This window comes from Phyllopteryx taeniolatus, unplaced genomic scaffold (genome assembly GCF_024500385.1).
Source record: "Phyllopteryx taeniolatus isolate TA_2022b unplaced genomic scaffold, UOR_Ptae_1.2 contig_78, whole genome shotgun sequence".
Classification (NCBI taxonomy): domain Eukaryota; kingdom Metazoa; phylum Chordata; class Actinopteri; order Syngnathiformes; family Syngnathidae; genus Phyllopteryx; species Phyllopteryx taeniolatus.
Window position 1 is genome coordinate 1,624 of NW_026903756.1, and position 71,791 is coordinate 73,414.

At 45.1% G+C, this 71,791-nt stretch overlaps 1 protein-coding gene, 1 long non-coding RNA gene, 7 other non-coding genes and 3 pseudogenes across 9 annotated transcripts in view; 8 read left to right on the forward strand and 4 right to left on the reverse strand.

Annotated features, from left to right (window-relative positions):
• Positions 1-4,700: 4,700 nt before the first annotated feature.
• Positions 4,701-4,891, forward strand: LOC133473984 (U2 spliceosomal RNA). Its single transcript, XR_009787314.1, has one exon. It is a non-coding gene; the product is annotated as a U2 spliceosomal RNA (small nuclear RNA).
• Positions 4,892-7,739: 2,848 nt separating this feature from the next.
• LOC133473985 (U2 spliceosomal RNA) lies at positions 7,740-7,930 on the forward strand. Its single transcript, XR_009787315.1, has one exon. It is a non-coding gene; the product is annotated as a U2 spliceosomal RNA (small nuclear RNA).
• A 22,004-nt stretch (positions 7,931-29,934) lies between these two features.
• trnal-caa (transfer RNA leucine (anticodon CAA)) lies at positions 29,935-30,041 on the reverse strand. Its single transcript has 2 exons — positions 30,004-30,041; positions 29,935-29,980 (listed from the first exon to the last, which is right to left on the reverse strand). It is a non-coding gene; the product is annotated as a tRNA-Leu (tRNA).
• Positions 30,042-36,593: 6,552 nt separating this feature from the next.
• LOC133473980 (U2 spliceosomal RNA) lies at positions 36,594-36,772 on the forward strand (annotated as a pseudogene).
• A 1,356-nt stretch (positions 36,773-38,128) lies between these two features.
• LOC133473979 (U1 spliceosomal RNA) lies at positions 38,129-38,292 on the reverse strand. Its single transcript, XR_009787311.1, has one exon. It is a non-coding gene; the product is annotated as a U1 spliceosomal RNA (small nuclear RNA).
• A 3,404-nt stretch (positions 38,293-41,696) lies between these two features.
• On the reverse strand, positions 41,697-41,862 carry LOC133473986 (U2 spliceosomal RNA; annotated as a pseudogene).
• Positions 41,863-45,368: 3,506 nt separating this feature from the next.
• On the reverse strand, positions 45,369-45,547 carry LOC133473981 (U2 spliceosomal RNA; annotated as a pseudogene).
• A 2,104-nt stretch (positions 45,548-47,651) lies between these two features.
• Positions 47,652-47,842, forward strand: LOC133473983 (U2 spliceosomal RNA). The gene has a single exon (XR_009787313.1). It is a non-coding gene; the product is annotated as a U2 spliceosomal RNA (small nuclear RNA).
• A 317-nt stretch (positions 47,843-48,159) lies between these two features.
• LOC133473982 (U5 spliceosomal RNA) lies at positions 48,160-48,271 on the forward strand. The gene has a single exon (XR_009787312.1). It is a non-coding gene; the product is annotated as a U5 spliceosomal RNA (small nuclear RNA).
• Positions 48,272-49,133: 862 nt separating this feature from the next.
• trnat-agu (transfer RNA threonine (anticodon AGU)) lies at positions 49,134-49,206 on the forward strand. The gene has a single exon. It is a non-coding gene; the product is annotated as a tRNA-Thr (tRNA).
• A 6,030-nt stretch (positions 49,207-55,236) lies between these two features.
• On the forward strand, positions 55,237-59,592 carry LOC133473977 (uncharacterized). Its single transcript, XR_009787310.1, has 3 exons — positions 55,237-55,329; positions 56,131-57,591; positions 57,801-59,592. It is a non-coding gene; the product is annotated as an uncharacterized LOC133473977 (long non-coding RNA).
• Positions 59,593-67,648: 8,056 nt separating this feature from the next.
• The window catches only part of LOC133473978 (oocyte zinc finger protein XlCOF6-like), a 5,234-nt gene continuing 1,091 nt past the window's right edge, over positions 67,649-71,791 (forward strand). The window contains exons 1-2 of the mRNA XM_061765393.1: positions 67,649-67,682; positions 68,944-70,200. Coding sequence (XP_061621377.1) covers positions 67,649-67,682; positions 68,944-70,200 — 1,291 coding nt within the window. The remainder of the gene's footprint in view (positions 67,683-68,943; positions 70,201-71,791) is intronic.

The following is a 71,791-nucleotide window of genomic DNA, read 5'->3' on the forward strand; positions in this document are numbered from 1 at the left end:
GCCGGGCACAGCCCGAAAAGGTAACGTGGGTGCCCCTTCCCATGGGCTCACCACCTGTGGGAAGGGCCATAGGGGTCGGTTGCAGTGTGAGCTGGGCGGTGGCCGAAGGCGGGGACCTTGGCGATCCGATCCCCGGCTACAGAAGCTGGCTCTAGGGACGTGGAATGTCACCTCTCTGGCAGGGAAGGAGCCCGAGCTGGTGTGTGAGGTCGAGAAGTTCCGACTCGATATAGTCGGACTCGCCTCCACACACACCTTGGGCTCTGGTACCAGTCCTCTCGAGAGGGGTTGGACTCTCTTCCACTCTGGAGTTGCCCATGGTGAGAGGTGCCGAGCAGGTGTGGGTATACTTATTGCCCCCCGGCTCGGCGCCTGTACGTTGGAGTTCACCCCGGTGGACGAGAGGGTAGCCTCCCACCGCCTTCGGGTGGGGGCACGGGTCCTGACTGTTGTTTGTGCCTATGCACCAAACAGCAGTTCAGAGTATCCACCCTTTTTGGAGTCCTTGGAGGGGGTGCTGGAGAGCGCTTCCGCTGGGGACTCCATTGTTCTGTTGGGGGACTTCAATGCTCACGTGGGCAATGACAGTGAGACCTGGAAGGGCGTGATTGGGAGGAACGGCCCCCCCGATCAGAACCCGAGCGGTGTTCTGTTATTGGACTTCTGTGCTCTTCACGGATTGTCCATAACGAACACCATGTTCAAGCATAAGGGTGTCCACACGTGCACTTGGCACCAGGACACCCTAGGGTCGGGTGCAGTGTGAGCTGGGCGGTGGCCGAAGGCGGTGGCCGAAGGCGGGGACCTTGGCGATCCGATCCCCGGCTACAGAAGCTGGCTCTAGGGACGTGGAATGTCACCTCTCTGGCAGGGAAGGAGCCCGAGCTGGTGTGTGAGGTCGAGAAGTTCCGACTCGATATAGTCGGACTCGCCTCCACACACACCTGGGGCTCTGGTACCAGTCCTCTCGAGAGGGGTTGGACTCTCTTCCACTCTGGAGTTGCCCATGGTGAGAGGCGCCGAGCAGGTGTGGGTATACTTATTGCCCCCCGGCTCGGCGCCTGTACGTTGGGGTTCACCCCGGTGGACGAGTGGGTAGCCTCCCTCCGCCTTCGGGTGGGGGGACGGGTCCTGACTGTTGTTTGTGCCTATGCACCAAACAGCAGTTCAGAGTACCCACCCTTTTTGGAGTCCTTGGAGGGGGTGCTGGAGAGCGCTCCCGCTGGGGACTCCATTGTTCTGTTGGGGGACTTCAATGCTCACGTGGGCAATGACAGTGAGACCTGGAAGGGCGCGATTGGGAGGAACGGCCCCCCCGATCAGAACCCAAGCGGTGTTCTGTTATTGGACTTCTGTGCTCGTCACGGATTGTCCATAACGAACACCATGTTCAAGCATAAGGGTGTCCACACGTGCACTTGGCACCAGGACACCCTAGGTCGCAGTTCGATGATCGACTTTGTGGTCGTGTCATCGGACTTGCGGCCGCATGTCTTGGACACTCGGGTGAAGAGAGGGGCGGAGCTGTCAACTGATCACCACCTGGTGGTGAGTTGGCTCCGATGGTGGGGGAAGATGCCGGTCCGACGTGGCAGGCCCAAACGTATTGTGAGGGTCTGCTGGGAACGTCTGACAGAATCCCCTGTCAGAAGGAGTTTCAACTCCCACCTCTGACAGAACTTTGCTCATGTTCCGGGGGAGGCGGGGGACATCGAGTCCGAGTGGACCATGTTCCGCGCCTCCATTGCTGAGGCGGCCGACCGGAGCTGTGGCCGTAAGGTGGTCGGTGCCTGTCGTGGCGGCAATCCCCGAACCCGTTGGTGGACACCAACGGTGAGGGATGCCGTCAAGCTGAAGAAGGAGTCCTATCGGGCCTTTTTGGCCTGTGGGACTCCTGAGGCAGCTGATGGGTACCGGCTGGCCAAGCGGAATGCAGCTCTGGTGGTCGCTGAAGCAAAAACCCGGGCATGGGAGGAGTTCGGTGAGGCCATGGAGAAAGACTTCCGGACGGCTTCGAGGAAATTCTGGTCCACCATCCGACGTCTCAGGAGAGGAAAGCAGTGCACCACCAACACTGTGTATAGTGGGGATGGGGCGCTGCTGACCTCGACTCGGGACGTTGTGAGTCGGTGGGGAGAATACTTCGAAGACCTCCTCAATTCCACCGACACGCCTTCCCATGGGGAAGCAGAGTGTGGGTTCTCTGAGGCGGGCTCTCCTATCACTGGGTTTGAGGTCACCGAGGTAGTTAAAAAGCTCCTCGGTGGCAGGGCCCCGGGGGTGGATGAGATTCGCCCGGAGTTCCTAAAGGCTCTGGATGTTGTGGGGCTGTCCTGGTTGACACGCCTCTGCAACATCGCGTGGACATCGGGGACAGTTCCTCTGGATTGGCAGACTGGGGTGGTGGTCCCCCTTTTTAAGAAGGGGGACCGGAGGGTGTGTTCCAACTACAGGGGGATCACACTGCTCAGCCTCCCTGGTAAGGTCTATTCAGGGGTGCTGGAGAGGAGGGTCCGTCGGGAAGTCAAATCTCAGATTCAGGAGGAGCAGTGTGGTTTTCGTCCTGGCCGTGGAACAGTGGACCAGCTCTACACCCTCGGCAGGGTCCTCGAGGGTGCATGGGAGTTCGCCCAACCAGTCTACATGTGTTTTGTGGACTTGGAGAAGGCGTTCGACTGTGTCCCTCGGGGAGTCCTGTGGAGAGTGCTTCGGGAGTATGGGGTACCGAACCCCCTGATACGGGCTGTTCGGTCCCTGTACGACCGGAGTCAGAGTTTGGTCCGCATATCCGGCAGTAAGTCGGACTCGTTCCCGGTGAGGGTTGGACTCCGCCAAGGCTGCCCTTTGTCGCCGATTCTGTTCATAACTTTTATGGACAGAATTTCTAGGCGCAGCCGAGGCGTAGAGGGGGTCCGGTTTGGTGGCCTCAGTATTGCATCTCTGCTTTTTGCAGATGATGTGGTTCTGTTGGCTTCATCAAGCCGTGACCTCCAACTCTCATTGGAGCAGTTCGCAGCCGAGTGTGAAGCGGCTGGGATGAGAATCAGGACCTCCAAATCTGAGACCATGGTCCTCAGTCGGGAAAGGGTGGCATGCCATCTCCAGGTCGGGCATGAGATATTGCCCCAAGTGGAGGAATTCAAGTATCTTGGGGTCTTGTTCACAAGTGAGGGAAGAATGGAACGGGAGATCGACAGGCGGATCGGTGCAGCGTCTGCAGTGATGCGGACTTTGTATCGGTCCGTTGTGGTAAAGAAAGAGCTAAGCCGAAAGGCGAAGCTCTCAATTTACCGGTCGATCTTCGTTCCTACCCTCACCTATGGTCATGAGCTGTGGGTCGTGACCGAAAGAACAAGATCCCGGATACAAGCGGCCAAAATGAGTTTCCTCCGCAGGGTGTCCGGGCTCTCCCTTAGAGATAGGGTGAGAAGCTCGGTCATCCGGGAGGATCTCAGAGTAGAGCCGCTGCTCCTCCACCTTGAGAGGAGCCAGATGAGGTGGCTGGGGCATCTGATTCGGATGCCTCCCGGACGCCTCCCTGGTGAGGTGTTCCGGGCATGTCCCACCGGGAGGAGACCCCGGGGACGACCCAGGACACGCTGGAGAGACTACATCCTTCGGCTGGCCTGGGAACGCCTCGGGATCCCCCCGGAAGAGCTGGATGAAGTGGCTGGGGAGAGGGAAGTCTGGGCGTCCCTGCTGAAGCTACTGCCCCCGCGACCCGACCCGGATAAGCGGTAGAGAATGGATGGATGGATGGATGGATATATATATATATATATATATATATATATATATATATATATATATATTATATATTATATATTATATTGTTAAATATATTGTAGAAGTTATCATTTATTTGCTTAGCTTGCATTAGTATTATGGACGATTTTAGATGTCTCGCCTTCAAAAAGATGACTCAGCATCATCCGATGGAAGGGCGCCTGGACCAAGGACGTGATCGGATGTGGTCGGGGACGTGACAGGTGTTGGTCCAATGTTTTGTGTTGTGTCTTATTCCTTAGAACATTACGTCTGGGAAAAACCCTCCTATTTTCAAATATCCTTAGTACGTTATGTCTTGTAAACTTAGAAACCTCCCTATTTTCAAATAAATGCAGGAGCGACGGGAGAGATTGTTTAGAGCGTATTGAGAGGCTGTGATCTGAACAATCTCCCATACGCCCTCCTCATGAGAAAAAGAAACCAGCGTCTTCATTCCTTTTGTGTCTATTTTTTATAATGTTGGGTAAGATAAATCCAACATTAAATATTATATATTATATATTATATATTATATATTATATATTATATATTATATATTATATATTATATATTATATATTATATATTATATATTATATATTATATTATATTATTATACCATAACATATTATACCAGCAACCCATTTTTTTTCCAAATCACTCATTATTTCTTTGGTTGTTTCAGACTTAATACATGGCTAAAGGATATGCGTTAATCTCCGCATTCTATTGGATCGACGTGGGCCACGCGACCAAGGAACACGAGCATCTGACAACATTATTTCGATATAAATGTTGAAAAACAACACAGTTGACATTCGTTTCATAATTGTTGTTTGGGGTGTCCATATGTGACTCATCTGTGATATGTGCCACCATAACTTTGGCTTGTAGGCTGGAGAATGAGGTCGTCTTTTCTGGCGTTGTGTTGGTATCGCTTCTCAGCCTTTTGGCTAAGATCAAGTGTAGTATCTGTTCTTATCAGTTTAATATCTGATACGTCCCCTATTCGGGGACCATATATTAAATAGATTTTTGGATCTGGGAGATGGAATAGGGGCTTGCTCCGTCCACTTCATGCATCGACCTGGTATTGCAGTATCTCCAGGAGCGGTGCACCCCCACAACTTGGTCAAAATAAATATCAATTGAGCCATCAATCCAATGACTTGAACTCTATTTAATGCACTGAACAGAAGGAAAACAAGTGACTCTCAACTCTGGGGTTTGTCTGTTATTCTCACTTTCATTATTGTACAGAGGTGTATTAAGTTTGGACATGGAGCGTAGGAGAAAAGTGACAAGGAATGTTGTACGCCTCTCCCCAGCCACTTCATCCAGCTCTTCCGGGGGGATCCCGAGGCGTTCCCAGGCCAGCCAAAAGACGTAGTATCCTGGGTCGTCCCCGGGGTCTTTTCCTGGTGGGACGTGCCCGGAACACCTCACCGGGGAGGCATCCGAATCAGAATCCCCGGCCACCTCATCTGGCTCCTCTCAATGTGGAGGAGCAGCGGCTCTACTCTGAGATCCTCCCAGATGACCGAGCTTCTCGCCCTATCTCTAAGGGAGAGCCCGGACACCCTGCGGAGGAAACTCATTTCGGCCGCTTGTATCTGGGATTTTGTTCTTTCGGTCACAACCCACAGCTCTTGACCATAGGTGAGGGTAGGAACGGTAAATCGAGAGCTTCACCTTTCGGCTTAACTTCTTCTCACAACGTCCCGAGTCAAGGTCAGCAGCGCCACATCCCCACTAGACACAGTCTTGATGGTGCACAGCTTCCCCTGCCTGAGACGCCGGAGGGTGGACCAGAATTTCCTCGAAGCCGTCCGGATGGCTTTCTCCATGGCCCCACCAAACTCCTCCCATACCGGAGTTTTTGCTTCAGCGACCACCAAAGCTGCATTCCACTTGGCCAGCCTGTACCCATCAGCTGCCTCAGGAGTCCCACAGGCCAAAAAGGCCCGATATGACTCCTTCTTCAGCTTGACGGCATCCCTCACCAAAGGGTTCGGGGATTGCCGCCACGAAAGGCACCGACCACCTTATGGCCACAGCTCCGGTCAACCGCCTCAGCAATGGAGGCGCGGAACATGGTCTGCTCGGACTCGATGTCCCCCGCCTCGCCCGGAACATGAGCAAAATTCTGTCGGAGGTGAGAATTGAAACTCCTTCTGCCAGGGGATTCTGTCAGACATTCCCAGCAGACCATCACAATACGTTTGGGCCTGCCACGTCGGACCGGCATCTTCCCCCTCCATCGGAACCAACTCAACACCAGGTGGTGATCAGTTGACAGCTCCGCCCCTCTCTTCACCCGAGTGTCCAAGACATGTGGCCGCAGGTCCGATGACACAACCACAAAGTCGATCATCGAACTCCCACCTAGGGTGTCGTGGTGCCACGTCCATGTGAGGACACCCTTATGGTTGAACATGGTGTTCGTTATGGACAATCCGTGATGAGCACAGAAGTCCAATAACAGAACGCCGCTCGGGTTCTGATCGGGTAGGGGGGGGCGTTCCTCCCAATCACGCCATTCCAGGTCTCACTGTCATTGCCCTCGTGAGCATTGAAGTCCCCCAGCAGAACGATGGAGTCCCCAGCGGGAGCGCTTTCCAGCAGCCCCTCCAAGGACTCCAAAAAGGGTGGGGACTCTGAACTCCTGTTTTGTGCATCGGCGCAAACAAAAGTCAGGACCCGTCCCCCCACCCAAAGGCGGAGGCAGGCTACCCTCTTGTCCACCGGAGTGAACCCCAACGTACAGGCGCCGAGCAGGTGTGGGTATACTTATTGCCGAGCAGGTGTGGGTATACTTATTGCCGCTCGGTTCGGCGCCTCTCACCGTGGGCAACTCCAGAGTGGAAGAGAGTCCAACCCCTCTCGAGAGGACTGGTACCAGAGCCCAAGCTGCGTGTGGAGGCGAGTCCGACTATATCGGAACTTCTCGACCTCACACACCAGCTCGGTGTGAAATATTTCAGTGTGTGTGGTGCATCTCTATAATATGAGTTTCACTTTTTGAATTGAACTACTTCACTAAATTAAGCTTTTGACACTATTATAATTTATTTAGATGTACCACTATGGCAGCTTGTGTAATGTGTTTGTCAACTTTGGAGAATGGCATACCCTAAACTCTCATATTCATGGAGCTGCTTGACAGGGTCTATATTGCTGTGTCAAAGGGTCACCCATCGTGCCAAATTCTGAACCACTTCCTGAAGCAGGAAACAGGAAGTAGTTGAGCAAGGCAGGGCCATTGAGGTTTCTTCGTCAAAATGTTGAGCAAACAGCTATTCAGCTTGTGGCCACAACATTATACCAGCAACCGATTGTTATTACAAATAACTCATTATTTCTTTGGTTGTTTAAGACTTAATACACGGCTAAACTATATGCGTTAATCTCCGCATTCTATTGGGTCGACGTGGACCACGTGACCAAGGAACACGAGCATCTGACAACATTATTTCGATATAAACGATGAAAAACAACACAGTTGATATTCGTTTCATAATTATTGTTTGGCGTGTGGTGGCACGGTGGCCGACTGGTTAGAGCGTCAGCCTCACAGTTCTGAGGACCCGGGTTCAATCCCCGGCCCCGCCTGTGTGGAGTTTGCATGTTCTCCCCGTGCCTGCGTGGGTTTTCTCCGGGCACTCCGGTTTCCTCCCACATCCCAAAAACAAGCATGAATTGGAGACTCTAAATTACCCGTAGGCATGACTGTGAGTGCGAATGGTTGTTTGTTCCTATGTGCCCTGCAATTGGCTGGCAAACAGTTCAGGGTGTACCCCGCCTCCTGCCCGATGATAGCTGGGATAGGCTCCAGCACACCCGCGACCCTAGTGAGGAGAAGCGGCTCAGAAAATGGATGGATGGATGTTTGGCGTGTCCATATGTGACTCATCTGTGATGATCATGTCGATATGTGCCACCATAACTTTGGCTTGTTTCGTCTGTTCTGGCATCGCTTCTCGGCCTTTTGGCGAAGATCAAGTGTTGTATCTGTTCTTATCAGTTTAATATCTGATACGTTCCCTATCCGGGGACCATATATTAACTTGATTTTTCAAACTGGGAGATGGAATAGGGGCTTGCTCCGTTCACTCCATGCATCGACCTGGTATTGCAGTATCTCCAAGAATGGTGCACCCCCACACCTTGGTCAAAATAAATATCAATTGAGCCATCAATCCAATGACTTGAACTATATTAAATGCAATGAACAGAAGGTAAACAAGTGACTTTCAACTCAACACCTTTGAGAACTTGTCCTACAGCTTTCATTGGATTGACTTCAAACTTGGCGGCACGGTGAAGACTGGTTAGAGCTTCAGCCTCACAGTTCTGAGGACCCGGGTTCAATCCCCGGCCCCGCCTGTGTGAAGTTTGCATGTTCTCCCCGTGCCTGCGTGGGTTTCCTCCCACATCCCAAAACCATGCATTAATTGGGGACTCTAAATTGCCCGTAGGTGTGTCTGTGTGTGCGACTGGTTGTTTGTTTGTATGTGCCCTGCGATTGGCTGGCAACCAGTTCAGGGTGTACCCCGGCTCCTGCCCGATGACAGCTTGGATAGGCTCCAGCACGCCCGCGACCCGAGTGAGGAGAAGCGGCTCAGAAAATGGATAAATGGATGGATGGACTTCAAACTTTGTTAGTACCATCGCAACACCTGGGACATTAAGTTATCAAAAGCTTTTTTTTCCGACATACTATATGACTGTGGCGGCTCTTCAACTGAAGCTTTTCTCATGTCGCCACAAAACAGGACATGGTGACATCAAAGACCTATTTGCGCTACGTTGCACCTACGCCTACGAAAATTCCTGCACGCGTGTAGCATCCCGAAAACAAACAAACCAAATTGTAATGTCTACAACCATTTAAATGCAATATTCACAGTGATGATCAACAATTGATACACAAGTGTAGTAGGCCTAAGAGTTAAATATCCCTCATGCAGCAACTGTACAAATTATGGATAACAAAGACGAGAGGGTTTGATGTTTGAATTTCAACTCTTTTTGGTCGGTTTGAATTTATCCCCTCCTATCAGTTGAGGGCCTTCAGGTCCATAAAAGCTCATCAGTTTGGTGAGCTCACTTTCACACCAGCAGCCGCGCCTGAGATTGCATTCAGCCTTTTTTCAACAAGTACATTTTGAAGAACATGCAGGTCATGACCAACCTGCACGGCCGCAGCTCAGTCACTGGTTAAAGTGTATCTGTCATATGTTGTTCTGACTGCTTGACCTATTTAAGGCTCTAATTACCTCAAATAAAATTTTCCACTTTGTTTATGTGTGTCTGTACATCCATCCATCCATCCATTTTCTGAGCCACTCACGGGTATGCTGGAGCCTAACCCAGCTGTCATGGGGCAGGAGGGCAGGGCACATAAAAACAAACAACCATTCACACTCACAGTCACACCTACGGGCAATTTAGAGTCTCCAATTAATGCATGTTTTTGGGATGTGGGAGGAAACCGGAGTGCTCGGAGAAAACCCACGCAGGAACGGGGAGAACATGCAAACTCCACACAGGTGGGGCCGGGGATTGAACCCCAGTCCCCAGAACTGTGAGGCTGACACTCTAACCAGTCGTCTACCGTGCCGTCTGCGTGTGTACAGTGGGGCAAAAAAGTATTTAGTCAGCCACCAATTGTGCAAGTTCTCTCACTTCAAAAGAGGAGAGAGGCCTGTAATTTTCATCATGCGTATACCTCACCTATGGGAGACAAAATGAAAACAAAAAATACAGAAAATCACATTGTCTGATTTTTAAAGAGTTTATTAGCAAATTATGGTGGAAAATAAGGATTTGGTATAAAACAAAAGTTAATCTCAATACTTTGTTATATCCCCTTTGTTGGCAATGACAGAGGTTTTCTGTAAGTTTTCACATTGTTTTCACACACTGTTGCTGGTATTTTGGCTCATCGTCATGCTGAAAGACCCAGCCATGTTATATCTTCAATGCCCTTGCTGATGGAAGGAGGTTTTCACTAAAAAACTCACAATACATGGCCCCATTCATTCTTTCCTTTGCACGGATCAGTCGTCCTGGTCTCTTTGCAGAAAAACAGCCCAGGGGCGCCCATGAAAAAGACGTTGCTTGGATGGCAGCATATGTTTCTCCAAAACCTGTATGTACCTTTCCGCATTAATGGTACCTTCAAAGATGTGTAAGTTACCCATGCCATTGGCACTAACACAGCCCCATACCATCACAGATGCTGGCTTTTGAACTTTGCGTCCGGATGGTTCTTTTCCTCTTTGGCCCGGAGGACACGGCATCCATCGTTACCAAAAACAATTTGAAATGTGGACTCGTCGGACCACAGAACACTTTTCCACTTTGCATCAGTCCATCTTACATGAGCTCAGGCCCAGAGAAGCCGGCGGTGTTTCTGGCTGTTGTTGATAAATGGCTTTTGCCTTGCATAGTAGAGTTTCAAGTTGCACTTACGAATGTAGCGCCGAACTGTATATACTGACATTGGTTTTCTGCAGTGATCCTGAGCCCATGTGGTGATATCCTTTAAATATTGTTGGTTTTTGATGGACTGATGTCGTTTTTTTATGCAGTGCCGCCTGATTGATCGAAGGTCACGGGCATTCAATGTTGGTTTTCGGCCTCGCCGATTACATGCAGTGATTTCGCCAGATTCTTTGAACCGTTTGATGATATTATGGACCATAGCTGATGAAATCCCTAAATTTCTTGCAATTCTACGTTGAGGAACAATATCCTTAAACTGTTCGACTATTTTCTCATGCACTTGTTCACAAAGAGGTGAACCTCGCCCCATCTTTGCTTGTGAATGACTGACCAATTCAGGGAAGCTCCTTTTATATCCAATCATGGCACCTACCTGTTCCCAATTAGCCTGTTCACCTGAGGGATGTTCCAAACAGGTGTTTGATGAGCATTCCTCAACTTTCTCAGTCTTTTTTGCCGCATGTCCCAACATTTTTGGAAAGTGTTTCAGCCATAAAATTCTAAGTTAATTATTATTTGCTAAAAACAATAAAGTGTATCAGTTTTAACATTACATATCTTGTGTTTGTAGTGTATTAAATTAAATATAGGTTGAACATGATTTAACACAACGTCCCAACTTCATTGGAATTGGGGTTGTAATTGCATTACACTCGGTCGCACCGACACAACAAACGCACAACATATCAACATAGAGTGCGTTGGGAAGTACACTCCGGGCGCGCTGTCCACGCCCCGGAACCTTCGGTAACTCAGAGCGTTGTTAGTGTGTGTGCCACCCGATACAAGTACCGTATTTTCACGACCATAGGGCGCACCGTATTAACAGGCGCAGTCTCAGTTACTGGCTCTATTTCTGTATTTAACACATACATAAGGTGAAGCGTATTATTGGGCGCAGGCATGGTAAAACATATGCAAGCTTAAAACATACAGTAGCATGCATGCACGCTAAAACTATGTTTTTAAAAAGGCAGCGGGAGCAAAACTGAGTTCAGTTGTACTTTATTTAAGTATTTGACAATGTACTCACGTTATTTTTTATCAATCCTCATCCACAAATCCATCAAAGTCCTCATCTTCTGTATCCGAAATGAACAGCTGGGCAAGTTCTCCAACAAACACGCCGGGTTCCCTCTCGTCATTGTCAGACTCAGTCTCGTTGCCGGGGGGGCTGTTCAGCAATGATGCCGGCTTTCGCGAAAGCTCGGACAACAGTCAAAGCAGATACCTTATTCCAGGCATCCACAATTCATTCACATATGGTGGCGTAACACGCCCAGCGTTGCCTCCCACTCTTAGTTGCACTTGGTTTTTCACAGCGGCTGTGAGATGGGCGCGCATGGAGTCACAGATCAACAGGGTCGGTGACTCGTGGAAAAAACAGCCGGTTTCTTTACGTACACCTCACTCAGCCACTCTCTCATTTTCTCCTCGTCCATCCAGCCCTTTTGCTTGGCCTTAACGATGACTTCGGCTGGAAAAATTTCTTTAGGCAGCGTCTTCCTCTTAAATATCACCATAGGTGGCAGGTTGTCCATTACCATGGCAACCAAGCACAACAGTAAAAGCCGACTTCTCGTGCCCCGTTGTGCGTATCGCTACCGTGCTGGTCCCCTTCTTCTCTACAGAGTGGTTGGTGGCAGGATGTCGAAAGTGAGCGACACCACGTCCATGTTGGTGATGTGGTTGCACTGGATGTGTTTGGAGGCAATCTTTTTACTGCAGTAGGAGCAGAAGATGGCAAGCTCTTCCTTGTAAGCACCAAGACGGACCTCCTTGAAAATGTTCGATTTTCATTTGTTCTGCAAGCGTTATTGCCCGAAGTCGAATGGTGACTGTAGAGACGCTTCTCCCGGCTGTTCTTTGCTCATTAATCCATTGCTCGAGTTGGCCTTCCAACTCGGGCCACCAAGCCTTGTTTCCGTGGAAACTCAGCTTCGTCTTCATGACTTGGCGAAGCTCGTTTTCCTGCTTCCTCCACTTGCGAAACATGGATTTGTTGATATTTAATTCTCTCGCGGCTGCTCGATTACCATGTTCCTCTGTGTACTGATAGCTTGCAGTTTAAACTGTGCTTCGTAAGCATGTCTCTTCGTAGGTGCCATTTTTGGGGGTCCTTAGCCAAACCGATGTTGTTTTGCACAATGCGCTATATACCTACTGGGGGCGTGCCTTTAGCGTCCTTTTTCACGCATACCCTCCCCCCTATAACGTCTGCATGCTGTCCTCAGTCACGTCCACCTTTCCTCTATATAAGCAGCGTGTCGGCAGGAAATGCTCCCAGTCAGACAAGCAGATATATATATACAAAATGTATATTGTTCCATATTGTTCTATCAAAATATTGAAGGAAATTATTTAGTCGTGGAAGGCCATGAGAAAGGGGTCAGTTGCCTCAACTATTACAGTGACGGAGACAAGCCTGACTTGATATCAGGGGCTAATGACCGTTAGGTCAAAATCTGGGACTACCAGGTATAGCATCTGTTTTGTTACTGTTTTTGTCCTGGTAACCGAAAAAGTAAGAAGTGCTTCAGCATTTTTCTATCTAAATGATGCATTTCTAATGACTGTCCCATCATGTTGCCTCAACAAATAATTAGATTTCACACCGATCTGATCAGCCTTATTGGTATAGGCCGATATTTAGCATTTTATGCTGAATGGCTGATCTGCTTCAATGTCATAATTCGTCGATACGAACAATGACGTCATTGATCGGCTCCGGAAAATACATTTACTCCGCGTCGCCATCGCGCACAGTATATTTGAATCCAAAAGGCAGTTTATTTTTAGCCTTGTCAAATGTATTTTGATGTAGTACTGAAAATATCTGACGGCCAATAAAAGGAATTTAAAACATAATTTTAATTTTTTTGTCCCGGTGTGGGACAGACAACACGTATTGCCCGGATCCGAATAAAAGACAAATTTGCTCTTTCACGATTGTCAGACTACTGCAATAAAATCTTGTATTCCCATACCACCGCACCCGTTTTTTACGATCACTGGGCTTAATCTTGTCAACTCAAACGGAACCGGATACACTCATTACCGTGGCGACGACAACAAGAGTGGATCGCGCCGACTGTATTATCAGGACAAAATGGGGGAAAACGTGTGTTAGTGGGCACCGGAGCTCAGGAGAAGATGTTCGTTTAAGGTTTGATTGAGGTATTTTAATATGATACGGCTTGCAAGCGGGCAACAAAACATTATGTATCCTAGCAAGCTAGTACTAGCACTAACGGTTGTAAGCGAACATGCAGGCATTCTGTCGAATCATGCTCTAAAGTTTCGGTGTGGGTGAAGTAATTTAATTTCCATAAAGTAATTGAATTACAGTCAGTTAGCACCCATTATTTCTGTCATGTTGTCATTATTTCTGTCTCATTTAAATAGACACATTGCTCCATCTTGTGATCGGATCGGTGATCGGTTATCGTTTTTTTAAACTCGCTGATCGGTGATCGGCCGTGTAAAACCTACAAATAATTAGGGATGTCCCGATCTGGTCACGTGATCAGAAATCGGGGTGGATTACGTGATTTTTCAGGTGATCGAGATTGGATTAAAAACATCGGTTTGATACATTTTGTGACATTTTAAAGTGACAAAATAATCCAAAGGTACAAATATCTTTGCAAATGGAACAGTAATAGCTTTGTTGTATATTAAGACAACTTTTCGGGCTATTTTTAGTACTGGTATAAGTAACTGAAAGAGACAGGCAGACTCCCTGAGCGTGCTTTAAATTGTTTAATGATACCCCAAGTGTATTTTACAATAAAACTAAACGAAACAAAAAGAATTAAACGCACTATATATTTAAATACAAGACACACATGATTGTTTTAGAAATTGCCAGCTTAATGCCACCACTCAATGGAAAACCCCATTGGCGGGCCAGCTTGAGTTACCATTATATCACTGGGGATTTACCTTCAAATAATAAATATACACAAACTCCATTGTAACACATACAGATACGTAATGTAACAATACACACAGTTTTAATCTGTGAAAATTGAAATTAATTCACTGCCAGTCCTCTATGTTGACATGGATATTTGAATTTAACAGCAGTCAATAGCAGTGAATGAGTTAATGTTTTATCACGACGGTCTTGTATTCTTTTTCTATCTTATAGAAAATGAGTAGCTCCATGAATGCATCGCACCACACTGCCCCGAAGAGGCTAAGGTGCGGACAGCAAGAACAGCAGATGCAGTCATTTTTTCGCCTGACTGTCTGTCATGAAATTAGACAAACATGTTCCTATTTTAGGTCAATTAGGATTACCAAAATTATTTCTATTTGCTAAATCCTAAATATATATTTTTTTAATATATCATTTTTATTTATTACTCATTTTATGTAATGCAGCCCTATGGGGGGCACAAGTCAGTGCAAACTATAGGCCGGTCCCAAGCCCGGATAAATGCAGAGGGTTGTGTCAGGAAGGGCAGACAAACAAATATGAGCTTTCATCCAAAGAATTCCATACCGGATCGGTCGTGGCCCGAGTTAACAACATCCGCCATCGGCGCCGTCAACCTGCGGGGCGCCGTTGGAAATTCAGCTACTGTGGGTCGAAGACAAAGAAGAAGAGGTGGAAAACGGGTTCTTCGGCAGAAAGAGAAGAGGAAAACACAGAGCCTAGAACTGAATGTGGGGACTTTGAATGTTGGGACTATGACAGGAAAATCTCGGGAGTTGTTTGACATGATGATTTGGAGAAAGGTTGATATATTGTGTGTCCAGGAGACCAGGTGGAAAAGAAGAGTTGGCTAAGAATGTCTTGGAGGTGAAAAGAGTATCAGATCAAGTGATGAGGCTGAAATTTGAAATTGAGGGTGTTATGTGTAATGTGATTAGTGGCTATGCCCCACAGGTAGAATGTGACCTAGAGGTGAACGAGAAATTCTGGAAGGAGCTAGACGAAGTAGTGCTGTCGTAATTGGTGCAGATTGTAATGGACATGTTGGTGAAGGTAATAGGGGTGATGAAGAAGTGATGGGTAAGTACGGCATCCAGGAAAGGAACTTGGAGGGACAGATGGTGGTAGACTTTGCAACCAGGATGCAAATGGCTGTAGTGAACACTTTTTTCCAGAAGAGGCACGATCATATGATGACCTACAAGAGGTAGAGGTAGAAGCACACAGGTGGATTACATCTTGTGCAGACAATGCAATCTGAAGGAGGTTAACAACTGTAAGGTAGTGGTAGGGGAGAATGTGGCGAGACAGCATATGATGGTGGTGTGTAAGATGACTCTGGTGGTGGGGAGGAAGATTAGGAAGACAAAGGCAGAGAAGAGAACCATGTGGTGGAAGCTGAGACAGGACAAGTGTTGTGCAGTGTTCGGGAAAGAGGTGAGACAGGCTCTCGGTGGATAGGAGGAGCTTCCAGAAGACTGGACCACTGCACCCAAGGTGATCAGAGAGGCAGGCAAGAGAATACTTGGTGTATCTTCTGGCAAGAAAGGAGAGAAGGAGACTTGGTGGTGGAACCTCACAGTACAGGAAATCATACAAGGAAAAAGGTTAGCTAAGAAGAAGTGGGACACTGGGAGGACCGAGGAGAGGCGAAAGGAATACATTGAGATGCGACACAGGGCAAAGGTAGAGGTGGTAAAGGCCAAACAAGAGGCATATGATGACATGTATGGCAGGTTGGACACTAAAGAAGGAGAAAAGGATCTATACAGGCTGGCCAGACAGAGGGATAGAGATGGGAAGGATGTGCAGCAGCTTAGGGTGATTAAGGATAGAAATGGAAATATGTTGACTGGTGCCAGCAGTGTGTTTGCTAGATGGAAAGAATACTTCGAGGAGTTGACGAATGAGGAAAATGAGAGAGAAGGGAGAGTAGAAGAAGCAAGTGTGGTGGACCAGGAAGTGGGAATGATTAGTAAGGGGGAAGTTAGAAAGGCATTAAAGAGGATGAAAAATGGAAAGGCAGTTGGTCCTGATGACATTCCTGTGGAGGTATGGAAGCATCTAGGAGAGGTGGCTGTGGAGTTTTTGACCAGCTTGTTCAATAGAATTCTAGTGCGTGAGAAGATGCCTGAGGAATGGAGGAAAAGTGTACTGGTGCCCATTTTTAAGAACAAAGGTGATGTGCAGAGCTGTGGCAACTATAGAGGAATAAAGTTGATGAGCCACACAATGAAGTTATGGGAAAGAGTAGTGGAGGCTAGACTCAGGACAGAAGTGAGTATTTGCGAGCAACAGTATGGTTTCATGCCTAGAAAGAGTACCACAGATGCATTATTTGCCTTGAGGATGTTGATGGAAAAGTACAGAGAAGGTCAGAAGGAGCTACATTGTGTCTTTGTAGATCTAGAGAAAGCCTATGACAGAGTACCCAGAGAGGAACTGTGGTACTGCATGCGGAAGTCTGGAGTAGCAGAGAAGTATGTTAGAATAATACAGGACATGTATGAGGGCAGCAGAACACCGGTGAGGTGTGCTGTCGGACGAATTTCAGGTGGATGTGGGACTGCATCAGGGATCAGCCCTGAGCCCCTTCCTTTTTGCAGTGGTGATGGATAGGCTGACAGATGAGGTTAGACTGGAATCCCCGTGGACCATGATGTTTGCAGATGACATTGTGATCTGCAGTGAAAGCAGGGAGCAGCTGGATGAACAGTTAGAAAGATGGAGGCATGCACTGGAAAGAAGAGGAATGAAGATTAGCCGAAGTAAAACAGAATATATGTGCATGAATGAGAGGGGTGGTTGGGGAAGAGTGAGGCTACAGGGAGAAGAGATAGCAAGGGGGGAGGACTTTAAATACTTGGGGTCAACCGTCCAGAGCAATGGTAAGTGTGGTCAGGAAGTGAAGAAACGAGTCCAAGTAGGTTGGAATGGGTGGAGGAAGGTGTCAGGTGTGTTATGTGACAGAAGAGTTTCTGCTAAGATGAAGGGCAAAGTTTATAAAACAGTGGTGGGGCCAGCCATGATGTACGGATTAGAGATAGTGGCACTGAAGAGACAACAGGAAGCAGAGCTGGAGGTGGCGGAAATGAAGATGTTGAGGTTCGCTCTTGGAGTGACCAGGTTGGATAAAATTAGAAATGAGCTCTTCAGAGGGACAGCCAAGGTTCAATGTTTTGGAGACAAAGTTAGAGAGAGCAGACTTCGATGGTTTGGGCACGTCTTGAGGAGAAATAGTGAGTTTATTGGGAGAAGGATGATGAGGATGGAGCTGCCAGGCAAGAGAGCGAGAGGAAGACCAAAGAGAAGGTTGATGGATGTCGTGAGGGAAGACATGATGGCAGTTGGTTTTCGAGAGGAGGATGCAGGAGATAGGCTTACATGGAAAAGGATGACGCGCTGTGGCGACCCCTAACGGGACAAGCCGAAAGGAAAAGAAGATTTATTACTCATTTTATGTATCGGATCAGGACTCATTATCGGGAGATATTTAACAATAAAGATTGACTTGGGTGCAAAAGAAAAATGGGATTCGGACATCCCTACAAATAATTCATCTGGAGTTTACTTCTGTTCGAGAACAAGACCTGTGTTCAGACACTGGAGGGCCATGCTCAGAATGCCTCATGCGTGAGCTTCCACCCAGAGCTGCCAATCATAATCACTGGGTCAGAGGATGGTGAGCTGCAATATCTCATGTTCCGTTCTCTTCCAACGGCTTTATTAATCTTTGCTTCGCACAACATTATTTCTCAATGAAGGTAAGGTACGTATTTGGCACTCAAGCACATACCGCCTGGAGAGCACCCTCAACTACGGTATGGAGCGAGTGTGACGTGCGTGCGTCCTCAGGGGCTCCAACAATGTAGCGCTGGGCTATGATGAAGGCAGCATCATTGTCAAAGTAAGTACAAGAACAGTATTTTTAATCATTGAAGTCACACAGCTCCTGCAAGTAAAATTTTCTTAATGTGAGTTACAGTCATACCTTGGCGTACAAGGTTCATTTGTTCCGGGACCAAGCTTATAACTCAAATTTTCACCATTAAATTAATTGAACTGCCATTGAATCCGTTCCAGGCCTCCCCCCAAAAAACATAATATATAGAAACATAATGAAACAATAAAAAGAGAGTGTGAAGGAATAAACTGGTTTTATAAAGTGTATTACTGTACGCACTGTAGCATTCATGTGTTGGAAGTGTGCCTTTAAGGAGCGTGGCCTCGTGACTGGTGTCAGGATGTTGAATGTGGGTGGACTTAGTAGTTAGGTGACTCTGCGTGTGATCCTCAAGGCGTGAGTTGGGGCCTACAGCAGCTCCTTATGGGTGCTCTCATTTTGTGTTTGTGTTTGGCTGTTTTTCATATTAAATTAACAGCCGAAAGTGCATCATCAATTGTGGCTCTTCTTGCCCACTTGCAAGGGCATTACCGTACCTTAAAAGCAAAAAGTTGATCAAGCATGACTTTGTAACTGCGGCACGGTGGCAGTTACAAGTGATAAAAATGAGACAACTTCTCATTATAAGAATGACAAAGATAGAATAGAATTAAAGCAAGGTATTTATTTCAGTGATTACTTAAGGTTAAAATGATAATATGACAGAAAGGGTTTATAATATAAAATAACCAATAATAATAATAACAAAAAATTAAAAGAAGTAGAAGTAGTTTAAAAGTAATAAATCATAAAACAAGTATTACCTTTTGAGTGAGCCTTAAGGAGTGATCAAGTCCTACGGATGCCAATTAATAATAAGATAATTTGGAATATAAGAATCCCTGGACAGCTGACTAGCCCTTTTCCCTATCCAAGCAATGTCAATAGCGGTTCTATTAGTTACCTTATTATAATATTCTTTTAGTCTTACCCAATTAAAGAGGAAATTCACAATGAAGTACTATCCAAGTAGCCTTTGGAATCCCTCCTGCCAGCCTGTCCCTGATCATTGCGAGAGGAAAAAAGCGTCTGTCTCCCTTATCCCTGACAGAATATGGAAGCCCCGTTTATCAGCGTGTGAGGCTTTTATAACCTTGGTTTTCAGAAACTCCCCTTTCTAAAAATAATCCTTTACGACCTGAGTGTGAAAGTACCTTTCACATTCACCCCCCAGCGTGTCCTGATTTGGGAAGCACCTGTTTCCCCTTCAGAGTGTCCTGACGTAACCTGAGTGGAAAGTACCTTGGTTTTCAGAAACACCCTTTTCTAAAATAATCCTTTTGTTTACACATTCTGACACGCGCTCCTCGCTATTAATTTTTATTACCACTCCAGAGTGTCCTGGCTTGACCTGAGTGGGAAGCACCTGTTTCCACTTCAGAGTGTCCTAACGTGACCTGAGTGGGAATATCTTTCACTTTCACTTCCAGCGTTATCTTCTTATTTGCTCACTCAAATAGGTTCTCAGTAAATACATTCAACTACAAGCATATTTCATATGTCTTGTAGGTTCTCAGTAAATTCATTCAATTACAAGCACATTTCATGTCTTGAACTCAACCAATACATTTCATCACACCATGTTAATCTCTCAGCAATCTGTAATAAATGTGTATATGTTAAATGTCAAAATAAATGTATATACATTCATGTGAATACAATTCTCTCATGCATTCAACAGGTACGTTCTTTCTTTGTAGTACATCGTGTGCTGCGTTGCCTGAGAGAGACACTCTTACACAGGTTACAGTTCTTTGCATAAAAGCTGTTCCAAAGCATAGTAATACAAAAGTAGGAATAATGTATAATAGCCTTACTAGGCTTGATGTACTTTTTATCAATGATTTCCATAAGAACATCTGAGTTATAACATCAAAGAGAACATCAAAATCATCTCAAGGATATAAAATCAAATAAATGGTTATAAGTGGTTGACTTCAGTATCTGTTTGTTTACTATGATAGTGGGTATAATAGTATTAAGATATTAAGAAGACTTATGCTTGACCTGGCGACTCATACTTCATGATCTAAATTGGGTTTGGCGACCTCTGGTGGTTGAACCAGGAATTTAAACTGGGGCTAAGCTCAATCACATGAACCTGCCTACATAAGCCAATTACAACCTTTTGTTCCATTGCTTTATGTGGCTTGGCCGCCCACTTGACAACCTTCAGAATAATTCTTTGAAAAATACAAAATACAGATAATACTTCGTTTTGATCATATGGGTAGAAGCAAAATCATGCATTGTAAAAATGCATTATACATAGGTAGAAGGGTTTTCCAGAATTTTTAGGTCAACTTTGGTGCGTATTATACATGGGTGCGCATTATACACGAGAAATTACGGTATGTCACTATCAACAAAACACACCTAGGTCCTTCTTCTTTTCCTTTGGGCTTGTCCCGTGAGGGGTCGCCACAGCGACTCATCCTTTTCCGTGTCAGCCTATCTCCTGCATCCTCCTCTCTAACACCAACTGCCCTCATGTCTTTCCTCACAACATCCATCAACCTTCTCTTTGGTCTTCCTCTAGCTCTCTTGCCTGGCAGCTCCATCCTCATCGCCCTCTACCAATATACCCAATATCTCTCCTCTGGATGTGTTCAAACCATCGAAGTCTGCTCTCTCCAACTTTGTCTCCAAAACATCTAACCTTGGCTGTCCCACAATTTAGCGACTTCTGACCTTCTCTGTACTTTTGCATCAACATCCTCAAGGCAAATAATGCATCAGGACCAACAGCCTTTCCATTTTTCATCCCCTTGAATGCCTTTCTAACTTCCCCCTTACTAGTCATTGCCACTTCCTCGTACACCACCCTCTTCTATTCTTCCTTCTCTCTCATTTTCCTCATTCATCAACTCTTCAAAGTATTCTTTCCATCTGTCCAGCACACTACTGGCACCGGTCAACCCATTTCCATCTCTATCCTTAATCACCCTAACCTGCTGCACATCCTTCCATCTCTATCCCTCTGTCTGGCCAACCTGTAGAAATCCTTTTCTCCTTCTTTAGTGTCCAACCTGGCATACATGTCCTCATATGCCTCTTGTTTGGCCTTTGCCACCTCTACCTTTGCCCTATGTCGCATCTCAACGTATTCCTTGCTCCTCTCCTCTATCCTCTCAAGTGTCTCACTTCTTCTTAGCTGACCTCTTTCCTTGTATGATTTCCTGTACTTTGAGGTTCCACCACCAAGTTTCCTTCTCTCCTTTCCTGCCAGAACATACACCAAGTGATCTCCTGCCTGTCTCTCTGATCACCTTGGCTGTCGTGGTCCAGTCTTCTGGAGCTCCTCCTGTCCGCCGAGATCCTGTCTCAGCTCTTCCCGAAAAGCAGCGCAACACTCTACCTTTCTCAGCTTCCACCACATGGTTCTCTACTCTGCCTTTGTCTTCTGAGTCTTCCTCCCTACCAACAGAATCATCTGGGACATTACATAATACATAACACCCTCAATTTCAAGTATCAGCCTCATCACTCGATCTGATACTCTTTTCACCTCCAAGACATTCTTAGTTAACTCTTCTTTTAAAATAATCCCTACTCCATTTCTCTTCCGGTCTACACCATGGGAAACTAACTTCAACCCTGCCTTACACACACACACTTCTAGCCTTACTGCCTTACTACCTGCTCTCCTGGACACACAATAGATCAACCTTTCTCATCATGTCAACCAACTCGCGAACTTTTCCTGTCATAGTCCCAACATTCTAAGTCCCCACATTCAATTCTAGGCTCTGTGCTTTCCTCTTTTCTTTCTGCCCAAGAACTTGCTTTCCACCTCTCCTTCGTCTTCGACAGACAGTAGCTGAATTTCCACCGTCGCCCTGGAGGTTAACTGTGCTGGGGGCGGACATTGTGAACCCGGCCATGACCGAGCCGGTATGGAATTCTTTAGATGAACGCTCATATTTGTTTGGCAACGTTTTAAGCCGGATGCCCTTCCTGACGCCTGGGACCGGCCTACAGTTTGCACTGGCTTGTGCCCCCCATAGGGCTGCATTAAAAGACACCTAGTTTAATGCTAACATATTCTGTGAAACACCATAGGCTGTCTTATGGAAATTTGCATTGATGTAGCGTAACTATTAAACAAAAAAAAAACTCACCGGTACTACTTGAACACATGTAGCAGCAACTGAAGGAACCTGAATTTTATAATCACTTATTACTCTCGAGGTTCCATGCGTGTTCATTTTCATGAAATAACTACAATTATAACGATGTGTTAGAAGTCAACCAATTTATACCTGACAGAGGAGTCTATACATTTTACAGAGCTCTGGGTCAGTAGCTACGCTTATCCTAGCCTCAGCAGAGACAGCGCAGACTGAACAAAGCTATCTGTGCTTGCCCCCGAGTATGGAATTGCTGTCATCTGATTGGTCCAACGCCCACTGACGTCCTCATTGCTCTACAGAATGATGACCATTTGCTGCTGGCTCCAGGCGCGGTCTCCACAGTCTTCCATCTCATGTCCACAGTGGCTCCCTGCAGCCATTGTCTTCTCCGACATCTCTTCTTTGTGGCCTCCACATGCACCCTGGTGGGAACTTTCCTGCAATAAAATCCCACACCCTTATCTGATTTCCATGTTATGCTTGTCACACCCTGAAACTCTATATCACCTTCACAACAATACAACAATGCTCGTAGCCATATATTCTCTCTGCTCAGTAGGAACAACTATTACTAGAGCTTAGTTGGGGACGTTCTCAGCCTCTTATGCTTGCTCTTAATTATGCTCCATCCCTTCAGTAGACCTCAGTGCTGCCTGGCACGTTGGTGCACCAGAAAACAATTATACGATGGAGTGGTGCCACCAACAGTGACCTATGACATGGGGGGGTGTAAACTCTCACACAATGATCCCACATTACATTTGTAAGTTCATGGATTTTCTCCTGGTTCAGGTCCAGGGAGAGGTCCGGGAGATCGTGAAGACTGGACTCTGGGTTGGCAACTGCTTCATTTACACCAGCTCTCTGAACAGACTCAGCTACTTTGTAGGGGGAGAGATTGTCACTCTTGCTCAATTGGACAGGTCAGATATTTATGATTGCATTCAAGTCACCTTAAACTTCTTTTCAAGTCAGCTCCGGTTGTATGTAGTTTCCGGTTTCCTGGAAAAACAGGTCAGTGCATTATTAGCCTGTCATAACATTTCATTTAATTGATTCCTAGTTGTTTGACCGATTGATGGCTTCCTCTGTGCTTATATATTTTTTTGTCTTCCGGCTCTCCCGGGTTTCAAGCAGCAGGCATTAGCGCTGTCGACAGATCCTGAGCATAGGTTTGAGCTGGCCTTGCAGCTGGGAGACTTGAAAATTGCCTACCAGCTGGCTGTAGAAGCAGAGGTAACTTGAGTCCTTTTTTAAGAAGACAGTGGTGCCTTGAGTTCAATTAGTTTAGTGACCATGCTCGTAACTTCACATAATATTTAATCTCTTCAGTCATCTTTCCACAAATTAATGAAAATCCCATTAATCCATCCCAATCTCTCTCTCCAAAAAAAAAATTGTCATCAAAATAATTTTTGACAGTTTTTTGCTTCAATTTAATGGACATTCTGCCGCTTCTGGTGTTTGCACCACAGCCACCTGGGAGCAGTATAATACAGACATATGGATATACTGTACATGGAGACACTCAAAACCGCAGTAATATGAGTCATGCTTTGCAGAGGATGAAGAATATATGCCTGTGAGTATTCTTATATTATCCGTCTATATCTATTGCTCCACCATATTGTTTCCAAATATTGTACATTGTTTGCATTAAGCTAAAGTGAGTTATCTGAAGCCAAGCTGTGGTTATTTTAAATATACAACCCCAATTCCAATGAAGTTGGGACGTTGTTTTAAACATAAATAAAAACAGAATACAATGATTTGAAAATCATGTTCAACCTATATTTAATTGAATACACTACAAAGATATTTAATGTTCAAACTGATAAACTTTATTTTTTTTTAGCAAATAATCATAATTATGGCTGCAACACGTTCCAAAAAAGCTGGGACAGGGTCATGTTTACCACTGTGTTACATCACCTTTTCTTTTAACAACATTAAATAAACTTGGGAACTGAGGACAGTTTGTTGAAACTTTGTAGGTGGAATTCTTTCCCATTCTTGCTTGATGTACAGCTTCAGCTGTTCAACAGTCTGGTCTCTGTTGTCGTATTTTACGCTTCATAATGCGTCCATCAAAAAGACGTTGCTTGGATGGCAGCATATGTTTCTCCAAAACCTGTATGTACCTTTCAGCATTAATGGTGCCTTCACAGATGTGTAAGTTACCCATGCCATTGGCACTACCACAGCCCCATACCATCACAGATGCTGGATTTTGAACTTTGCGTCCATACCAGTCCGGATGGTTCCTTTCCTCTTTGGCCCGGAGGACACGACGTCCATAATTTCCAAAAACAATTTGAAATGTGGACTCGTCGGACCACTGAACACTTTCCACTTTGCATGAGTCCATCTTAGATGAACTCGGGCCCAGAGAAGCTGGCGGCATTTCTGGGTGTTGTTGATAAATGGCTTTAATTTGAATAGTAGAGTTGCAAGTTGCACTTACGGATGTAGTGCCGAACTGTATTTACTGACATTGGTTTTCTGAAGTGTTCCTGAGCCTATGTGGTGATATCCTTTACACATTGATGTCAGTTCTTGATGCAGTGCCGCCTGAGGGACATCGACGGTCACGGGCATTCATTGTTGGTTTTTGGCCTTGCCGCTTACATGCAGTGATTTCTCCAGATTCTCTGAACCTTTTCATGATATAATAGACCGTAGAAGATGAAATCCCTGAATTCCGTGCAATTGTATGTTGAATGAACATTGTCCTTAAATTGTTCGACTATTTTCTCACGCACTTGTTCACAAAGAGGTGAACCTCGCCCCAGCTTTGCTTGTGAATAACTGAGCAATTCAGGGAAGCTCCTTTTATACCCAATCATGGCACCCACCTGTTCCCAATTCGCCGATTCACCTGTGGGATTTTCCAAACAGGGTTTGATGAGCATTCCTCAAAATTCTCAGTCTTTTTTGTCACTTGTCCCAGCTTTTTTGGAACGTGTTGCCACCATCAAATTCTAAGTTAATGATTATTTGGTAAAACCAATCACGTTTATCAGTTTGAACATTAAATCTTGTCTTTGTAGTGTATTCAATTAAATATAGGTTGAACATGATTTCCAAATGGCGGCACGGTGGATGACTGGTTAGAGTGTCACAGTTCTGAGGACCCGGTTTCAATCCCCGGCCCCGCCTGTGTGGAGTTTGCATGTTCTCCCTGTGCCTGTGTGGGTTTTCTCCGGGCACTCCGGTTTCCTCCCACATCCCAAATACATGCATTAATTGGAGACTCTAAATTGTCCGTAGGTGTGAATGTGAGTGCGAATGGTTGTTTGTTTGTGCCCTGTGATTGGCTGGCAACCAGTTCAGGGTGTACCCCGCCTCCTGCCCGATGATAGCTGGGATAGGCTCCAGCACGCCCACGACCCTTGTGAGGAGAAGCGGCTCAGAAAATGGATGGATGATTTGCAAATACATGTATTCTGTTTTTATTTATGTTTAACACAAAGTCCCAACTTCATTGGAATTGGGGTTGTACAATGTGTAACTTTTTTTGTTTAGGTTGACAGTAAACTTAAACTCGAAGAGGCGCTAAACAGCTTGAAGCTGTTTTTTTTTTTTAATGAATTGTTCACTCTCTGCTGAACTTCTGCTTGTTGTGAAGTGAGTTGAGTTCACTGGCACCACACAGCGCTCGTATCAAATTTTTGCTCGCAAGTCAAAGTATAAAAAGAGCCCGACGACAGCTCGTATCTTTCGTAAATTTCGTAAGTCATGTCACTCGTAGGTAACAGCACTGCAGCGAGGAACAATTTTATTTTTTTTCCCAACAATAATCATTGAGTTGAAACGGGCTTATTCTCTGTCCATTCTGTACATTCATAATACAATTCACCATGACATCACAACAATACTGTACGTTATTCTGGGTGGCAACAAAGCGTTCTCCCATGGCACCACTTGTCAGCAAACCCTTCCATGCCATTTGACCCAGGCAGAGCGATTGAGAACACACACAGGGTGACACTTTTGAATGAATGAGTTTCTTCTTGCGAGGTGTCTCTGATTGGCAAGTCTTCTCCTTTACCGCTGTAGTTTGAATTTGTGGTATTTATTTTTTGTGGTATCCTGCGCATTTATTCTTGAAAAACTTAAGTCGTTTCAAGTTGAAAAGATTGACACGTGTGAGAAGGCCCTCCCTCTATCCACCAGATGGCAGTGTTCCTGTATCTTTGTGTGTGTGTGTGTGTGTGTGTAGGTGTGTGCGTGTATATAGTAGATATTTGAGAGCGAGCAAATGTTATTATTTAAACACTGTAGTAATAATAAGATGGCTTTTGTATCTTCCTGCCAGATGAAGAAGGCGATTGCTTTCTATTTGACTAATGATAGGGCTACTTGTTGTCCACCTTGTTCAGCCATTGTCTGTTTACTGGGGATTTCAACAGAGTCGGACCATAGACTGTCTGCAGCCTGAGGCCTTCTCCTTTTGGTTACGTCTCTTCTCTTGGTTACGCCCCCGTGTGCCTATGTGGCGCCCATGTTGGGGAGGTCGTCGTTCCCATAAAAGGCAATGCATGAGAATGTGACTCACGAGGCTTACCGTTTTGTCAGCAGCAAAGTGTATCCTATCAATACACAACATTAAAACATTGACCAGTTTGGAATGACAGACGTATGTCAGTGGCTGAATAATTGCTTCAGTAACCTTTTTAATTGGCGCCATTTCTATGTCATCATCGTCAGTTGACATCTTGTAGTCAAGTCATCAATGGAGACAGCAACACTGTCGTCTAGCAGAAGGAGGGAGGGCCTTCCCACACGTGTGAATCTTCTCAAGTTGAAACCTGCGTTACGTCCATCCATCCATTTTCTGAGCCGCTTCTCCTCACTCAGGTCGCGGCGTGCTGGAGCCTATCCCAGCTATCATCGGGCAGGAGGCGGGGTACACCCTGAACTGGTTGCCAGCCAATCGCAGGGCACATATAAACAAACAACCATTCACACTCACAGTAACACCTACGGGCAATTTAGAGTCTCCAATTCGGGCATGTTTTTGGGATGTGGGAGGAAACCGGAGTGCCCGGATAAAACCCACGGAGGCACGGGGAGAACACGCAAACTCCACACAGGCAGGGCCGGGGATTGAACCCCGATCCTCAGAACTGTGAGGCAGAAGCTCTAACCAGTCGCCCACCGTGCCGCTACAAATGATAAATGCACATTAAAAATCGAGGGTTATCGAGGATATATTTGTGGATCTGAAAAACACGCGCAAATAATTTTGAGCCATATCTCGCCCCATAAGAAAGAAAAGATGCCTCTATATTGAAAAGTCCATCCATTTTCTATAGCACTTACTCATGAGGGTTCACAGGTGAGCTGGAGATGATCCAGCTGACATCAGGCAAGAGGCAGGGTACACACTGGACTGGTTGCCAGTCGATGGCAGGACAACTGAGCAGACAAGTCCTCCACAATGTGGTTGTAATTAAGACAATAATGCAATGATGATCATTTCGACTGGTGAACTGGGAAGTGGACAGACAAGCTTGTTTGCATCTGGAAAGGGGAGAAAGCCGATCGTGGATGGAAGCACTTGATTGAAGGGCACAAAATGGACCTGGTGGCTTTCTAATTGCTGGTCATCAGGATTTGTTAGCTGATCAGGATGTATTTTTACACACATTGATATCATCATTCTTCTTTAAAAAAAACCTCTTCATAGGAGTTGACGCGTCAAGATGCCGTTTGTCTGCAGGTGTTCAAGAAGGAAGAATAAAAGAAGAATTGTTTATTATATTGAGTTACTGTATATGTTTGTGTTTGGCATTAAATGAACTTGATATCCAGCTCTTAAATTTGCATTTCCAGTGTAATTAGTGGACTCCCCTTGCCAACTACTAGAGCAAACAGAATTAAAGAAGAAAAAAAAACCTTAGAACACCTTTAAAACTATACAAACTCATTTAAACACATAATATATTGCAAGAGAGTAAGAGTAATAGATACAAATATTATCCAAACAGTAAAAAAATTAGAGCAACAACTGCAATAACACAAAAAAAGTCTGCAAGACAGCGGGACCGCAATAAGTGAACCGCGATATAACGGGGGCTTACTGTACTTGGTTACTTCCACCATTGCAATCACATTTTCGGAGTGAAGACTGATTTCACTTGGCATGAACAAATGTTTACTCAACCAGCCTACAAGACACAAAAATTCTCCTTCTCCTCTTTTGCTTCACAAAGTTCCTCCTCGTACGATAACAACATATTGTGATGTGTTATGTATTATTATATGTTAATTATAACACAATAAATAATATGATATTGAACTTTTATCATTAGTTATTAACTTTAGGGGTTTCCATTATGTTAGATGCTGTCATGGAAAGACCTGACCGTGTAGACTATGTTGCGTGAGTTAGCGTAACGCAGATGTTTAAGGTGAACGGAACAAATACTGTTCTGAATTGGGTTTAAGAGCACATGCAAAACTGTGAACAAGCTAGCCAGGAGTTGAACCTAGAATCTTCTGAGCCGTAGTCAGACGCGTTATCCATTGCACCACTAGCGCACGATGGTATTGGGCCATCTGAAAGCCCCTGTGGATGACTTTCACTGTCCCACGCAAACTATTCAAACAGCAGCACTAAAGAAAGTTATTGTACATTGTTTGCATTAAGCGTGACCCGGATTTGAACCGGGGTTGCTGCGGCCACAACGCAGAGTACTAACCTCTATACTATCACGGCTTGAAAGATGTCTAAAACTGTTGGCTGCAGCAAGGCTGTGGAAAACCTGCAGGACGCTGAGCCAGGACGACAGTGAATTAATGTGAAGGGCATGATAGGCCTTAAACTGTCGATCAAGCGAATCATCTCAACATTTTACTGTATTGATAAGAATATCAATCAACATTTAATACAGATTACTATTTCAACCGGTTTTATGATCACATTGTGTCTGGTGATGAAATGCGACACACATGTCACGCTCCCCTTGATCATATTATTTTATTCCATAAAATAAACATTGAAGCCATAATTTTTTAACAATTAGACAGAATCATAATTATGTTTGCAATTTAACATTAAGCAGAATCATTTTCATCCTATTACATAATAGACTGAAATAACTTTCCCGCGTAATGTTCTTGGCAAAATTTAAAAAATATAGCAATTCAGACAAATTTGTTCTGGAAGTGCTCCAGCACGCCCGCGACGCAAGTGAGGAGAAGTGGCTCGGAAAATGGATGGATGGATTTCTGTACATTTGCATTCAAATTGTCAAAATGAAAGCATTTAAAATAATGTCAGGAGTGGGATTTGAACCCACACCTCTATTCAGAGACCAGAAATCCCATTTAGATGGTGCTGAACCTTGAGGTTGGAACCTTAGACCGCTCGGCCATCATGACATGTTGAAAACCAACATGTTTTGCAACATAATTATAAATATATGCCAGCTTTTGAAATTTCGTGTATGAAAGTTTCAAATCTTTCTTGTCTAACTGTCTCATTGTCAATGAAACTAGTGACAAAAAAATTTTGCGACACCAGCCATTTTTTGTCGAAAGAATACAGTACTGTAAAGTATTTAAAAAAAAAAAAAAGTTCATTTCTGTAAATTTGCATTCAAATTGTCAAAATGAAAGCATTTAAAATGATGTCAGGAGTGGGATTTGAACCCACGCCTCCATTCGGAGACCAGAAATCACATTTTGAAGGTGCTGATCCTTGAGTCTGGCACCTTAGACCGCTCGGCCATCCTGACACACTGATTGTGTGGGTTTTCTCCAGGCACTCCGGTTTCCTCCCACATCCCAAAACCGCATTCGAGACTAAATTGCCCGTAGGTGTGAATCTGAGTGCGAATGGTTGTTTGTTTGTATGTGTCCTGCGATTGCCTGGGAACCAGTTCAGGGTGTACCCCGCCTCCTGCCCGATGTTAGCTGGGATAGGCTCCAGCACGCCCGCGACCCGAGTGAGGAGAAGCGGCTCAGAAAATGGATGGATGAATGGAAGTTCATTTTATGTATTTTTTGCTCAAGAAAATTCAAATGGCAGTCATTTCTCATAATATCCAAATGGAGCAATTGGTACACAACTAATTCCGTTTGGAACGCCACTTTTTCCTCGCATGTATACTATGAAGTGGCAGTAATTAGTCATATTTTATGTCGTAGCTGTCAGGTGGAATCCCCTCACCTTCAAAATGACAACTTTTCAAGAAAAGTTTCCAAGCACCACTTTGTTCAAATTGGTCTTACTATATATCTTATATTGCTGTCATATACTGTATCATTGCATCACTTGAAGAACAGTTAGTACTCCAAAATTCTTCCATCACTAATTTAATGTGCTGAAAAATTGCTGATTTATTAAGATGTCATCATTAAAGTGATACAAACAGAGCGGGAGAGTGCCGCATCCTTGCAAGCCTCATGCATGAACCCAATAAAAGCGGCTTAATATCCAAAAACTGCATGCGGACATCTTTACTCTGAAAATATAACAACAATCAGTCCATTTTTTTAGATTTTATGGATGAGATTGAGCTGGATTTTTTCGCCTGTGGTTCCGAGTCGGCGGTCACCCAGGAGACCTGCGGCTTTCCGTTGGGCATGGGATGAATGAAGACTCCGAGACACTTGGCGTTTGTTCGATTTATTGAACAAGCCTGAGTGTCATAACAGCTGCTTACATTGCCAGAACAACGAAAAAGCCCCCGGAAACCCCTGAATCTCACTTTATCAAGGTTTAATTCTCTGGGCATGGAATTAGCTCCTCCCTGGGTGCACCCGGCAAATGGCCGTTCCTCATGACCATATTTGGAATCACAACCGCCTGCTGGCGCCTCACCTTCTAGCTACGCTCACACCCGGTTCCCTTATCTAATAAGATGCAAAACAATCCTCTTTGCAGACTGGGACGCCTGTTGTGAACCCAAGAAATGTTACTGTCTGGGCGGAGAATGAAAACACTAATAAACGTACAAATGGTTGAAGGCGGTCCTTTGATGTAGAACTTCAAAGAAAAGATGGTTGGCTTGAATACAGATCTCCAAACATTTTGCCCTTGCAAAGGAACTCTGATTGTAGTACTATTGAAATATACTACAAGATCAAATCAGATCAGCTGCAGTTTTGGGATATTAACCGACGTAACGCGTTCGGTCGGGAGACCCTCGTCATGCGTCAGCCGATGTTATGACAAACTCCACGTCTGTCACAAAATGCCACCTACAGAAACGCCTTTGTGATCTATATGTACATATATACACACACATATACTATACATCTGTGGTGCAATCAATTCGAAATTGAGCTGATGTACTGTATAAGGAAATGAATCTGCAACAATGACTTCATGTGGGATGACGTGTGTGGCGGACATGCTTCCCGCAAACTGAGGTGACACAGTGACTCCCCACGGCTCGATAAACGGCATTCTTCGAAGCCGCCCTGCTGTGAGACTGCCCCATGGAGACGCCTCGTGGACCCTAAACTAATTGACGTCTACCCTCAAAGTCTGAACTCCCAAGCATCAAAGGCCCCCACCGGACCACCTGTCTCTGAATAGGAACACATGCTGGAACAAGGCGACACCCGCTGGCGTCGAAAGGAACTGCAACCCGTGAACTCTCATTTGACAAGGATAAATGTCTGTTTTGATATTTGATGAACTCTGCAGAATTATTCCAAATGTAGGCCTTGATGTCTGTGTCGATGTGTCAACTTTACCAGCGCAATTACAATTCCATTTTCATTAAAAGCATCTTGATCACTTCTATTCTCACCAGCACACTTGTGTGTCTTAGCCTGATACTTATAAGAGAATCTTTGTCCACACACTGAGCAGGAAAAAGGTTTCTCACCAGTGTGTGTTCTTGTGTGTATTTTTAAGTGTCCCATCACAGAGAATATTTTACCACAAACTGTGCAGGAAAAAGGTTTATCACTCGTTTGGGTTCTTGTGTGTCTTTTTCAGCTTTCCTTCCTAGAAAATCTTAGACCACAAACTGAACAGGCAAAAGGTTTTTCTCCAGTGTGTGTACTCATGTGTCGTTTCAAAATGCTCTTATAAGCAAATGTTTTCCCACACTGAGAGCATTTCCATTGTTTGTTGTCAGTGTGAAATGTCATATCACCTTCCGACTGTTCATCATCATCACTTTCATCATTGTGAGTCGAGTGCGACATCATGTAGTCACTATCTGATTGTGGAGCAAAGAGTCCGTCTGCTTGTTATCCTCCACAGGGTTCTCCATCACCTTCTGTTGTCATGTGTTGACTTTAGCTGCTGCTTGGAGGCTCCGCCCCTCTGCTCTCCTCACTTTGGCCTTCATCTTTAGTCTTCAAAGGGACACCAGTCGATAGAAACTTGGTGATGACCTCCTCTACTTCATGTTTGCTATGGGGGTGCTCTTCCGCATCCTCTTTTTTAATGGGAGTGGGCTTCAATTTCTCTTCCTCTTTGATGTGGTGGACCACTTAGTCCTCCAATTCCTTTAATGTGAGGGGGCTCTGGCTCCTGCCGCTCAGTACGAAGATCTTCAGTGATGTCTGCAAGACACAAAAAGACAAACACACAGTTTGGTAAATCTGTTCTCATGTTGTGTATTCTATCCATCCATCCATTTTCTGTACAGCTTATCCTCACAAGGGTTGCGGGCATGCTGGAGCCGTCCCAGCTCAAATTATTCTCTTGTATTTTAGACAAAAGTTAAAACACCAATGACCTCTAGGGGGCATTCAAGGATTGGCCACTGACATAAGTTTAGGTCAAATCAACATTACAGGACAGAAATAATGGGTGCTAACTTACTGTAATTAAATTACTTTATTGCAATTAAGTTACTTTCATAAATACTGTTAATGACGTGCTTACTCTAACTTTCTCACTGTCCCGGCTATATGGAAGGGTTTTGTCCAGAGTTTGAGTCCGTTTGACTAGCTTGCAGTTTAAACTGTGCTTCGTAAGCGTGTCTCTTTGTAGGTGCCATTTTCGGGGGTCCTTAGCCAAACCGATGTTATTTTGCACAATGCACATACCGGCGCTATATACCTACTGGGGGCGTGCCTTTAGCGTCCTCTTTCACGCGCACCCTTCCCCCTTTAACGTCCGCATGCTGTCCTCAGTCACGTCCGCCTTTCCTTAATATAACCAGCGTGTTGGCAGGAAATGCTCCTAGTCAGTTAAGCGGAGCGCTCATCAAAGTCACACAACAACATTTACAGATTTTGGTGCACACATAAGGTGCGCCTCATTATAAGGCGCCCCGTCCATTTTGGAGAAAATTTAAGACTTTTAAGTGCGCCTTATGGTCGTGAAAATACGGTAGTTATTGACATTTTGGATTATTCTTAAATTTTGGAGGATAATGGCTTTATTTTATTCTTAAATTTTATGATATGATACAGTGGAGCATCAGTTCATATTGCAGTCATTTAATAAATTTGGCTTTAGTAATTATTTTTGCTCCACCATTAAAACCCTCTATGAGAACAGCAATAGCTCCATTAATTTATCAGGTGGCACATCCCCTAGATTTGAGCTTTCTAGAGGTATTAGACAGGGTTTTCCTGCATCTCTATATCTTTTTTTGACAGTGGCACAGCTCATGGCATATCATGTTAAAAATAGTGCTGTTGAAGGTATCTCTCTCCTTGGTAAAAAAATCCTCTTGACTCAACTTGCGGATGATTCACCACTTTTTTGGGAAAAATGAAAGCCAAATCTCTGCAGCCTTTAATGTAATTTGGGAATTCTCAAGGGCTTCTGGTTTATGCTTGAATATTAACAAATGCGAACTCATGGCTATTAAAGATTGTGCAAAATCTGAACTGTATAGCACAATAAAAAAGGAAGTGCGATACTTTGGTATCTCAATAACAAAGGATCAAAGCACAAGATGCAGTTCAAATGTCAACCCATCCATCCATCCATTTTCTGAGCCGCTTCTCCTCACAAGGGGCGTGGGCGTGCTGGAGCCTATCCCAGCTATCATCGGGCAGGAGGCGGGGTACACCCTGAACTGGTTGCCAGCCAAACGCAGGGCACAAACAAACAAACAACCATTCGCACTCACAGTCACACCTACGGGCAATTTAGAGTCTCCAATGAATGCATGTTTTTGGGATGTGGGAGGAAACCGGAGTGCCCGAAGAAAACCCACGCAGGTACAGGGGAGAACATGCAAACTCCACACAGGCGGGGCCGGGGATTGAACCCGGGTCCTCAGAACTGTGAGGCCGACACTCTAACCCGTCGTTCACCGTGCCGCCCAAATGTCAACCCAATTATTTAAAAAAATATATATAAAAATAAAATAAATTAAAAATTAAACCAATGGCTCTTACGAGATCTATCGCTAGGAGGAAGAATCTTAAATCAGAAGGAATCTCAAAGGAAAGGCTCTACATGTCGATAAACAGATCCTGAGAGAGCTTGATAAAAGGGTCCTTAATTTTGTGTGGAAAAATAGGCCTCCTCCTCCTGGAAGCCGTCACCTTATCGTGGTGGAGGGGTTTGTGTGTCCCAATAATCCTAGGAGCTAAGTTGTCTGGGTCTTCACGCCCCTGGTAGCGTCACCCATGGCAAACAGGTCCTAGGTGAGGGACCAGACAAAGCGCGGCTAAAAAATACCCAATGAAGAAAGAAACAAATGGATCGAGGTTTCCCTTGCCCGGACGCGGCTCACCGGGGCCCTCCTCTGGAGCCAGGCCTGGAGGTGGGGCTGGGAGGCGAGCGCAGGGTGGCTGGGCCTGCACCCATGGGGCCCGGCCGGGCAGAGCCTTCCCGTGGGCTCACCACCTCTCTTTGCAAATACTTTTCTTTCTTTTTTTTGCAATAAAAACCCACAAAGACAAGATTGCTTCCTTACTTATTCTGTCCGTAAAAGATTTGCCAAAACACATGTCACCATTTAAATATATTTCCAAAGGTGCTATTAACGTGAAAATTTCACCAGATGCCAGCATAATGCCAGAAAAGATGACCTCATTCTCCAGCCTACACGCCATATATCGACATGATAATCACAGATGAGTCACATATGGACACGGCAAACAACAATTATGAAACAAATGTCAACTGTGTTGTTTTTCAACGTTTATATTGAAAGAATGTTGTCAGATGCTCGTGTTCCTTGGTCACGTGGTCCACGTCGTTCCATTAGAATGCGGACATTAACGCATATCCTTAAGCCGTGTATTAAGACCGAAGAAAATAATGAGTTATTTGGAATACAAATCGGTTGTTGGTATAATGTTGTGGCCACGAGCTGAATAGCTGTTTGATCAACATTTTGAAATGAACACACATTTTGAAATCAATGGCTCTGCCTCAGTCCAATACTTCCAGTTTCCTGCTTTGGGAACTGACAGTAGGACTCTAGCGCCATCGTCGCAGAGGAGGCGAATTACACCCCTTCCGCTAATTTAGTGACACAACGTTGCTGTTCCTCATGTCGTAAGCCTTAATAATCGAATAAAAACATGCCAGAAATGTCAAAATCCTTGAATATTTTCCATTAAACATTTCAACGTATACCCCAAAACAGTAAGCATGCCCTGCCCAAGAATTAATGCAAAAAACGACAGAGTGAAAGCAAAACCAACCACTTGTGAAGTACTTAACTATAATCAGCCATTATTATTTTACAACACACAACAATAGAAAAAGGAAATCCATATTCGTAAACAAATTTAGTTTGGTTGTCATATATAGTATGTAGGATAGTATAATAGTCTTAAGGAAATGTATGGTCACGAGAAGGCCCCGTGTTTCGCAATTAGCTTTACCTATTGATGTGAAGTGACATATCCAATTTTGCTTTCTTAAAATCTTATGACTGGTCACTCGAAGGAGATTGACAACTTAGAGGAGTCTGTATTAACATTTTGTTTCAGTTGTTGATGGCGAAAATGCAATTTTGTCATCGAATTTGTTCATTTTACCTAACTTGACCGCTTGTATTCCAAAGTGATGCTCAGGTCACCTGGGAGATCTCAGCTTTCTTACGTAAAGGCGAAATAAGTGTTGCTATTGGACAATGACTTCCTTATAAAATGCTAAAAAGATGTATTTTTTGTGATTATTCATTGTTAATGAATTCATATTAAAATGTGCAAGTGGACATAATGTCAGAGAGCACTGAAGACTTTACCAATTATTCAGAAATAAGTTACAAATTGCCCTGCGATTGGCTGGCAACCAGTTCAGGGTGTACCCCGCCTCCTGCCCGACGATAGCTGGGATAGGCTCCAGCATTCCCGTGCTACTTAAAGAGCTGATGTAATAGTCTGTTGGCAGTAACAATGAAATTGCTCAAAAAGGAAAAGAAAGTGATCTGTTCTTATCAGTTTAATATCTGATACGTCTCCTATCCGGGGACCATATATTAAATAGATTTTTGGAACTGGGAGATGGAATAGGGGCTTGCTCCGTCCACTCCACGCATCGACCTGGTATTGCAGTACCTCCAGGAACGGTGCACCCCCACAACTTGGTCAAAGTAATGAAATGCTTAACCTTGCACACCCAACAATCATATGACATGAAGTGCAGAATGTAGTGTAAAACCAATGAATCTCATTTCGGGGGTTGGTCGCTCTCGGGATTCAATGGGTCGCAGACAACTATCAAAAACTTACGTGCATTGTTATTCTGATTTTCGGTACAGTACGCAGGCATATTAAGTTCCCACATGGAGCATAGTTGAAAAGTGACAAGAAATGTTGCTTCCTTGTTCTCTCGGTAAACAAATACAGAGCAGCCCAATATGGCTGGTGGACGTCTTGGCAGGCAATATGACTTTAGTGGTACAGCAAACTCATCTGAAAGGGCATTTACAAATATAATATACTGTACATGTACAAGTAGGTCGCGACTTTGCAACATTAGGAACATGCTCAGTTTATTGCTCAGTGACTGTTTTTTTTGTCAATGTCTTTATGTCTCAAAGTGTTCTCTGTCAATTGACTGTCTGTTGTCGTACGAGAGCGGCTCCAACTCCCGGAGAAAAATTCCTTGTGTGTTTTTTGGACATACTTGGCAAATAAAGATGATTCTGATTCTGATTCAAGACCCTGACCGGAGCATCCGCCAACATCCCCGGACTCATGGCTGTGGTGTCCTTGAGCAAGACAGTGATACCCCAAACTGCTCCCATGGCGTTTCATTTCCCCCCTGCTCCAGTGTGTTCCACTAACAAGTTTGTGTGTTCACTGTGATGGGTAAAATGCAGAGAACAAATTTTGTGCATGTTCATGACAATTGAGGTGATTCTTCTTCTTCTTTGCTTAATTTCCTCACTATTTGTAAAAAAAAATTCTGAATGTCTTCAGTGCTCTCTCTTTGACATTTTGCACATGCACATTTTAATATGAATTAATTAACAATGAAGACTCACAAAATATATATATATTTTTAAATAATTTAATAAGGAAGTCATTGTTCAATAGAAACACTCATTTAGCCCTTACATAAGAACACTGAGATGTCCCGGGTGACCTGAACATCACTTTTGAAAACGAGTGGTCGAGTTAGGTTAGCTTAACAAATGAGATGATAAAATTGCATTTTCGCCATCAACGACTGAAAGAAATTTTTAATACGGAAGAAAGACTCCTGTAAGTTGTCAACCTCCGAGTGACAAGTCAGAAGATTTTAAGGATGCTAAATTGGATATGATGTCACTTCACATCAACAGGTAAAGCTAATTGTGAAACACATAGCCGACTCGTGACCATACATTTCCTTGAGATTATTATACTTAAGTATTATAACCAAACTACATTTGTTAACTTTTTGTATGTTTTACAATGAGCAACATCCTCATTATTTTCAACCAATGACCAGGGGAGAGCGCAAACGCAGTCCCCCACTACCAGGAACTATGCAGTCGAGATTCCCACATTTGGGGAATTCGCAGGGGTCAGCACAATCTGAGTGCAATGGCTTAGACTCACCCTCGGTGAACCACCTTCTTGATCATGGTGTCTCCCCTGCCAGGTAAGTATGAATTGGACTCGGCGCAAGCACGCAAGTCATTCACCCGCACGCTATGTCAAGCGACGGTGTCATCATGAGCATGTGAACAACCATACACACAACGGGCAAGCCGGAACATACGCTAGATGAAACGCTACTGTGTGCTAAGACATGAACAAATATGCTTCCTATTTGAGAATTTCAGTTTAAATTGAGACAGTAAATGGAAACCAATAATGCACAGCGGCATCGAGAGAGGATAAAATAAGTTGAAAGTGAGGTCATTAAGACCCAGAAACATATAAACCTCCCTCCATCCATCCATTGTCTTTACCGCTTTTCCTCACGAGGGTCGGGGGCTGCTCGAGCCTATCCCAGCTATCTTCGGGCGGGAGGCGGGGTACATCCTGAACCGGTCGGCAGCCAAACGCAGGGCTCATTGAAACAAACAACCATTCACACTCACATTCAAGTCTACGGGAAATTTAGAGTCCACCCATTCGGGTTTAAGAGAAATCTTCTTCTTTTCCTTTCGGCTTGTCCCGTTAGGGGTCGCCACAGCGCGTCATCCTTTTCCATGAGAGCCTATCTCCTGCATCCTCCTCTCGAACACCAACTGCCCTCATGTCTTCCCTCACGACATCCATCAACCTTCTCTTTGGTCTTCCTCTAGCTCTCTTGCCTGGCAGCTCCATCCTCATCATCCTTCTACCAATATACTCACTCTCTCTCCTCTGGACGTGTCCAAACCATTGAAGTCTGCTCTCTCTAACTTTGTCTCCAAAACATCGAACCTTGGCTGTCCCTCTGATGAGCTCATTTCTAATTTTATCCAACCTGGTCACTCCGAGAGCGAACCTCAACATCTTCATTTCCGCCACCTCCAGCTCTGCTTCCTGTTGTCTCTTCAGTGCCACTGTCTCTAATCCATACATCATGGCTGGCCTCACCACTGTTTTATAAACTTTGCCCTTCATCCTAGCAGAGACTCTTCTGTCACATAACACACCTGACACCTTCCTCCACCCGTTCCAACCTGCTTGGACCCGTTTCTTCACTTCCTGACCACACTCACCATTGCTCTGGACGGTTGACCCCAAGTATTTAAAGTCCTCTACCCTTGCCATCTCTTCTCCCTGTAGCCTCATTCTTCCCCCACCACCCCTCTCATTCATGCACATATATTCTGTCTTACTTCGGCTAATCTTCATTCCTCTTCTTTCCAGTGCATGCCTCCATCTTTCTAACTGTTCCTCCAGCTGCTCCCTGCTTTCACTGCAGATCACAATGTCATCTGCAAACATCATGGTCCACGGGGATTCCAGTCTAACCTCATCTGTCAGCCTATCCATCACCACTGCAAAAAGGAAGGGGCTCAGGGCTGATCCCTGATGCAGTCCCACGTCCACCTTAAATTCTTCTGTCACACCGACAGCACACCTCACCGCTGTTCAGACACTAAAAAGACTTCCGGTTCCAACAGTTGGCTGCGCATCTCAAATTGCTACTGCCACCTACTCAGAGCTATTGCGCATTACAAACTTGGTGAGGTTTTAGACAAAAAGCATTCATTCTACCTCCCATGGGCTCGCCTACTGTGGGAGGGGTCATAGGCGTCGGGTGCAATGCGAGCTGGGCGGTGGCCGAAGGCAGGGACCTTGGCGATCCGACCCCCGGCTACAGTAGCTGACTCTAGGGTACGTGGAATGTCGGTCCGACGTGGCAGGCCCAAACGTATTGTGATAGTCTGCTGGGTACGTCTGGCAGAAACCTCTGTCAGAAGGAGTTACAATTCCCACCTCCGACAGAACTTTGCTCATGTCCCGGACTAGGCGGGGGACATCGAGGCCGAGCGGACCATGTTCCGCACCTCCATTGCTGAGGCGGTCGACCGGAGCTGTGGCCGTAAGGTGGTCGGTGCCTGTCGTCGCAATCCCCGAACCCGTTGGTGAGGGATGGCGTCAAGCTGAAGAAGGAGTCCTATCGGGCCTTTTTGGCCTGTGGGACTCCTGAGGCAGCTGATGGTGACCGGCTGGCCAAGCGGAATGCAGCTTTGGTGGTCGCTGAAGCAAAAACTTCAGTATGGGAGGAGTTCGGTGAGGCCATGGAGAAAGATCTCCGGACGGCTTCCAGGAAATTCTGGTCCGGCGTTCCTAAAGGCTCTGGATGTTGTGGGGGTGCCCTGGTTGACACACCTCTGCAAGATCGAGTGGCCATAGGGTACAGCGCCTCTGGATTGGTAGACTGGGGTGATGGTCCCCCTTTTTAAGAAGGGGGACCCGAGGGTGTGTTCCAACTAGAGGGGGATCACACTCCTCAGCCTCCGTGGTAAGGTCTATTCAGGGGTGCTGGAGAGGAGGGTCTGTCGGGAAGTCAAATCTCAGGTTCAGGAGGAGCAGTGTGGTTTTCGTCCTGGCCGTGGAACAGTGAACCAGCTCTACACCCTCGGAAGGGTCCTCGAGGGTGCATGGGAGTTCGCCCAACAAGTCTTATTGTGTTCTGTGGACTTGGAGAAGCCGTTCGACCGTGTCCCTCGGGGAGTCCTGTTGGGGGTGCTTCGTGAGTATGGGGTACCGAACCCCCTGATATGGGCTGTCGGGTCGCTGTACGACCGTAGTCAGAGTTTGAGCCGCATATCCGGCAGTAAGTCAGACTCGTTTCCGCTGAGGGTTGGACTCCATCAAGTCTGCCATTTGTCACCGATTCTGCTCATAACTTTTATGGACCGAATTTCAAGGTCTTGTTCACGAGTGAGGGGAGAATGGAACAGGAGATTGACAGGCGGATCGGTGTTGCGTCTACAGTGATGCGGACTTTGTATCGGTCCATTGTGGTAAAGAAGAAGCTAAGCCGAAAGGCGAAGCTCTCGATTTACCGGTCGATTTACGTTCCTACCCTCACCTATGGTCAAGACCTGTGGGTCGTGACCGAAAGAACAAGATCCTGGATACAAGCGGCCGAAATGAGTTTCCTCCGCAGGGTGTCCGGGCTCTCCCTTAGAGATAGGGCGAGAAGCTCGGTAATTCGGGAGGATCTCAGAGGAGAGCCGCTGCTCCTCCACATTGAGAGAAGCCAGATGAGGTGGCCACGGATTCTGATACGGATGCCTCCCGGACGCCTCCCCGGTGAGGTGTTCCGGGCACGTCCCACCGGGAGAAGACACCGGGGACGACCCAGGACACTACGTCTTTTTGCTGGCCTGGGAACACCTCGGGATCCCCCCGGAAGAGCTGGATGAAGTGGCTGGGGAGAGGCGTACAACATTCCTTGTCACTTTTCTCCTATCCTCCATACACCTCTGTACAGTAATGAAAGTGAGAGTAACAGACAAACCCCAGATTGAGAGTCATTTGTTTTCCTTCTGTTCAGTGCATTAAATATAGTTCAAGTCATTGAATTGATTGCTCAATTGACATTCATTTTGACCAAGTTGTGGGGGTGCACCGCTCCTGGCGATACTGCAATACCAGGTCAATGCGTGGAGTGGAGAGAGAAAGCCCCTATTCCATCACCCAGTCCCCAAATAGGTGACATAGCAGATATTAAACTGATAAGAACAGATACTACACTTGATCTTACCCAAAAGGCCGAGAAGCGATGCCAACACAACGCCAGAAAAGATGACCTCATTCTCCAGCCTACAAGCCAAAGTTATGGTGGCACATATCACAGGCCCCGCCTGTGTGGAGTTTGCATGTTCTCCCCGTGCCTGCGTGGGTTTTCTCCGGGCACTCCAGTTTCCTCCCACATCCCAAAAACATGCATTAATTGGAGACTCTAAATTGCCCGAAGGTGTGACTGTGAGTGTGAATGGTTGTTTGTTTCTATGTGCCCTGCGATTGGCTGGCAACCAGTTCAGGGTGTACCTCGCCTCCTGCCCGATGACAGCTGGGATAGGCTCCAGCACGCCCACGACCCTGGTGAGGAGAAGCGGCTCAGAAAATGGATGGATGGATAATATATATATAATATATATATATATATATATATATATATATATATATATATATATATATATATATATATATATAATATATATATGTATATATATATATATATATATATATATATATATATATATATATATATATAATATAATAATATAATAATGCTATGGTATAATATATAATGTTGTGGCCACAAGCTGAATAGCTGTTTGCTTAACATTTTCATGAAAAAACATCAATGACTCTGCCTCGCTCAACCACTTCCTGTTTCTTTCTTTGCTAACTGACAGTAGGACTCTAGCGCCATCGTCACAGAGGAGGCGAATTACACCCCTTCCACTAATTTGGTTACACAACGTTCAAATTTGTGATAAGTGTTAATAATCGATTAAAGACATGCCAGAAATTTAATTCATGTATTCAGGACCTAAACCATTTAGTGATTTATGGACCAGTAACAGAACTTTAAAATCTATTCTACAGCTGACTGGGAGCCAGAGGAAATACTTTAGAATTGGAGTAATATGCTCATGCTAATATGATAATTATGAAGACTAGACACGTAAGCTCGCTGTAACAGCCCGGCGAATCAACGTGCCTACTTAGTGGCCATATTGGGGAGGTTGACGTTCCCATTTTTAGCTTTTTCTTCAATAATAACAATAATAATAATAACAGATCAAACCTATTGCGCTTTTCAAGACACTCAAAGACGCTTAACACTGATTAGATAACAATAACATTAAGGTGGGTAAACAGGAAGCACAGGTGCTGGTGTCAGCGATGCTGTCCACCGCGGTGGATGCAGAAAAGTCACGCCGGGTGGCGAGAGCCAAGCTGGACGTCAGGGGACGCGGAAGGATGGTCGCTAGCTGACCTCGATGAACGCATGTTCACGGGTCACGACCGAAGCGGGTGTTCAGGAGGTTTCTGAGAGAGACATAGGTAGGTCATAATTTAGCCTTTTTGTTTTTGTAAATAAATAACGTCCCCGCCTTTCCCAGTTTACAATACATGACAACAACAACAACATAGTCCTTCGGTGAATGTGTTGGGTGAATGTGATCTTCGGGGATGGATCATTAACTGAATAAGAAAGCACTTGAATGAATGTGAAAAAGAACTGAATGTGAACAAATGTTTTTGAAGAAGAGCTTTGAATGATTCAGTACACTCAAACACTGATCCCTATTGGTAACATAGTACCATGCTTACTGTCTTCTTTTTTGTTAACCAATGATCAGGGGAGAGCGCGAGCGCAGTCCCCCACTACCAGAAATTATGCAGGCGAGATTCCCACATTTGTCGTCATGAGCATGTGAACAACCATACACATAAGGGGCAAGCCGGAACATACGCTAGATGAAACGCTACTGTGTGCTAATACATGAACAAATATGCTTCTTATTTGAGAATTTCAGTTTAAATTGAGACAGTAAATGGATACCCATAATGCACAGCGGCATCGAGACACGATAAAATAACTTGAAAGTGGGATCATTCACACCCAGAAACATAGAAACCACCCATTCGCGGTACAACCTGAACTGGCTGCCAGCCAATCGCAGGGCACATACAAACAAACAACCATTCACACTCACATTCACACCACCGTGCTGGCATGATTTAACTAATTAAAGAAAATCTAAAAAATGTAAACATAATTAGAGGACTTGAAGAAAATAATGCATTCGTCTAGTCGAATGTCACACACTGATAACACTTTTGGGTACAACAGTTTGATGTGCGTCTAAAAACGCTACTGCCACCGACTGTGACCTATTATGCATGACAACCTTGGCTCATAGTCGAGCAGGTGAGTGGTCTTAACAGTGGTTGTCAACTGTCAACTGTCACCCGCATGTTTCTAATGTTGTAAATCCGGCAGCTGTGAACCAATGGTTAAGATCATCGCCTGCCACCGTGGGGGACTTAGGTTCAAAACCCCGACTGGACCATCCGCCAACATCCCCCGGACTCACAGCTGTGGTGTCCTTGAGCAAGACACTGATACCCCGAAGTGCTCCCCGGGTGCTTCAGCTCCCCCCTCCTCTTGTGTGTTCCACTAACATGTGTGTGTGTTCACTGTGATGGGTTAAATGCAGAGAACAAATTTTGTGTGCATGCATGCATGTTCATCACAATAAAAGATGAAATTGAGACAGGAAATGGTTACATAATGCACAGCGGCATCGAGAGACAATCAAATAAGTTGAAAGTGAGGTCATTCACACCCAGAAACAAATAAACCACCCATTCGGGTTTAAGAGAGACCAATGATTTGACTAATTAAAGAAAATCGAATGTAAACATAATTGGAAGTAGTTCATAACGAAATAACGCATTCGTCTTATCCATCCATCCATTTTCTGAACCGCTTCTCCTCACTAAGGTCGCGGGCGTGCTGGAGCCTATTCCAGCTAACATCGGGCAGGAGGCGGCGTACACCCTGAACCGGTTGCCAGCCAATCGCAGGGACAGACAAACAAACAACCATTCACATTCACACCGACGGGCAATTTAGAGTCGTCAATTAACCGAGCATGCATGTTTTTGGGATGTGGGAGGAAACCGGAGTGCCCGGAGAAAACCCACACAGGCACGGGGAGAACATGCAAACTCCACACAGGCGGGGCCGGGGATTGAACCCCAGTCCTCAGAACTGTGAGGCAGACGCTCTAACCAGTCTCCACCGTGCCGCCGACACAGATACAATTGGATGTTTTTTTGGATACAGGTGAAGAAAAGCCTTCTTCAGTGGTTCCTAATGTTGCAAAGTCGTGACCTACTTGTACATGTACAGTATATTAGATTTGTAAATGCCCTTTCAGATGAGTTTGCTGTACCGCCAAAGTCATATTGCCTGCCAAGACGTCCACCAGCCAGATTGGGCTGCTCTGTATTTGTTTACCGAGAGAACAAGGAAGCAACATTTCTTGTCACTTTTCAACTATGCTCCATGTGGGAACTTAATACGCCTGCGTACTGTACCGAAAATCAGAATAACTATGCACGTAAAATGTCTGCGACCCATTGAATCCCGAGAGCGAGCAACCCCCAAAATGAGATTAATTGGTTTTACACTACATTCTGCACACTTCATGTCATATGATTGTTGGGTGTGCACGGTTAAACATTTCATTACTTTGACCAAGTTGTGGGTGTGCAACATTCCTGGAGGTACTGCAATACCAGGTCGATGCGTGGAGTGGACGGAGCAAGCCCCGATTCCATCTCCCAGTTCCAAAAATCAATTTAATATATGGTCCCCGGATAGGAGACGTATCAGATATTAAACTGATGAGAACAGATCACTTTCTTTTCCCTTTTGAGCAATTTCATTGTTACTGCCAACAGAATATTACATCAGCTCTTTAAGTAGGGAGCACAGTTTTATCTTTCACATCAATTAAACATTGAAATGAGGGCAAAATAAATTACAGAAGTCATAGAAAAGTTGTTTAAAATTCTACACTGTAATAATTATCCATCCATCCATTTTCTGAGCCACTTCTCCTCACGAGGGTCACGGTCGTGCTGGAGCCCATCCCAGCTATCATTTGTCAGGAGGCGGGGTACACCCTGAACCGGTTGCCAGCCAATCGCAGGGCACAGACAAACAACCATTCACACTCACATTCACACCTACGGGCAATTTAGAGTCGTCAATTAACCGAACATGCATGTTTTTGGGATGTGGGAGGAAACCGGAGTGCCCGGAGAAAACCCACGCAGGCACGGGGAGAACATGCAAACTCCACACAGGCGGGGCCGGGGATTGAACCCCTGTCCTCAGAACTGTGAGGCTGACGCTCTTACCAGCCTGAACTGGTTGCCAGCCAATCGCAGGGCAATTTGTAACTTATTTCTGAATAATTGGTAAAGTCTTCAGTGCTCTCTGATATTATGTCCACTTGCACATTTTAATATGAATTCATTAACAATGAATAATAACCAAAAATACATATTTTTAGAGTTTTATGATGAAGTCATTGTCCAATAGAAACACTTATTGAACCTTCACGTAAGAACTCTGAGATCTCCCAGGTGACCTGAGCATCACTTTGGAATACAAGCGGTCAAGTTAGGTAAATTGAACAAATTAGATGACAAAATTCGTCAACAACTGAAACAAAATGTTAATACAGACTCCTCTAAGTTGTCAATCTCCTTCGAGTGACCAGTCATAAGATTTTAAGGAAGCAAAATTGGATACGTCACTTCACATCAATAGGTAAAGCTAATTGCGAAACACGGGGCCTACTCGTGCGGCACGGTGGCCGACTGGTTAGAGCGTCAGCCTCACAGTTCTGAGGTGCGGGGTTCAATCCCCGTCCCCGCCTGTGTGGAGTTTGCATGTTCTCCCCGTGCCTGCGTGGGTTTTCTCCGGGCACTCCGGTTTCCTCCCACATCCCAAAAACATGCATTAATTGGAGACTCTAAATTGCCCGTAGGCATGACTGTGAGTGCGAATGGTTGTTTGTTTCGATGTGCCCTGCGATTGGCTGGCAACCAGTTCAGGGTGTACCCCGCCTCCTGCCCGATGACAGCTGGGATAGGCTCCAGCACGCCCGCGACCCTAGTGAGGAGAAGCGGCTCAGAAAATGAATGGATGGATGGGGCCTACTCGTGACCATACATTTCCTTTCGACTGTTATACTATACTACATACTATATATGACAACCAAACTAAATTTGTTTATGAGTATGGATTTTCTTTTTCTATTGTTATGTGTTGTCAAGTAATAATGGCTGATTATAGTTAAGTACTTCACAAGTGGTTGGTTTTGCTTTCACTCTGTCGTTTTTTGCATTAATTCTTGGGCAGGGCATGCTTACTGTTTTGGGCTATACGTTGAAATGTTTAATGGAAAATATTCAAGGATTTTGACGTTTCTGGCATGTTTTTATTCGATTATTAAGGCTTACGACATGAGGAACAGCAACGTTGTGTAACTGAATTAGCGGAAGGGGTGTAATTCGCCTCCTCTGCGACGATGGCGCTAGAGTCCTACTGTCGGTTCCCAAAGCAGGAAACTGGAAGTATTGGACCGAGGCAGAGCCATTGATTTCAAAATGTGTGTTCATTTCAAAATGTTGAGCAAACAGCTATTCAGCTCGTGGCCACAACATTATACCAACAACCGATTTGTATTCCAAATAACTCATTATTTTTTTCGGTCTTAATACACGGCTTAAGGATATGCGTTAATGTCCGCATTCTAATGGAACGACGTGGACCACGTGACCAAGGAACACGAGCATCTGACAACATTCTTTCAATATAAACGTTGAAAAACAACACAGTTGACATTCGTTTCATAATTGTTGTTTGGCGTGTCCATATGTGACTCATCTGTGATTATCATGTCGATATGTGCCACCATAATTTTGGCGTGTAGGCTGGAGAATGAGGTCGTCTTTTCTGGCGTTATGTCGGCATCGCTTCTCGGCCTTTTGGCTAAGATCAAGTGTAGTATCTGTTCTTATCAGTTTAATATCTGATACGTCCCCTATCTGGGGACCATATATTAAATTGATTTTTGGAACTGGGAGATGGAATAGGGGCTTGCTCTGTCCACTCCACGCATCGACCTGGTATCGCAGTACCTCCAGGAACGGTGCACCCCACAAGATTGTCCAAATAATCATAAACTCAAACGAACACACCAATCAATCAGATGACATGAAATGTGTCACCTTCCCACAATGCCGTGCATCAAAATGGTTGTCAATCTTGATTAAAAAAAAAACGGCAAAGCAGAGCATCTATACACGTTTACATTGTCTTTTTGCGTGACAGGATGAGAATATTGGAGTATGTCAAATGTAGGTGGATTTTTTTTCTTAGTGTTAAAAAAAAAGTCCAATTGTTTGAATTTAAGACCGTCTGTTAAAATGGCATGGCGGACAATGACATAGTCCGCTTCGCTCTGACCAAAGCAGTTTACGCTTGTTTCTTTTCAGATTGTATAAATCTTTCGCCTTTTACTAAAGGTTTCTGTGGGAAGGAACAACAAGAGTCTATCTCAATTTTTTGATGCTCTGCAAAAGCGGAGCTTTCTCTTGTTGTGAAAAGTTAACTTTATTGTCTGAATACATCAACCTGTTTCACTCATGATTTTGTATTAAATACATTCATCTGATTACTGTTAAGTGTCAGAGTGGTTTTAGAAGCGCTGTGTAAGCTTAATTGCAGTTGTGTTGTTATTAATTAAAATGATATAATTATTGCATTAGAGACACCGGGGAATATATCTGTATGCATGTGTACATTTATTATGAATTTACATTTATTTTAAATATGTGTGTTTGTTTTCATGTGCTTGACTGACCCAACATTAGCCGTTTAGCTTGGAGAAACGGATGCTCGTGAAAGCTGTCCCGTAAGGAAGAACGGTTATAATCACTCACGAGTACGTTCACTGCATAATATGTCGTTCCTTGCACTAGTACGAATCACTCATCGTACTAGTTCGCAGTGAAATTCCGCCTGAGTCACTCGTGGCAGGACAGGACTCGTTAAACGAACGAATCACTTGTGGCGAACAGGACATTCAGTTCAGTAGTACATTCAGCTTGCATGTGGCTAATGTTGCAAAATCGCGACCCACTTTCATATAAATTGAAAAGAATAAATTCTTTTGTTTAAAAGTAGATTTTACGCCGTTCTGATTGGTGTTAACGTTATCGGGCGATAATTAGCATTTTATGCTGGCCGGCTTTCATGTCATAAGTCGCCGATCCGATCGATGACGTCATTTAACTCCGCGTCTTGGTCGCGTATGAATCCAAAAATGTGTAAATGTGTGTTGGTAAGACAATTCCTTGATACTTTGTTTCTTAATAAGCTGACAATGCATTTGCCCACTTTGTTGCTGTTAACTAGTTAACCAAAATGGTAACTCTAAACACAAAAGAAAGGCCTCATAGCTCAGTGGCTAGAGCACTGGTCTAGTAAACCAGGGGTCGTGAGTTCAATTCTCACTGAGGCCTGAAGTGTAGTTTCCTATTTGTTGTACATGATGCTAGACAAGGTAGGAAACCAGCTTCCTGAATAGTCAATTTGCACATGTCAAAACCCATGACATACTCTGTCAACCCTTGTTAACCTACCGTTAGCACTATGGTTAACAAGCTAATCACATACATTTCCAAGCTTTGCTCTTCATTTTGTAAAATTAGCTCATGAGCGAAAATGCTAACAGAAGGTCTCATATCTCAGGGGCGAGAGCACTGGTCTTGTAAACCAGGGGTCGTGATTTAAATTCTCACTGGCGCATACATACAGATTCAATGTTTATGCTAACCATTCTTGAGATGTGGTTTCTTTGTATTCGAATGGATATTTATTGAGAATTACAATCGTTCAGTCAAATAGAGCAAAGTTTTTAAAGGGCAATTTCAGAAACAAAAAAAGGAGACAGAGTGAAAAGGTAGCTAAATAATAGAGGAAAAGAAGACAACAAAAGATGAAACTCTAGCTGTTAACAAGATGAGGAAAGTAATATAGTACAATTACGCAGAATCGAGTGTTGTATGGGTCAGTTGTGCTCCACCCTGCGAGGTAAGGATACAACAAGATAGGACAGGATTGGACAGGACAGGGACAGGAGTGGAAGCCTGCAGGACAGGGGGTCGTAGACCCGGCTGGACAACTGACGTGTGTTGGGAGTGGCTATGTAAATTATAAACATCTACAGGACCAGAGTGTAAGTGAGGGGCTACCCAAGAAATTCACATAGTTCTCAGTCATTTGTCGAAGATGCCTGAGGAATGGAGGAAAAGTGTGCTGGTGGACATTTTTAAGAACAAAGGTGTTGTTGTTTTTCCCCCTTAAAAGTATGTTATGTTGTCTTTTTGTTATGATCAAAAAAATTATGGTTTTATTCTCTCTTAATAGTATACTTTGATTATGTATCCTAGCCTTCTGGCTAATTCTGGCCTGGTCTAATAATGTGTACTTCATGTGTTTTATGAAATTGCATTGTCCCCTTTCAAAAATAAACTGATAAACTGATAAACTAAAAAAAAGAAGAGAAAGAAAAATGTCTGATTTATATGTAGTCTGCAGCTCCCGGCGTCATTAGCAGTGGATTGTCGTCAACCTTCAGATCCCAGTTGAGGAGAACGAAGACCAGTCCCGTAAAGGGTCTTACTTGCCGTGGCCACGGTCTCTTAACTGGAAGTCGGCTCCACAACTGGAATCCTCGGGTGTGTTGACATCCGGGTCGAAGGACCAATTTAATGTTGGATTTATCTTACCCAACATTATAAAAAATAGACACAAAAGGAATGAAGACGCTGGTTTCTTTTTCTCATGAGGAGGGCGTATGGGAGATTGTTCAGATCACAGCCTCTCAACACGCTCTAAACAATCCCCCCCTCGCTCCTGCATTTATTTGAAATAGGAGGGATTTACAAATCATAATGTTCTAAGCAATAAGACACAACACAAAATATTTGATAATAAGAGGGTTTTTCCCAGACATAGTATTCTAAACAATAAGACACGACACATAATATTTGATAATAAGAGGGTTTTTCCCAGACATAGTATTCTAAGCAATAAGACACAACACAAAATATTGGACCAACATTTGTCCCGACCCGACCACATCCGATCACGTCCTTGGTCCAGGCGCCCTTCCATCGGATGATGCTGAGTCATCTTTTCGAAGGCGAGACATCTAAAATCGTCCATAATACTAATGCAAGCTAAGCAAATAAATGATAACTTCTAGAATATATTTAACACTTTATCACTGACACTTAACGCTTTACAGCCTCGTTATCACGTCGCCTCAGTTCATCAGGAAAAAGGCCGACGATGCGCTTAGACTCCCACGCTTTTTAAAATTTTCATCAGGCGGTGGGTTGTTGCCGCGTTCCTCCCAAAAAAATGGCGTTTGGTGTTCATTTTGAGACTAAACATCTTGCCGTAAGCAGAGCGAGAACAGTCACAATTGTGCGTAGAATGCTTGTGTGTGTTTTTTCTTTTCGGTTTGCATGCATAACTCAATGATGACATGTATGGCAGGTTGGACACTAAAGAAGGAGAAAAGGATCTATACAGGCTGGCCAGACAGAGGGATAGAGATGGGAAGGATGTGCAGCAGTTTAGGGTGATTAAGGATAGAGATGGAAATATGTTCTATGTGCCAATATGTGCCATTCGTGTGCTAGCTAGATGGAAAGAATGCTTCGAGGAATTGATGAATGAGGAAAATGAGAGAGAAGGGAGAGTAGAAGAGGCAAGTGTGGTGGACCAGGAAGTGGCAATGATTAGTAAGGGGGAAGTTAGAAAGGCATTAAAGAGGATGAAAAATGGAAAGGCAGTTGGTCCTTATGACATTCCTGTGGAGGTATGGAAGCATCTAGGAGAGGTGGCTGTGGAGTTTTTGACCAGCTTGTTCAATAGAATTCTAGCGTGTGAGAAGATGCCTGAGGAATGGAGGGAAAGTGTCCTGGTGCTCATTTTTAAAAACAAAGGTGATGTGCAGAGCTGTGGGAACTATAGAGGAATATAGTTGATGAGCCACACAATGAAGTTATGGGAAAGAGTAGTGGAGGCGAGACTCAGGACAGAAGTGAGTATTTGCGAGCAACAGTATGGTTTCATGCCTAGAAAGAGTACCACAGATGCATTATTTGCCTTGAGGATGTTGATGGAAATTAACCTTGCGGTAATCTAGTAAAAGTATATATATATATATATATATTTTTTTTTTTTCTCAAATGTGAATGCAAACCAAAATTGACTGTTATTTTCTATTGGTACTGTAAAGAATGCATTACTTATGTCTACTACTGTAAACACAGTAGCGTCTGGTCTTAATGAATTTAACAATGTGCGTGGGATTGGTACGCATGCTGCTCTCTGTATTACTGCAGCTCATCACATTCTTTTTTATCTTTTATTTTTGTGATAAGCTACAAGGCTGCAGACAACAGGGCCTTCCCCATGTTTAACTGTGGTTTGTCTGGGATATCGATTGTGTAATAGAATGTACTTTCTCTGTTTTCCAGTGTTACATCGAGGTCCTCTCTTTTTAATTTATGTTTAATTCATGTTTGAGTACAAGTCCTAGTTGGAATAAGCCGTCTCTTCCCAACAAATTCACAGGGCACTCCGGGACTTCGAAAATGGGCATTCTACAAGGTTATTTCAGGTTTTTCAGTGTCCAAACTCAGAATGTCCTGTAAATTGAAATTCACCTCCTCATTCTCTGTAATGTTTACACAAGAGGATTTGTTGAGTTGGGAAGCAGGCTGGCCTAGTCATGCAGTAGTTTGTCCGTATTCTCTTTTATTTTTCTTTTTTTCTTTTTTAGGGCATTCACGTGCAATGTGGCCTTTGTTTCCACAGCACCAACAGATGGTATTATCATAATAATTTCGATTTCTACCATATCTTACTCTCCCACGGTCTCTGCCGTGTCCTCTAAAATTATCTCTCTCTCTGCCTTGATAGTATATTTCTGCTTCTTCGTCGAGGAAGACATCTATCTTCTCTTTTTGTTTTTTGTCTAACACTCTTTCTGCGTGGAGGGCATGATTAACATATTCCTCCAGAGGGCCAGTTGCTAGGTTTATCCAATGTTTATCTACCCATCTGTTAATGTGTTCTTTCGAATTCGCATGTAAAGCATTTTTTAACTGTTGTTGATAAGGTGTGATGCCGGCTACGGCCTTTTTCACATCCTCATTAGTCCAGTTTAACCAGAAGAGTAAGTCGTCAAATCCATCTTTTTGTATTTGTGATATATCATTTTTGTGTCGACACTTTATTTCGTTTTGAAGTTGAACTATTTTTTGCGAATTTAGCTGGCCAGCGAAACCGTATTTGGTTATCCACGTGTTTAAATCTTCTATTTTGAAATGGTTTTGTAGTTGAACATATTTCCAATCTTTACACGTTAGGTCTATTTTTTGATCCGGTTTACTGTTATTTATTCCCATTTTTGTGAATTTGGAAGTCAGTTCATTTGCACCTAGAGTGACCTAAATACTGACTTTATTCAAAAATGACAGGGTGACAATAAATGTCTGAGTTTTGGTAATTCTCAAGCTTCTACCCTAATTGGGGCGGAGAATTCTTGCCTTTGCTTCCAAACTCAGTTGTCACTTACAATCCCGTCTTATACATTCATACTTTTACACATACACACGATATTAATAACGTTTTTATAAACACACGAAAACACGGAAACACAGAAACACAGAAATACGGAATTTAAGTACGTACAGGACCCCGCCGTCCCCACGGATTTTATCGGATTCCGTTGTCCATCTGACCACTTGCCAGTGACTAGTATTACACAAGGTTTGTTCTGCCGCAGACTTCTTCGTCGCGCAATTCACTCACTCTTTAATCCTTTTTTCCCCAAAAATTTTTTTTAAAATTTAACTCACCACTCGTCTTCAATCCTGTGGATTGTCGTCAACCTTCAGATCCCAGTTGAGGAGGACGAAGACCAGTCCCGTAAAAGGGTCTTACTTGCCGTGGCCACGGTCTCTTAACTGGAAGTCGGCTCCACAACTGGAATCCTCGGGTGTGTTGACATCCGGCTCGAAGGACCAATTTAATGTTGGATTTATCTTACCCAACATTATAAAAAATAGACACAAAAGGAATGAAGACGCTGGTTTCTTTTTCTCATGAGGAGGGCGTATGGGAGATTGTTCAGATCACAGCCTCTCAACACGCTCTAAACAATCCCCCCCCTCGCTCCTGCTTTTATTTGAAATAGGAGGGATTTACAAATCATAATGTTCTAAGCAATAAGACACAACACAAAATATTTGATTATAAGAGGGTTTTTTCCAGACATAGTGTTCTAAGTAATAAGACACAACACATAATATTGAACCAACACCTGTCACGACCCGACCACATCCGATCACGTCCTTGGTTCAGGCGCCCTTCCATCGGATGATGCTGAGTCTTCTTTTTGAAGGCGAGACATCTAAAATTGTCCATTATACTAATGCAAGCTAAGCAAATAAATGATAACTTCTACAATTTATCTAACAGCGAGCAACAGTATGATTTCATGCCTAGAAAGAGTACCACAGATGCATTATTTGCCTTGAGGATGTTGATGGAAAAGTACAGAGAAGGTCAGAAGGAGCTACATTGTGTCTTTGTAGATCTCGAGAAAGCCTATGACAGAGAACCCAGAGAAGAACTGTGGTACTGCATGGGCGTGGGCGTCTATGTGTGAGTGAGACGGGACTGCGCAGGCGTCGTCCGGCGGGACTGCGAAGGAGGAAGGAGTGCGCGCCGGTGCGAGTGTGTACAGTGGCAAGTGTAGTGACGGCGACCGGGGAAAAGTAGCGGAGGACCCGTTGACGTTGAATGTGCAGAGGAGCTAATAAAGCCATTAAAGCAGCAAATTGGTGCTTCGTGCCTTTATTGTTGCCGCCACCCAGCTCAGCTGTGCAACGAGAGAAGGGAGTTAACCCCTGCGTCTCCCGACTACGGTCAGGTGACCGTAGCAGGAAAGGTTAACACTTCGTATAAAGAAACTAAAAAACTGTACTTACCATTAATGCTGAGAGTGTGAAAAAAGAAGGGCGAAAAAGGCAAAGATACTCTCTGCGCACAAACACAGACAAGCACTATGCACTAGCAAAGCAAAAACACTATGGTGCTGGGACAAAATGGCGGACGAACCACGAGCCTCATAAAGTCGAAACGTCGTAGGTCGAGTATGTCGTAACTCAAGGACTTCCTGTACATTGTTTTGATGTTGAGGCGGCATGACTTGATGGTTGATTGTCAATTCAGAGAAAATTACAAGATTTAATTTGTTTAACATATGGGTGAATATAAATCTTTGTAATATTGGTGGCAGTGTAGCTGTCACAAAATGTGTTTCTTTTTGTCCAGAGTTTTCTGTTCCTACAGAGAAAATGTCTTGTTTTAAATGTAATGTCGACAAGTTCTGTGGCATGTTACTACCACCTACTGGTCACAGTGTATATTGCCACTGAATAGTCAGCATGCAGCGTCACATGATCAGTGAAAAGGAAACGTGCTGCCAGGGGACAAAGGCTGGTCGGTGAAAACAAGAAAATGGACGCTAAAGGACTGTAACAACTCCTAAATTTCTGGTCAGAAAGCGCACGTTTTTCACTGTGTTTACTTGTGTAAAGAAGAAAAATGCTGGTTAAACTTCAGTTGGAGCGTGGCTTATTTGTACAAGAAGAAAACTTTGTTATATCCGTCTTTCACCCAAAGTCAGCTGGAATGCGTGACAACTCACAGGCGGTATAGAAAATTGATATTAATCATTTAATCCAATTGGGAAAATGAAAATATTCAAATATAAGCCTATGGACTCATGCTACACCAGGAAATTGTTTACTGATCATTCTGATGTCACAGGTGAAATTTGAACATTCCTTAAGGGATTAAAAATGGAGGAAAAACGAAACCAACATAAGAATGATCTAAATGTAAAAAATAAAGTTGCTCTATCGGTGCTACATTGTACACTATTTTAACTTTGTGCAATACTTTGTATTTTTAAAGAGGAAATATGTTTTTCCATGTTCAACATATAATTCATATTCGCTTGTTCTCAGTTGTTGCTCCTGTTAATTTGAATGTACAATTGCCATATTGCCAAAAATGTTTAGTTTGTTTTGTACAATTGTTGCATGTTCTTTTATGTTCATTTTAATTTGGAACGGAATGTGTACCATTCTAAAAGGTCTTTAGAATTACAGTAAAGCTAAAAAGTCTGTATATAAAAACCATAAAATAATACGGAAATATACAGTATAAACACGGTGTGATTTCAAAATTGAAGCATCTTGTCACCGTTGGATCTCTTTGTACAGCAATATATACAGTTTATATGAATTTCAAGAATAAAATAGGCTGATCAGTAGTCTTCCGTGCTGCCTCAGTGGAACCAAGGGTGCTGTTGAAGCTGGGACAGAGTGGCACAGGCGTCAGGGTTTCTTGTCAGGCATGCGCTCAGCAGATCTTGGCAGGCTGCGATGACAGATGCAAGAAAAAGTTGAAGATGGCAACTTCAGTGGTCTACGAACTACAACGCTGCTGACAGTATCATGGCCAGTACTGACTGGATCCTTAAACTTACTGTGAGAGAGCCTTGCGTCGATTTCCAGCCTGAGGAAGAACTCCTCCGGTTCGAATGGAGCGCAATGCAGAATTTCGAAGAGCAGTCTCGAGCTGCCAAACTGTGGTGGGGTTGGCCTTGTACTCCCCACATGCAGAAACTTCTGTAGGAGCCAAGTCAATGGTTCCTACAAGACATACAGAGAGAAATAAATGATGAGACTCAGCCTGAGAACAACAGCAGATGTGAATGAAGAGCAGGAGGTGAACACTGTACCAAGGAAATTCTTGTGCACCAAAGTGTTTCCAAAGCCGCCATTTCCAAGATCGATGATACAGACACGAGGGAGCTGGTGTCAATGAGGACGTTTTCCATCTTGATGTCACGATGGAAAACGTTTGCAGTGTCCATCGTGACTGCTGCGACCACGAGCTGCTTCAAGATGTTCTGAGATGAAGACAAACAGATGAAATTTGAAAGGGGACATCTAGAAAATGATATTTTTCATGGCTTCTATGCAAATAGTTGGCCTGCTCACTCTTCTTGTGTGACATTACACAACCAAGTAAACCTTGTGTTAGTTGCCTATTTCCGAAAATGCGTTGGTGAACAAAGCGTTCTTAACTTTGTGTGTCCGCTGCTTGCTCCACATGCATGTATCTCCACACGAAATGACGAAAAGTTTAATAAGCCTGCTTAGTTATGAAGTGCTGCCTTCACGAATGAAAATGAAAATGCTTTTCCAAGCAGCCACTTGTCTCTGACAGTGCCAAAACTAACCTATGGAAAATAATAGGGCAGTCCAAAAGTAATGAGGCCTATTTAATTTAACCTACTAATCAGTGAAATGTTCAGTTTGTAGTTTAAATACTTGTTTGAAGGTGAATTAAAAATAAAAAGTTTTGTTTAAGCCTGTTCTTTTCCTGTCAGCCATTTTGGAAATGGCATCTTTGTTGGATGCCCTTCAGAAGCAGAGCGCTGTGAACCACCACTAAACAATTTCTAAAGGTTGCAAAATGTGACTGGGGAAGCTGCAATAGGCTACAGCGCAGTCAAAAAGTTCTTCTTCACCTTTGATCGTGGACACCCACGTTTAGGACAATTATTGGGATGTGTTAAATAAATTGTACAAAGTTATCATTTATTTGCTGGCTTGGATTGGTATTGTGGACAATTTTGATGGTTGCTTGCTGACCGTGGGGGAGAGGAAGATGTCTCGCCTTCAAGAAAATGACTCAGCAGGAATCATCAGAAAAGGGCACCTTGATCAAGGACACATTGCCAGGTGTTAATCTCATATCTTCACCTTGAAACCCTCCCCTTAGAATGTTATGTCTTGTAACTTAGATACCTCCCTATTTTAAATAAATACAGGAGCAACAGGGGAGATTGTTTTGATCGTGATAGGAGAATGTAACTGAACAATCTCCCACATATTCTCCTCATGAGCAAAAAGAAACCAGCGTCTTCATTCCTTGGTGTCTATTTTTATAGGTGTTGGGCGAGATAGATCCAACATTAAAATTGGTCCTTCGAGACGGATGTCAACACACCTGAGGATTCCAGTTGTGGAGCCGACTTCCAGTTAAGAGACCGTGGCCACGGCAAGTAAGACCCTTTACGGGACTGGTCTTTGTTCTCCTCAACTGGGATCTGAAGGTTGACGACAATCCACAGGATTGAAGACGACTTTGATGTGTTAATTTTTTTAAAAAAGGATTAAAGAGTGAGTGAATTGCGCGACAAAGAATTATGCGGCAGAATAAACCTTGTGTAATACTAGTCACTGGCAAGTAAAAGAGGGACGGCGGAGTCCGAGAAATTCCGCGAGGATGGCGTGTTTCCGTGTTTTCGTGTGTTTGTAAAAACGTTACTAGTATCGTGTAAATGTGTAAAAGTATGAATGTATAAGACAGGATTGTAAGTGACAACTGGGTTTGGAAGCAGATGCAAGAATCCTCTGCCCCGTGTGGGAAGAAGTTTGAGGATTACCAAAACCCAGACGTTCATTGTCACTTGAATAAAGTCAGTATTGAGGTCACTCTGTGCAAATAAACTGACTTCCAAATTCACAAAATGGGAAAAAATAACAGTAAAACGGATCCAAAAGAACGCTTAATGTGTAAAGACTGGAAATATGTTCAACTCCAAAACCCTTCCAAAAAAAAAACATTTAAACACGTGGATGACCAAATACGGTTTCGCTGGCCAGCTAAATTCGCAAAAATTGGTTAAACTTCGAGACGAAATAAAATGTTGACACAAAAATAATATATCAAAAATAGAAAAAGGGATATGACGACTTTTTCTTCTGGCTCAACATGGTGTCTAAAAGAGAAAAAGGAAGTAAGAAAAAGAAGGCCTTAAAAAGTGAACAGAAAAGGCAGGCAGGTAGGGATAAAGATATGTTGTTTCAAAGACAGGAAGATGATGAGACAGGACCAGTAAGTAGTAAGAGTAAGTGGGAAAAATATGGTTGAAAAAAAGTGTGAAAAGAATGAGGAAACGGTGACGTAGGCAGTTTGAGAGTGACGTAGGCGGTTTGAGTTTGAGCTTGCGCCCGGGAACGTGCAGCGCTTCTGTCTGGATGAAATCGAAGTGTCGGTTTCCTCTTCGAAGAGCACAACCCATCGCCCAGGTGTGAGGGAACCGGCCGGCGCGGCGGACCTTTTGGCGAGGCAGCGAAGTCCGCCGAAGTGAAACGCGTCCTCCTCTTTCTACTCGGCTAACCTCGCTAGCCGCCGAGCTAACGTGCCACCAGCTAGTTGGTCACACCGTGGCGGAGGGAGCTCCTCGTCGGCGGCGCACGAAGGACGAAGTGACCGAATTTGCCGGCTCCGTCGAAGACGAAGCCCAGCCGCGCACAGGCAAGGTAAACTTTCTGGTGTTTGGACGCCACTCTGTATTTGGGAACTTGTCGACAGTCAGCCAGCCAGCCAGCTAGCTAGCTAGCTGGCGTGCCAATTGGGCTTTTCTTGGTCCTCGCAAAAGTCGCAACTTCTTCAACTGCTTTCTTGTCAAAATGGCTCAATATTGGGCGTATGATTCCAAACAACCTTTTTGACGCGGTTTCTTCTTGTCTTGCTGTGTTATCATGTGTGCCAATGAGCCTCCACTTCTGACGGCTGAGCCTCCACCACCACCGACGGCTGGGCCTCCACCACCACCGACGGCTGGGCCTCCACCGCTGCCGGCTGATGTGGAAGCTGGCAGCGTAAAACTATATGCAAACATTGCCAATAAAAGAAACAGGGGGCTGCCAAACCCCACAATACTTCTTCTTTCTTCTTCTTCTTTTCCTTTCGGCTTGTCCCGTTAGGGGTCGCCACAGCGCGTCATCCTTTTCCATGAGAGCCTATCTCCTGCATCCTCCTCTCGAACACCAACTGCCATCATGTCTTCCCTCACGACATCCATCAACCTTCTCTTTGGTCTTCCTCTAGCTCTCTTGCCTGGCAGCTCCATCCTCATCATCCTTCTACCAATATACTCACTCTCTCTCCTCTGGACGTGTCCAAACCATTGAAGTCTGCTCTCTCTAACTTTGTCTCCAAAACATCGAACCTTGGCTGTCCCTCTGATGAGCTCATTTCTAATTTTATCCAACCTGGTCACTCCGAGAGCGAACCTCAACATCTTCATTTCCGCCACCTCCAGCTCTGCTTCCTGTTTTCTCTTCAGTGCCACTGTCTCTAATCCATACATCATGGCTGGCCTCACCACTGTTTTATAAACTTTGCCCTTCATCCTAGCAGAGACTCTTCTGTCACATAACACACCTGACACCTTCCTCCACCCGTTCCAACCTGCTTGGACCCGTTTCTTCACTTCCTGACCACACTCACCATTGCTCTGGACGGTTGACCCCAAGTATTTAAAGTCCTCTACCCTTGCCATCTCTTCTCCCTGTAGCCTCATTCTTCCCCCACCACCCCTCTCATTCATGCACATATATTCTGTTTTACTTCGGCTAATCTTCATTCCTCTTCTTTCCAGTGCATGCCTCCATCTTTCTAACTGTTCCTCCAGCTGCTCCCTGCTTTCACTGCAGATCACAATGTCATCTGCAAACATCATGGTCCACGGGGATTCCAGTCTAACCTCATCTGTCAGCCTATCCATCACCACTGCAAAAAGGAAGGGGCTCAGGGCTGATCCCTGATGCAGTCCCACGTCCACCTTAAATTCTTCTGTCACACCGACAGCACACCTCACCGCTGTTCTGCTGCCCTCGTACATGTCCTGTATTATTCTAACATACTTCTCTGCCACTCCAGACTTCCGCATGCAGTACCACAGTTCCTCTCTGGGTACTCTGTCATAGGCTTTCTCTAGATCTACAAAGACACAATGTAGCTCCTTCTGACCTTCTCTGTACTTTTCCATCAACATCCTCAAGGCAAATAATGCATCTGTGGTACTCTTTCTAGGCATGAAACCATACTGTTGCTCGCAAATACTCACTTCTGTCCTGAGTCTAGCCTCCACTACTCTTTCCCATAACTTCATTGTGTGGCTCATCAACTTTATTCCTCTATAGTTGCCACAGCTCTGCACATCACCTTTGTTCTTAAAAATGGGCACCAGTACACTTTTCCTCCATTCCTCAGGCATCTTCTCACGCACTAGAATTCTATTGAACAAGCTGGTCAAAAACTCCACAGCCACCTCTCCTAGATGCTTCCATACCTCCACAGGTATGTCATCAGGACCAACTGCCTTTCCATTTTTCATTCTCTTTAATGCCTTTCTAAACTTCCTCTGACATCCAGTTTGCTGAGATATGTATTGAAATCACCAATCAACAAGGTTCTATCAGTCACAAAGGAGAATACATGCAGGAAAGATGGCGCAAGATGAAATCTTGAAGAAGAAATCTTGCAAGATTTCTGCAAGATGGCGCCTACCAGTGTGGTCGCCTCGGTAACGCGCTCTCTAGTATTGTCTTTGTTTTGTGTTTTTTGTGTTTTTCGTCCGTCTTTGGAGACCTTACACGACTCACTTACACAAGGGGAGACCTGCTAACCATCAAGGAGTCTACTCCGGACTTTCTGTCACCAACTTTCGAATATCCGCTCAGTTTTTTCCCCGAGTTACTCACCGGAGCGGCGTCCGCGGTTTTCGGCGCATGGAGACAGAAGCGGCGCCACAGAGGGAAGCGAGCCGGCATTCAGGTGAAACTCCGCAAGAGAGGACACAGATTGGCGTTCCCGTCGATCCACCTCGCGAATGTACGCTCCCTACCCAACAAAATGGACGAGCTTCATCTTCTGTTAAAGACCAGTAAAGACTTCGGACGTTCCGCGGCCATGTGCTTCACGGAGACCTGGCTCGGCGACGCTGTACCCGATGGCATTGTTATGCTTCCCGGTTTCCACATTCAACGAGCGGACCGCGACATGGAATCATCGGGGAAAACAAAGGGCGGCGGGATATGCCTCTATATCAACGAAAAATGGTGTACGGACGTCACGGTGATCAGCACACACTGCAGCCCGCATTTGGAGTCGCTATTCTTAAACTGTAAACCATTCTACTCCCCACGTGAGTTCGCATCATTCATTCTCGCTGGCGTCTATATTCCGCCTCAAGCTAACACGAACGCCGCATTGCTAACGCTCGCCGATCAAGTCAACGAAATTGAAAAAAAACACCCCGACTCACCCCTCATTATTCTCGGGGACTTTAACAAAGCTAAACTCAACCACGAACTCCCTAAATACAAGCAGCACATCGACTGTCCTACCAGGGAAAATAATACTTTAGACCACTGCTACACCACGGTAAAAAACGCATACCGTGCTATACCTCGTGCAGCCTTGGGCTCGTCTGATCACTGCTTAATTCACTTAATACCGACGTACAGGCAAGAACTTAAATGTGCGAAGCCTACAGTGAAAACAGTCAAAAAGCCAGAGCGGGGACAGGGCCCTGTATAATCGAGCTAGAAACCAGCTGACCAAAGAAATTAACATTGCAAAGAGGATCTATACAGCAAAGTTGGAAAAACAGTTTAGCGCAAACGACTCTAAATCAGTCTGGCATGCATTCCAGTCGCTGACTAATTACAAGCGAGGATCCCCCCAAGCTGAGAACAATAGCACACTAGCCAACGACTTGAATACCTTCTACTGCAGATTTGAAAAGGACAGTTTCACACCACACACCAACCCGGCCGCACCCGCGACCACAATCACACCTCTGACCTCTGCGTTAACCATCCATGAACAGGATGTGAGACGCATCTTCAAACAACAAAAGATTAACAAAGCGGCAGGCCCGGACCACGTGTCTCCATCCTGCCTCAAAGTCTGCGCGGACCAGCTCGCGCCAGTCTTCACTCAGATCTTCAACAGATCACTGGAAATGTGCGAAGTTCCATCCTGCTTCAAACGCTCCACCATCATCCCAGTCCCCAAGAAACCTGCAATCTCGGGTCTGAATGACTACAGGCCTGTCGCTTTGACATCTGTGGTCATGAAGTCCTTTGAACGTCTTGTGCTGGACCACCTCAAGAGTGTCACAGGTCCCCTGCTGGACCCCCTGCAGTTTGCCTACCAAGCGAACAGATCTGCGGATGATGCAGTCAACATGGGACTGCACTTCATCCTAGAACACCTCGACAGTGCAGGGACCTACGCGAGGATCCTGTTCGTGGACTTCAGCTCAGCGTTCAACACCATCATCCCTGAACTCCTTTCATCCAAGCTTCTCCAGCTCAGCGTCTCACCTGCCATCTGCCAGTGGATTTACAGCTTTCTGACGGGCAGGACACAGCAGGTCAGGCTGGGGGAGGCCACCTCATCCACACGCAGCATCAGCACTGGGGCGCCCCAAGGTTGTGTCCTCTCTCCGCTGCTCTTCTCTCTCTACACGAACGACTGCACCTCAGCGAACCCGACTGTCAAACTCCTGAAGTTTGCAGATGACACCACTGTCATCGGCCTCATCAAGGACGGTGACGAGTCTGCATATCGACAGGAAGCGGAGCGGCCGGAGCTGCGGTGCGGCCGACACAACCTGGAGCTGAACACGCTCGAGACTGTAGAGATGATCGTGGAGTTCAGGAGGCATCCTTCGCCACAGCTGCCCCTCACGCTGTCCAGCTGCCTTGTGTCAACCGTCGAGACCTTCAAGTTCCTGGGAATTACAATCTCCCTGGACCTGAAGTGGGCGACCAACATCAACTCCGTCCTCAAAAAGGCCCAGCAGAGGATGTACTTCCTGCGGCTTCTGAGAAAGCACGGCCTGCCACCGGAGCTGCTGAGACGGTTCTACACAGCGGTCATCGAATCAGTCCTGTGTTCTTCCATCACAGTCTGGTTTGGTGCTGCTACAAAAAAGGACAAACTCCGACTGCAACGGACAATCAAAACTGCTGAAAGGATTGTCGGTACCCCCCTACCCACCCTTGAGTACTTGCACGCTGCCAGAACTAAGACAAGAGCGTGCAAAATCCTTTCGGACCCACCGCATCCCGGTCACCGGCTCTTCCGGCTCCTTCCCTCAGGTAGGCGCTACCGATCAATGCAAACTAGAACTAGTAGACATTCCAACAGCTTCTTCCCTCTTGCCATCAAGCTTCTTAAACAGCTAATTTATAATTCCATTACAACAAGCTGGCAATTTTTTGACTTGAGTTCGTTGTCACATTTCTGTGGGGCCAATGATGTATTACTCGTGCACTCACTGTAGTCGTCTCGCCGTGCTGCACTATTTGCATATACTGGCCACTCATGCCAGAGTAGCATCTGCTCCATTTGCACACTGATTGAGGAGTATCTGCAACATTTGCACAATCGACATTGTCCCAGATTATCGCACTACTCGTCACTTTAAACCGCATCCACTCCTTGAAGTCTCAGCGCCCTTTGCACAATGGTCATTGCACCGGACTATTGCGATATTAGTCATTCGAACTGCTCTAAGTGCCAGAGGACTCTGCATCTTTTTGCACAATTGTTTTTTGTTTTTTGTCAATGTCTTTATGTCTCCAAACTGTTCTGTTGTACTCGAGCGGCTCCAACTACCGGAGACAAATTCCTTGTGTGTTTTGGACATACTTGGCAAATAAAGATGATTCTGATTCTGATTCTGAAGAAGAACCCAAAGATCACTGTGGCTGAGCTCCAGCGTTGCAGTCGGGAGAAAATTCTAGAAAGTCATCACTGCAGCTCTCCACCAGTCGGGGCTTTATGGCAGAGTGGCCCGACGGAAGCCTCTCCTCACTGCAAGACACATGAAAGCCCACATGGAGTTTGCTAAAAAACACCTGAAGGACTCCATGATGAGAAGAAATAACATTCTCTGTCTGGTCTGATGAGACCAAGATGGAACTTTTTGGCCTTAATTCTAATCAGTATGTGTGGAGAAAAGCAGGCACTGCTCATCACCGGTCCAATACAGTCCCGACAGTGAAGCATGGTGGTGGCAGCATCAGGCTGTGGGCGTGTTTTTCAGCTGCAGGGACAGGACGACCGGTTGCAATCGAAGGAAAGATGAATGCGGCCAAGTACAGGGATATCCTGGACGAAAACCTTCTCCAGAGTGCTCGGGACCTCAGACTGGGCCGAAGGTTCACTTTCAAAAAAGACAATGACCCAAAGCACACAGCTAAAATAACGAAGGAGTGGCTTCAGAACAACTCCGTGACTGTTCTTGATTGGCCCAGCCAGAGCCCTGACTTAAACCCAATGGAGCATCTTTGGAGAACCCTTAAAATGGCTGTCCACCAACGTTCACCATCCAACCTGACAGAACTGGAGAGGATCTGCAAGGAGGAATGGCAGAGGATCCCCAAATCCAGGTGTGAAAAACATCGTTCCCAAAAAGACTCATGGCTGTATTAGCTCAAAAGGGGGCGTCTACTAAATACTGAGCAAAGGGTCTGAATACTTATGGCAGTTTTTCTTTTTTAACTGACCTATCCACAGCAGGTCCCGACTGCTTTGTCACAGGAGTTGACGAGACCTACTTTTACTCCGTTACAAGGATCTAAATTTTGCTGGCTACTTTTCTTGATCAGTTATTGCTGATCTATCAACTATTTCGTGGGCGAGACGAAAGTCACATGACCTCACACAACGTCAATTGCTAGTACATCGTGTATTTAAAAAACGCGCCTACAATAATCGACTTAGTTTACATGTCAATTTTAAATGTATTAAGCGATCGAGCGATGTTTGGGATTATGTCATAACAGAAAGAACTAACTTCAAATTCAGAAATGCTATCCACCCATCCATCCATTTTCTGTACGGCTTATCCTCACCAGTGTCGCGGGCATACTTGAGCCTATCCCAGGTATGTACGGGCGAGAGGCGGGGTACACCCTGAACCGGTCGCCAGCCAATCGCAGGGGACGTAGAAACAAACGGAATTTATAGTCTTCAATCAACCTCGCATGCATGTTTTTGGGATGTGGGAGGAAACCGGAGCACCCGGAGAAAACCCACACAGGCACGGGGAGAACATGCAAACTCCACGCAGACGAGGCCCGGATTTGAACCCCGGTCCTCAGAATTGTGAGGCAGATGTGATAACGTGTCGGTGACCGTGTGTGTGTGTGTGTGTGTATACACACAGTGGGTACGGAAAGTATTCAGACCCAATATTCTTTGTTTCTTGCAGCCATTTACTAAAATCATTTAAGTTATATTTTTTCCCCTCATTAATGTACACACAGCACCCCCATATTGACAGAAACAAGATTCAATTGTTGGAATTTTTGCAGATTTAATAAAAAAAGAAAAACTGAAATATCACACAGCCAAAAAAGACTCCTATGATGAAAAATATAAGTGGATCGAGGTTTCCCTTGTCCCGACGCGGTCACCGGGGCCCCCCACTGGAGCTAGGCCAGGAGGTGGGCCTCGAAGGCGAGCACCTGGTGGGCGGGCCTGCATCCGTAGGGCCCGGCCGGGCACAACCCGAAAGGGTAACATAGGTCCCCCTTCCCATGGGCTGATCACCTGTGTGAGTGGCCATAGGGGTCGGGTGCAGTGCGAGCTGGGCGGTGGCCAAAGGCAGGGACCTTGGCGATCCGATACCCGGCTACAGAAGCTGGCTCTAGTGATGTGGAATGTCACCTCTCTGGCAGGGAAGGAGCCCGAGCTGGTGTTTGAGGTCAAGAAGTTCCGATTAGATATAGTTGGACTCTCCTTCACACACCGCTTGAGCTCTGGTACCAGTCCTCTTGAGAGGGGTTGGACTCTCTTCCACTCTGGAGTTGCCCACGGTGAGAGGCGCCGAGCAGGTGTGGGTATACTTCTTGCCCCCCCGGCTCGGCGCCTGTACGTTGGGGTTCACCCCGGTGGACGAGAGGGTAGGCTTCCTCCGCCTTCGGGTGGCGGGACGGGTCCTGACTGTTGTTTGTGCCTATGCACCAAACAGCAGTTCAGAGTACCCACCCTTTTTGGAGTCTTTGGAGGGGGTGCTGGAGAGCGTTCCCGCTGGGGACTCCATCATTCCGCTGGGGGACTTCAATGCTCACATGGGCAATGACAGTGAGACCTGGAGGGGTGTGATTGGGAGGAGTGGCCCCCCTGATCAGAACCCGAGCGGTGTTCTGTTATTGGGCTTCTGTGCTCATCACGGATTGTCCATAACGAACACCATGTTCAAGCATAAGGGTGTCCATATGTGCACTTGGCACCAGGACACCCTAGGTCGCAGTTCGATGATCGACTTTGTGGCCGCATGTCTTGGACACTCTGGTGAAGAGAGGGGCGGAGCTGTCAACTGATCACCACCTGGTGGTGAGTTGGCTCCAATGGTGGGGGAGGATTTTGAGGGTCTGCTGGGAACGTATGGTAGAATACCTCAGACAGAACTTTGCTCATGTTCCGGGGGAGGCGGGCGACGTAGAGTCCGAGTGGACCATGTTCCGTGCCTCCATTGCTGAGGCGGCCGACCGGAGCTGTGGCCGTAAGGTGGTCGGTGCCTGTCGTGGCGGCAATCCACGAACCCGTTGGTGCACACCAACGGTCATTGATGCCGTCAAGCTGAAGAATGAGTCCTTTCGGGCATTTTTGGCCTGTGGGACTCCTGAGGTAGCTGATGTGTACCGGCTGGCCAACCGGAATGCAGCTTTGGTGGTCGCTGAAGCAAAAACTTGGGCATGGGAGGAGTTAGGTGAGGCCATGGAGAAAGACTTTCTCGACTCGGGACGTTGTGAGTCAGTGGGGAGAATACTTCGAAGACCTCCTCAATCCCATGAGGAAGCAGAGTCTGGGTTCTCTGAGGCAGGCTCTCCTATCTCTGGGGTTGAGGTCACAGAGGTGGTTAAAAAGCTCCTCGGTGGAAAGGCCAGGGAGTGGATGAGATTCGCCCGGAGTTCCTAAATGTTGTGGGACTCCCTCACCAGCTCCGCCACAGGTATGTCTCTCTTCATGGCATGGTATGGTTTCCAACCTCCTCTGTTTAAGGAACAGGAGCACACGGTGGCGGTTCGTTCGGTGAGGGAGCACCTACAACGAGTCCAATCTATATGGAAGGACGTTAGGGCTGTCCTAGCTCGTTCAGCCCAAAGAAACAAGCAGTTGGCGGATCGTCATCGCTTCCATACGCCGGCATACACGGTGGGTCAGATGGTTTGGCTCTCCTCCCGTGACCGATGGTTTGGCTCTCCTCCCGTGACCTTCCCCTCCAAATCGAATCACGTAAGCTCACGCCACGCTTCGTTGGGCCTTTCCGGGTCTCCAAAGTCATAAATTCCCCCTCCGTACAGTTTAAACTTCCCCAGTCTCTCAGGATTCACCCGACGTTTCATGTATCTCTGCTCTGTTCCTCCCGTGTCTCCTGCTTCGCTGGCCGCTCCAACCACGCCGTCAAGCTCTTCCACCTTCTCACGCTCCCTGTACGTTCGTTGTTCCTACGGACCACCATCATGCCTTGGAAATACAAACCCAGAACTACCCCCAAATAATCCATTCTCATCTACTTCCTCTGCCTCCGTCTGCTTTTCGGTCTAGCCCAATTCCATACGATTCCAAATCATGACAATTTCTTTCGAAGACACTGAACATTTCTTGCCACGTTACAGAAAAATGGGAATAGGCAATTGTTTGCGTGAGTGACCAAGGATGAGCACCCCCCAAAAAATCCATCATCAGAATCATCTTTCATCGTGATCATATGCACAATTTATCCTCTGCATTTTACCCATCACAGTAGTGGACACAGCAAACACACACACTTGTTAGTGGCAGACACTGGAGGAGGGGGAAACTTGAGCGCCCGGGGATCGGTATAGGTGTCTTGCTCAAGGACGCCACAGCCATGGGTCCGGGGGATGCCGGGGCTGGGTGGTTCTTTGTTCTTGGTCCTTGTTGGCCACGGCTGCCGAAATTGTGTTTACAAAAGGCCACTGTCACAAAAAAAAAAGACAAAAAATGTTGCAAATGCCAAACCAGGAGCATGCAGGGGTCCTTTGTATTGCCTTTATTGTGTTTTTATGAACTTTATTAATTTACAGTTTTTCACATTTTATTATTGTTGTTGAGCTGTCCAGTTTTATTTCCAATATATCCAATTAATCTGGCTTTCATATTAACCTTAAATATAAACCAGAATACACAACAAAGTCACATGAGAACAGATTTACCAAACTGTGTGTTTGTCTTCTCGTGTCTTGCAGACATCACTGAACATCTTCGTACTGAGCGGCAGGAGCCAGAGCCCCCTCGCATTAAAGAAGAAGTGGAGGATGAAGAGGTCCGCCACATCAAAGAGGAAGAGAAGCCTATTTTGATTAAAAAAGAAGAGGAAGAAGCGTGCCCCAATATCAAAGAGGAAGAGGATATTACCAGGTTTCCAGTGACTGATGTCCCTTTGAAGAGTGAAGATGAAGGTCAAAGTGAGAAGAGCAGAGGGGCGGAGCCTCCAAGCAGCAACTCAAGTCAACACATGACAACAGAAGGTGATGGAGACCACCGTGGAGGATCACAAGCAGACGGCCTCTTAGCTCCACTATCAGATAGTGACGACATGACGTCGCACTCTCCTCACACTGATGACGATGGACAGTCTCAAGTCGATATGACATTTCACACTGACAACAAACGGTGGAAATGTTCCCTGTGTGGGACAACATTTGCTTATAAGAGTAGTTTGAAACATCACATGAGAACACACACTGGTGAGAAACCTTTTTCCTGCTCAGATTGTGGTCAAAGATTCTCTGAGAAGGGACACTTGACAAGACACAGAAGAACCCACACGGATGAGAAACCTTTTTCCTGCTCAGTTTGTGGTCAAAGATTCACTCAGAAGGGAAGCTTAAAAATCCACACAAGAACGCACACTGGTGAGAAACCTTTTGCATGCCCAGTTTGTGGTCAAAGATTCTCCCAAAAGGGAAGCTTAAAAATACACACAAGAACACACACTGGTGAGAAACCTTTTTCCTGCTCAGATTGTGACCAAAGATTCTCTAAGAAGGAAACCTTAAAAAGACACACAAGAACACACACTGGTGAAAAACCTTTTTCCTGCTCAGTTTGTGACCAGAGATTCTCTAAGAAGGAAACGTTAAAAATACACACGAGAACACACACTGGCGAGAAACCTTTTCCCTGCACCGTTTGTGGTCAAAGATTCACTCAGAAAGGAGGCTTAAATATACACACAAGAACACACACTGGTGAGAAACCTTTTTCCTGCTCAAACTGTGGCCAAAGATTCTCAAAGAATGAAGACTTAAAAATCCACACAAGAACTCACACTGGCGAGAAACCTTTTTTCTGCTCAGTTTGTGGTCAAAGATTCTCTGTGAAGAGAAACTTAAAAATGCACACAAGAACCCACACTGGTGAGAAACCTTTGTCCTGCTCAGATTGTGATCAGAGATTCTCTGACACGGGAACCTTGACAAGACACACAAGCGCCGACACTGGTGAGAAACCTTTTTCCTGCTCAGATTGTGGTCAAAGATTCCACTGGGGAACAATTTGAAAAAGCATTTTTGAGTTAGATTTTGATGCTGATTAAAGCTAAAATTCCAAAATTGCAGTCAGTTTTTTTTAAAATTGGTTGCTCACTTTTAAGTGAAATAGCATTTTTTTTTCTTGTGTATTCATAATTGCTCTTTTAACTCAGCAAAAATGTATCTGAGTACCCGATTATTTCATGACAATTTATGTAGGATACTCGAATATGAAACTATTTGATAGCTCCAGCCCAAATATTTTCAGAGGTGTATGTGGACATAAATCAGAATCAGAATCAGAATCAGAATCAGAATCAGAATCAGAATCATCTTTATTTGCCAAGTATGTCCAAAACACACAAGGAATTTGTCTCCGGTAGTTGGAGCCGCTCTAGTACAACAGACAGTCAATTTACAGAACACTTTGGAGACATAAAGACATTAACAAAAAACAACAACAAATTCATGTGCAAAAAGATGCAGAGTCCTCAGTTCGAATGGCTAATATCGCAATAGTCCGGTGCAATGACCATTGTGCAAAGGGCACTGAGACTTCAAGGAGTGTATGCGGTTTAAAGTGACGAGTAGTGCGATAATCTGGGACAATGGTTGTGCAAATGTTACAGATACTCCTCAATCAGTGTTCAATGGGAATGTGTTCATAAATTTTGGTGCCGATCGGCCGGCATTTTTGGACACAAAGCGACGTAACACGTCATATATGGCAGGAAGTGGCTAGATCTTCTTGCCTCAAGGAAGCATTTCAACTGTCGATCCATCCATCCATCTTCTGAGCCGCTTCTCCTTACGCGGGTCGCGGGCGTGCCGGAGCCTATCGCAGCTATAATCGGGCAGGAGGCGGGGTACACCCTGAACTGGTTGCCAGCCAATCGCAGGGCACAGACAAACAAACAACCATTTGAACTCACATTCACACCTATGGGTAATTTAGAGTTGTCAATGAATCTACCATGCATGTTTTTGGGATGATTGACATTTTATACTCACTAAGTTTGTAGCTCTGCTTTCTTTATGCCTAATTTCTTTAACCAACTTTCTGTTCCTTGTAATTATCGGGCGGCTGTGGCTCAGTAGGTCGAGCGGGCGAATCCCGGCTACGACTGTCCGCATGTCGAAATGTCCTTGGGCAAGACACTGAACCCGAATTTGCTCCCAGTGGACCTGGCAGCGCCTTGCGTGGCAGCAGTCGCCCAACGGTGTATGAATGTGTGGGTGAATGTGAGTAATGTGTGTAAACCCTTTAAAACAATACACACATTTAAACACAGAGAGTGCAAGAGCAATGGATTTAAAAAATGGCAAAAATATCCAAATTAATAACACATTAAGTGCAAAAAATAAGGTGTTTGCATCCCGGACAGTATCCCTCATAAATGTTTGGATGAATGGGGTGAGGCTTTGTAAAATTCATTTGAACTGTATATTTTTGGATTTACTTCACTGCTGCTGAAACTATGTTTACAAGAGGTTAGATAAAAAACCTATCCAGAAAAATTTGCAAATGCCAAACTGGGAGTATGCAGAATTACCTTTATTG